The following is a 72,089-nucleotide window of genomic DNA, read 5'->3' as shown; positions in this document are numbered from 1 at the left end:
AGAAAGCAAAATTTCAGCAAATTTTTTATTTTATTAAGCTTCCTCTTATTTTGATCTGCCGTTATATATGACATATTCTAGGCAACGGATCGCTCAAAATACTCGAAGACAGAGATAAAATAAATTTTATGGAATTCTAAAAAGCGCAAATTTTTGATTAAGAATAAATATGTAGTTTGTTTGTTTACTCGTAAAGTGCTGACGGAAATTCTCAATTCAAAAGTCTGTGCTGGCAAATTTGATTGTAAATGTCGTAATTCAATGTATTTTTAGTTATTTATGAAGTCATAATAAATTAGTAATTTATTACGAATGCTTGACCTTAACGTTTAAAAGTCTAATAACATTCCTTTTTCATTCTTTCTTTTTTAAACTTTACGCTGAATCGATAGTAATATCACAGAGAACAGACGTACAAGCTCAAACAAAAAATCGTCAAAAAGTGTGTAAAATTTCAAATGCGGTCACCAAAAAAATATGTTAGAAATTGAATACAAACAGTGCCATCTATTGCGCCGTTCAAAAGTTACAAATCAACTTTAAAGTGCCCAGTTTCGAAAAGGCGTAACCGTATATGAACTCACAAAAAATCTGTCCAATGTCTCAGTAAAATGGACGGCTTTATTTTTTTGCTAAATAAATGAAATCAGAGTTACTTTTAACTGGGCGAATTTTCACTTTCTTTATTTTTGCACTACTATGACAGTTAAGGTAACTTTTTGGTAACAGTTTTGGTATAAGTTTTCGCACTTCTTGAACAGTAATTTATGTTAGAAAATGCTTCAACTATGTTCAGTCAAATTCAAGAACATTCTTGACGATCAGTCCCCTCCAGCTGTACTGATTCTAGGCATCTCAAAGCGGGTTACTTTCACATATCACTTTATCATCCAGCTGTTTTAAACTTTGTATTTTTAACAAATTTGAACGAAAAAGACAATAATTTTTGATGATTTTTTTTTTCATGCAACATGATGAACGTATTACGAAACTTCAACAGCGATTTTCTTGAAGTATGCTAAGCAGCTCATACGACCTATAGAAAACTGACTGAAACTTAGTCATTTTTTCTTAGCCTTGTTTTGACAGTTCTCTTTGGTGTGTTTGGAGCTATCTAGTGGCCCAGCCAAAAAACAAAAATTGGTTCGAAAAGGGTGTTGGGATAGTTTCGTGGGCTAGCTTGTACGTGTGTTCTCTGTGGTAATACTACAACCACGATGTTTAAGGGTTTGGATAACGTTTTAAGAATTGTAAGAATTTGCGCTGTTGAGAATTTATATTTATTCAAAAAGGACTCATTTTACTTCCACCTTTTCGATATGCTACGCCACACTTTTTGCGACTGTTAATTGAAAAATCAGGACACCTGGCATCCCTGATCAAAGCTCCAAAAAAATTCACGGTGTAATACTTCCATTTCTGTCGCCAGATAGCGCTATTCGTGTCTCCCGTTTTCTCGTTAAGTGGTGTATATCGGTTCAAGTATATCTTGCTTCAATCTAATAAGGACTGTCTCGACTTAAATTGCGTCACGGGAAAACGCTGTTTAAAAATAAACTGATCGATTTTTTTTTTCAAATTTTTAGGCAACGTAGTGTTTGCTTCAAAATATTCCAGTTTATTTCGATGAATCTTAAGTTCAGGAGCATTTAGAGGATTCATGTCATCAGGTACAAAAGTGACCACCTTGGGTACAGACATCTCCGAAGCAGTATTTGAATAGTGGAACGATCGAAAATAGGTCGAGATGGATCGGAAATCTGATTTATAGTTTAGTTGGGTATTTTAACAGACCCACAAATGCAGATCCAGATACGAAAAGTTCAGTAGAGTTTTTTTTTTCGGCAGTTTCAGGCTTTGTGTAGATTATTGATTTTTATCGAACATTTATGTATTCATCCTCGTTTTTTTTTCGGTGCCAATAATATTACACAATTTTTTTTTACTTAATCACACCAATTTAAAGACATTTTATGACATTTTTTTTCCAAAATCTGTTCAGTAGTTTTCCAGCTGGATCCAAAACTGTAAACTGGTCGTTGGAAAATTGATATTTTGATTCAGAAAAAGTATGAATAAGTTAGAAAAACATTTTTGGTTTCCATTTTGTTTAGTACTACCCCATTTTGGAATTATCGAAGAATTTAAAAAATCACCCAAAACTGTCACCACACGCATGTGCTCATAATCGCCAAGTAAACATCTCTTTTGACTAAATTTATCCTTCATGTCAATTCTTCTCGGACATCATCGACGTCAGATCCTGTCAAGGCGCCAACATCGAGTCAAACCATCAAATATCTGGTGATGGTGAAGATGCGTCGAAAACCCTCCGTAGTGAACAACATACGAAACCAGCGCCCGCTTCGGTTAAATATCGCTCGACATAAGCAACATGCAACCAAAGGGTGAGCTTGACGAAACCCCTCACCAGGACTGTTGGGATACCATCAAGACAGCCATCAACAGCGTTGCGAAATATGTCATCGGGCATTTGGAACGAACTTGCCGGAACGACTGGTTCGACCAGGAGTGTAGGAGGGTTATGGACGAAGAGAACGCCGCGCAGGCGGCAGTAGTCCAAAGAAGCATCCATCGAAGTGTGGAAAATCACCGACGGCGGAAGAGGAGGGATTCCGAATTTTTGCAGGAGGAAAAGCGCCGCCTGGAGGAGGATGTGCTCGAGAAGCTAGAACAGCTGCATCTTTCCCAAGATTCATGAAAGTTCAATCAGAAGCTCAACGCATTCCGCAAAGGCTTCGTACCGCAAGCCGAAATATGCCGGGATAAGGACGGGGTCATCCTGACGGACAATTCGTGAGGTGGTCAAAAGGTGGAAGCAGCACTTTGATGAATGAACGGTGCACATGCAGGAGATCAAGACGGTGACGGTAGGTAAAGATACATCACCGGCGTAACCATTGACGAGGTGGAGCCACTCCCAACGATGAGTGATGTTAAGGAAGCCATTCACCAGCTGGATAGCAACAAGTCGGCTGGGAAGGATGGCATCGCAGCTGAACTCATCAACATGGGCCTGGACAAGTTGGCCGATTGCCTGCACCGGTTGATGGTCCGGATCTGGGACTCAGAACAGCTACCGGACAAATTGGACAGTTATCATTGTCCCAAATACCGCCTGTGCTGTCCTGTGCTGTGCAGTGCTGTCCCGAATCCTAATCCGCCGCCTAACGCCACAAGCAAACAGATTCGTAGAAAGTCATCAGGCCGGCTTCATGGATGGACGGTCAACGACGGACCAGATTTTCACACTACGTCAAATTCTCCAAAAATGCCGTGAACAACAAGTCCCTACGCACCATCTATTCATCGACTTCAAAGCCGCATACGACAGATCGACCGTGACGAGCTATGGAAAATCATGGACAAGAACGGCTTTTCTGGGAAGCTGATCAGACTGATCAAGGCGACGATGGATGCTGTGCTGTGCTGTGTGCGGATTTCGGGTGAATTGTCGAGTTCATTCGTAAACTGAAACGCGAAGCAGGAAGGATAAGGTTGACGATTAATACGTCCAAGACAAAGTATGTGCTGGCCTGCGGATCCGAGACCGACCGAAGCCGCTTTTCCAGTAATAACAAGGTCACGAGCGACGAGCTGGAGAACGAAGTGTAACCTGTACATGACGCTCATTATATCAATTGTTCTCTACGGGCACGAGACATGGATATTGCTCGAGGAGGACCTGCGTACACTCGGAGTATTCGAGCGACGGCGAGCGACTATCTTTGGCGGCGTGCAGGAGAACGGTGTGTGGAGGCGAAGGATAAACCACGAGCTCGCGCGACACTACGGCGAACCCAGTACCCAGTAGAAGGTGGTGAAATATGACCGGATACGCTGGGGGACATGTTGCGAGAATGCCGTCCTTCAAAAAGGTGTTCGCAACGAATCCAGAAGGAACGAAAAGAGATAGTACTAACCTAAAAAGGCCGCTTTATGAGTAGGCAATCCCGACTTGAAGTGGCTTTTAGGCTTTTAGAGCGCATCCAACTCTGCACTGATTCTATCGCTACATATCTCATCAGTTCGAATTCCATTAGAAGGTTTGTTATCAGTGGCTTATCATGCGTGATGTTCCACAGACCGGATAAAGTATTGATCCTTTGGGGATACTCACTGAGACCAGCAGGAGTTACTCTCTCTCGTAGGTCGTAACGATTATGAAAATAGCTTTCTATGCTGTCTTCAGAGGTACGCCTAGATCCTCATCCAACAAAAATGCAATCACTGCCTAAATGTTGCTGTTAAAGGCGCTCATTACGTACAGGTTGACAGTCGAGCAAAAGCGTCTCCTCTCCCTTTGATGAGTTTGGCCCTGTTTGCTTTCTCGATAATGTGCTGTGATCTTGCGGCAAATCGAACTATTTGTCGAAGAGTTCGCCTTTAGACTCAGTCTACCTCCGAATTACCTAACACCTTAGAAACACCACCGGACATATTCTCCGGTTCTGATGACGAACTCAGTTTTGGCAGACAAACCAGTATTTGCCTCTGACAAAACAACGTACTGTACTGCACTTTTCTTATTTTCGAAGATCAAAGCTGATACCTAACAATTTATAAAGACATACACCGTCTTAGCCGATTTAGGCTTTACAGACTGAATAAATGACGTGGAAAACTTAATATTAACATTTAACACCCAGTACCGAGATGGGAATCGAACCCATGCCATCAGTGGACCAGCGATTACCGTCTTAGCACGCTAACCACTCGACCACCGAGACGTACTACAATATCAATTTAAAAAAATATTACATACAAATGTTTTAGTCTTGTTCTAACCAGGTATGGAGTTTAAAGAAAATTTTGTAACAATTTCAAGTTTTTCCCAATAGCCAAATACAGAAACTGACATTTTTAACGATACATCCACTCAATCTGAGATTTTTTTTAACCACATTACGTAATTGATAACGAAGAAATCTAATTGGTCGCTTTTTTCCTTTTTTCTTCTCTTTCCACAGATGATTCTATCGCTGAGTGCAACGAATAAAAATAATAGTTTACCTTAAGCTGACCAGCAACAGCAGTGATCTCGTCGTCTACACGGTGGCGGAGTGATCTGATTCGAAACAAGCTGCGGCGGTGTCAAAGCCACTCGTGCAACGAATGAAAAAATAAAATATATATGTATTTTGAAGCTGTGTTCCCGCGTTGATACCGTTTTCAAGTTCAGTGCTGTCCATTCCAAGTATTTATTTATTGAATTTATTTTTCTATCACTGTTTGTGCTCCTCTTGAGCGGGCGCATTGCTGCAAGTGTAAGTGAGTGTGGTTGGTATTGATAAGAGTGAGGGAGAAAAAACCTCAGTGTCATTAAGCCAAAAGTGCTGGTCGTTTGCTTCTTCGAGTGCGACCCGGGGTAAAAAGTGTGCCAGGGTGGTGGAAGTGATACAACAAGATCGTTAGCTAAGAAAGCAAAGAAAAAAACACCTCACCCAAAGGCATTCGTGGTGAACGGTGAAAGTGAAGTGTGATAACTGGCCACTGCAACAGTCATTGATAGTGCCCGTGCAAACTGACCCGGCTCTCGGGGGTCCAGGAAGCGACCAAAAAGCGCTGTGCACCTTTGTGAATAGAAGAACAAGAAGAAGGCGTTGAACTGCACAGCTTTTCGGTATCAGGAAGCGATTAGAGCTGCTGCTGCCCAAAACCCTAAGTCGGAGTATTTCTTCAAGTTCGCTGCCCAATTCAACTCACCGTGTGAGGTCAACTCTACCTACACACACTGAAACGAGGGAAAAGCATCTCTCAGAACAAATAAATAAGGCACCAACCGTAGGATCACACAAAACATGAAAATGGTGTTGTCACAACGGCAGCGCGAGGAGCTGTAAGTGTTTTGAGCTTTTGATTTTATTTGTTTTCCTTCTCCTACTTATTTTAAACCATTGACGCCCCTTACTATATACTTTGTTCAAAGTTTGGATTCAAGAAAAAATGAAAAGAGCTGCCTCCTTTCATGGGTATGTGAACATTTGAGAAATTGACGTTTCAGTTTGTCGAAACAAACAAACAAAAATAATCGAGAAATTCGTATATCAAACGAGGTCCTTAGAACCAAAGGTTTACAAGTGCATTAAACCTACTTGCGAGAAAACACGCTTAAAATGTTTTCATGTTTCACGATTTTTCATGCGTTTTTTTTTAGTTTTTTGATAAAATAAAAATGCATGAAATGGAAAAAATAAATCTGAAAATTTTACCAAGTAAATTTAAAAAAAAAAAGAAGAATTGTTTGAGATTATTGATTAAAAATTTTGTTTGCCTTCATATCCCTATGGTTCGAAGGACCAATAATGAGGTAAAAATATTTATAACTTCGTTCTAAAGTGCCTTCCTCGTATAGACTGTGCGAAAAAATTACACTACCGTATAAAGGTATCCAAATTAGAGTTGAAATCTACCAAATCGAAAACATCACCCACTTGTTGAATCTGTTTTTTTTATAGTTGAATGCATACAATCAAATATACAATTGTTGTTCAATCTATCATAATTACAGTTAAGTCGATTAAACTATTATAGTTGAATCTTTTATATCTGTAGTTGATTACAGGAAGTCAATCAGCAGTTTGTAGTTGAATCTATTATATTTATAGTTGAATGTCTGAATTCAATTATACAATAGCAGTTGAAACCAACGTACTTATAGTTGAATCATCATACCGTTAAAGTTGAACCTATAATATTTATAGTTGATTACATAAGGTCAATCAGCAGTATCTAGTTGAATCTGTTATATTTATAGTTGAATGCCTGAATTCAGTTATACAATTGTAGTTAATTTATCGTATTTATAGTTGAATCAATCATAACATTATAGTTGAATCTATAATATTTACTGTTGATTGCATAAGGTCAATCAGCAGTATCTAGTTGAATCTATTACATATATTTAGAGCTGAATGTGAAAAATCATCTAGACTTTTATGATTTATATAAATAACTGGAACAACTGTCGTCTTTTTTCCGTGTTATACTTATAACGGCAATTTATTTCTTCTTTAAGGTCCGCTTGACGATAATTCTATATTTCATCCAATAAGTGGAGCTCTGACGTGTGGCACCAATTTGATATTGTTTACGGTACATCAGATTATGGTATGATTTTAAAGATAGTCGATAAATCATTTCATTAGACTATATTGAAAATTTGAAGTTCTTCAAACCATCTTTTGATTATTAGTGCTGTAAATCTGTTACTAAATGTGTTACTAAAAAAATCTGTTACTAAACTTAGTTTATAAGTGAGCTGTAGTAAAAAAAAGCAAAAAAAATAAATAAAGAGGTGTAAAAACCGTACTTTTCAACTGGTCAAAAAACACGCATATATTTATCTTTTTCTTTTAGCAACGCATTGTTAATGTAATAACTTTATTAGAACTAGCATGAATAAGCCTTTCTTGGGTATGTATTTTTAGTGAAAATCATACGTTAATATATTCAAAATCCAGGCACAAGTTCAGGCAAAATCAGGGGTAAGAATAATCTAAACAAAAAAAATGAAAATATAAAAAAATCAAAAAAAGCCACTTTTAAAAATTCGTCTATAATTCTGTGTGTCGTATTTTAAGAATCTAATGATGTCAAATTGTTTTAAATTACGTCAACTATCTAATCCACTTTTAACAATTTCTTCATGTTTTCTCGATTATTTATACGACTTTTAATAACGAAATAAAAGATTGTAGCTGAATATTGTTTGAGGTTTTCAAAACTATAAATTTTGTAAAACTCCGTTGAGAAACAAGAGATATAACGGATTTAGTCAGAAGTGTCAAATTGACACGAAAGCTTCTCAAAATCTAGATTGGAAATACTTGGAAAAAATAGTTTTGGTATAAACCTTAAGGTAGATTCTTGAACAAATTGTCAGTCTTACACGACTAACCCTTCCGAGACTCAAACCGTATGTCTTTCGATTTATTCAATAAAATTTCATTTTGACATAGCAAAACAATGAAGTGTACGAGAAAAAAATCAATAAAAATTATTCAACTAATTTTTTTAAACCAGATTTAAATTTAAAAAAAACTATTATAATTTAGACAAGGTGAAATTTACGAAACTAATAATAAAATTTATTTGTAAAGTGTTATACTCATAAACCTTCATAGCGTCACCTTGGACTCATTCAATGGTAGACATTCCTTCTTTGAAAAACTGACGTGATTAAATATAATTGGTTCATAAAACTGCTGGTCGCTCCAAGAAAAACAAAAAAAAGCAATCTCGGTAATCCGTCGGTTTAATCCGGAACAAAAATGCCCATCTTTAATGGCCCCGCTGGACGCTAATCTCAAAATCATTCCCTATTTTCGGGGCCATAATAGTAAATGGAGGAAAGCCTCAGTTCTAGGTATTTAGGTGATTCATTTCTTGACATTTCGTTAATTCATTCCAGCAAGCCGGGCAGGCAGCTAACGGTTCGTTGACTCCTCGCAGCGGCTGTCGCATATCGGCATGAATGAAAGTGCCTAAAACAGAAAACAAAAATTTCCAACAATAATACAGCTGCCAGGGAAGCCTCTCAAATAACGAGCGCGTTTTGTTTTTCCGACACCTTCGCATTTTTTTTGTTTCGATCTTCACGTTGAACTGACAAATGGGAGCCGTGCACTTAGAATTCGTACCGAGAACGAAGCCCGGACAAGCTATTTACAATTTACTACTTTGAGAAAACGTAAACAAACGCGCGTCACGCGTTCTTGCCGGGCGTGGTACAATGACAGGCTAATGGTGGTGTCTGTCAACTATGTTGGGTTGACCGGTCAGAGTCTTAGACAGTTTGAAGTAAGTGTTTGAAGAAAAACAATGACTTTAGAAAGCAATTATTAGGTAGAAAAAAAGCATTCTTGTGATATTGAAGTGATTCTCTAGGAGTTCGAAGAGTACAAAAACATGTAGTAGCGTTAACGTGTCAAGCTATGGTTACCATACCCCGTGACACCAAAAAGAGTACATTGAGATCATTTATCCAAAATGTCGGGAGAAACGTTAAACACCAGAACTCCGCTTATTCGAGCTCTGATTTTCTGAGCTCCCGCGTTATCCCAGCCATCAAGATTATCAAGCTTTGCGCCCGGGTGGTATGCAAAAGGATGTACAGTTGAACCCTGCTTAACTGAGGTAGTCGGGAGAGGGACCACCTCGGATAAGTGAAACCACGGATTAAACGAAATACATTAACAAACCCTTTTGCTCTGGTATTGCATCTCATCCAGTTGCATAGCTCGGTTTTACATGGATTCTATTTTTCTATTTAATCGACGTTTCTGGCAATTTAAGTTTTTAAACTAACAAGAGACGTCAGTTATTAAATTGATGTCTCTGGTTAATTACTGCTTGATAATATATCGCGATGATAAAAACACATTTTTCAATGGATTTTGGATATAAAAATAAGGTGGCTCGGATAGCCGGAGCTGAAGTGGCATCGAGCTAAATCAATTTATCAAATGCTGTTAATGTCTTGGAGTTTATGTGACTTACATCACCATTACAAATTTACTTCCAAAATATTCTTGTATTATAATTAAATTGTATACTCAAAGGCGCATATCACTGTTTATTAAGACTAAAAATGCATGTTTGTTGAAACAAAATTTTGTCATTTGTAGTAAGCCTCGTTGATTTTGCGTTAGATGTGAAACAACTTCATAAATAGGAAGAAATACGTTGGTTTTTCTGATTAAACGTCTTTCAACAAAAAAAGAGTACATTTGATAAAATTTCACAAAAAGAAGAGTACGCCCATTTTTCGATCGAAAAAGAGTACATGTACTCTTAAAAGAGTACGTATGGTAACCCTAAGCTATACCAACGTAATCGCCTTATTAAAAACATTTTCTCAGGATTTTTCCGATTCCTTGACAGTTGTGGTTCCTACTCTAAGAATAATTCCATGTAGGCACCTACGTAGTATTTCTGATTTCAAAGCGAATTCGAAAATAATTTTTTAAGAGATAGTGCAAAAAAAATCCATTCCAATCCTAACTTGGACAATTATAAACAGCACTTTTCATAAGCGTATGAAAAAGCTCAATAACTGTCATATTCATATTAATTTACTTATTTGAAAGAATTTACTTTTAAGTCTGAAAGCCCATTTACATTGAACAAAATTGTGTATCATTTATTGTATTTTAGAACTGGGAGGTTCAGGTGCGTATGATCGACCTACTGATTTGATACATTTGCGTTATTGAGCAGAAATGTTAAAGTGAGTTGCAATGTGATTTGAAGTTTCAAATTCCTAAAACTAAATTAATGATCATCGCCTTAGGTTTTTTTAAGTGTTTCTTTTGTAGTGTTTCTATTTCTTCGGAAATCTGTTAAACTGTGTTGGATGAACGAATCAAATTCCACGTTGACTTCCAGTGCGTATTAAATATTATTGTTATTGTTTAACGAGTGGAAATTATTCAAAACATGAATTATAGTTAACCAGTTGCTGAGTTAAGATTGAGCTTGCCAGATTTCCAGGTTTTACATGAACTTGCCTGGATGTTTAAAGCAATATCAAACAAAATAATCAAATTGAGTAATTATATTTTTTGCGTCCAATAATGATTTTTAACGGTATTTTTTATGAAAATAAACATTTAGATTTTTTGGAAGTCAAAACACCTGAAGTAGTTTGTTTAAAAAAAATGGTGTTTCAAGTGTTTTTCTTCCAGATTTTAATGGAATAAAATATTGCTCGGATTTTGGGTTGCAAATTAGCAAGCAAATATCCTGATTTTTCCAGGTTTTCAGATAAAATAGGCTGCATTCTCGCGCCCCGGAGATGTGCGGAGAAAAATCTGTCAAGTTTAGTTTAGTTTAGACAGACGTTATCTAAACTAAGTGAAATTTGGTATCTGAGGGTTTTCGGGGCTGAGGTTGGTTTCTTTTTTTTTTTGTTTCGATTATAGTCGTTTTACCATGTTTGCGGCATTCGCGACTTTATCAACGTTACAGTTGGCGGAAAGTTATTGAAAAACTTATCCGGTACAACTGTATTCGATGTTTACTCTTGGGCTCGAACTCACGGACATCTGCTCAGGAAGCAACCGACTTACCAACTGAGCTATATCTCAAGCCCTGGTTGGTTTCTATAATAGTTTAAGAGCAACACAATTTAATGATTCATTATTTTATCTGGTGTTGTTATATTTGGATGAGTAATTGTATTTAAAACATCTCTACGTTTGAAAAGGGGGAGGGGTCCCTTCTAAATTCATAGCTAAATGTTACAGAACTCGAACGGTTTTACAATTTTGAAACATTTTTAATAAAAAAAGAAAGATAAATATAAGCGTTTCGTCTTCATTAGATGAATTATTGAAATGTTGTGTTGAAAGATTATTCAAATTTTAATAAATGAGAGCACTCATATAAATGTAACAAACATGTAATCAACAAAGACAAATTTGTAAGTGTTTTTCAATTAGTTTGTTACATATTTTGACTTAGGGGAAAAGCTACTCTATTGAATGACTCCTTCCACTTTCAAACATGGTTATTTTTTTTTAATTTAACGAAATAATTTATTGATTTATTGTAATAAAGATCCCTACCATTTTTTTGTAAATAATGGCTCTAGCATTCTACAAATCGAAATATCTGTTAGAAATAGTCATCAAAATTTGTATAAAACAAATTTTTAAATAGTTAGATGATTTGTTGTTTTGAAAAATCTCTCCAATTATTGTGGATCCACAACAATTCACTTGCAGAATTTCTCCCTTATATAAACTCCACATATGAGGGTATTTGAGTACGAGAAATATTTCTTAATTGATTTGAGATCCCTCCCTCCTTCTAGAGAGAGATAGGAAGAGGGAAGGTGGGCTCTCATACATTTTTATGCATAACTTGAGAACAAATTGAGCAAACCAAATTTGGAGAGGAATGGTGAATGCTTGAAAACGAAAAAGGATTCTATGGCTGTTTGTCATCGCGCCCTCCCCACCCATTCTTCCATAGTGGAAATGGATCAATTCTTTACATAAATAGAGAGCTGATCAAGCAAATGGAACCTTATTTGGCATGGGAAGGTATTTGACTACGAGAAACATCCCTATGATGATTTACTTATTTGGAAGAAATTTGGCTTGGGAACGTTATTGGATACGAGAAATGTTTCTAGAATTGTTTGAGACCCCTCATTCTTCATGGTGAGAAGATGAGAAAGGAGAAGGGAGGTTCCCATCCTTAGCAATATTTCTATGATGATTTGATGATTCCATCCATACCGAGGCGAGAAGGAAAGAAGAAAAATGGCTCGCATACAATTTCTCTTACCATCATACTCATACACTACCCCTTCTTTTAGAGGCGAGACGAGAGAAAGAGGGGCTTTTTTATACAGTTTTCCGCAAAAATGGAAACTTATAAAGCAAATAAAGCCGAATGATGAATGTGATGCAGTGTAATTACGAAAAATGTTTCTATGTGAATTCGAAACCTGCTCAACTTTTGATGGGAAAGAGGAGGGGGGAATTCCATTTTAGTAAAACATACATTTTGGCATAACTATAGTGCTTAGTGAAGCAAAAAATGGCAGAGCCTTTAAACACGGAAAAAAAATTAAATTTTAGAAAAGGTTTTTATACAAATGAAAAAAATCTTTTAAGAAAATTAGAAATATCTTCTTTGAATTGCAGTTCGAAGCTGAAGTTGCAGCTTCCATTTTAAAGAACGAATTTGAATTTTGAATTTGCGTACTGATAAAACTTTAAACAATATTAAAAGGTGTTGCAAAGCACACTGGTTCAGCAACTATGTTATGAAATCGATTGGTATTTCAGAATAGTTTTGGGACGACAACAAAGCGATGAAGATTGAACAATGACGCTCTATGCCAAATTTATTTTCAGTAAAACATGAGAACAACCAACTTTATTTTCCATAAAACTTCGTTAAACGTTGATTTGTTTCAGTAATTGTTTATTCTAGTAGTAAAAAAGTATAATTTCATCAAAAATCATCCCCAGTTACTTGAAGTTGATTACTATTTTATGGTGGTACTAGATATTTTGTGTGGTTCACATTTAACAGATGATAACGAAAGGTTATTTACTTTTTATATGCCTCCTGTTGAGTTATTTAAAATCTCTTTAAAAAAAACGTTATTTACTGTTTATGTAAAGAGTCAGCCTAGAGAAAAAATATTTATAAAGAAATCTTAAATCTTTTTTCAAATCAATGACAATAACATTAGGATAGTGGCAAATAGGTGAGCTATACCATGAAGCAGTAGAGTAAGTAACGCAAAAGGAAAGTTACTTTCATCGATGGTTGAAATCTAAAAATTCGATTTGAGCATAGTATAAGTTTTAAGAAAAAAGTCAAGAAACCACAGAGTTTTATTATTAAATTCATAAAATTTCAGTTATGCTGCTAAAAGTTGCACATCTGCGGCAAGCGATATATTTCTCGTATACATATGTGGTCCGCAATGTGATTATTATGGATTTGATTTTTAATAAAAAATATTTTCTGATGAAACATCATGTAATGTAAGAAACCTTGAAAAATCTGCAGGGAATTTAATATTTTCACCGTGTATTGTTTAACGTTATCAATATTGCAGTTTATTTAAATTCAAATTTCAAACTAGAATTGTAAATTTGGATCAGCTCGAACTGCAAAGTTTTATTCCCTTACCTTTGAGTTTGATTGTTTGATTTACTTTCATCGACGATTAAAATATTTGAATTTGCTCAAAATTTTGATAGTTTGAGCTCAATTGATTTGAGTATAGAAATATTTCTATGCTCAAATTTGGTTCAGCTAATTTTAACATTTTTTTCAAATTCAAATTTAGTTTTTCAGGAATCAAAACTTGCAATATAGAATCAAATTCAACTTTTTATTTGTGATTTTCAGCTTAATTTTGTCTGAAAACTGCCTTTAATTAAACATAATTTAAAATTTCGATGTTGAAATATTAATTACAATTTTAAATCCGCGATCTCTTGTGACTTGAATTCTTCGACGAAATAGTCATCTAGATTTTCGCAACGGGCTGAATTTGAAGCTGAATTTTGAATATTGATTAGTTCTGAACCTAAATTCAAATTTTAAATTTTGAAGCTGTTTCCAACTTTCAATACGATTTCTAATCTAAATTCGTCAGATCACAACATTAAATGTGAGCCAAATAGTGAAATCGATTTCAGAGCCCTCAATAATGAATAATTCATTTAAATTTTGAAATGTTGAGTTTAATTCTAATTAATAAGGCCGGAACAAATTTCGAATCCTTCTTTTGTCATTCGGGGTTGGAACATTTCGAGGGGGGGGACAATAAAAAAAAAAATGCGAAAAACAAATAAATTGGAATAATTTGCACGAAAGCTTGTATGCAACACAGTTGCATAGAATATCATTGCACAAAACCTAAAAAAACATGTAATTTTTTATTGAAAAATTCAATAAAATCAAGAATACAAAAGGTGGAATAACTTCCATTTTCCAAAAATATTTTTTTCGTCTTGTATTCTTTTGGATTCTTGATTTTTTTTTTCGAAATCTACATTAAATACTTCAAACTTTATTTATTCCCCCCTTCGGGTTTTTGAAAATTTCGAAGAGGGGGGGGGGGGGGTGACAAAAGAAGAAATTGATATTTGTTCCAGCCTACTTTCAAATATTTATTTTTAATCCCTGTGCACCTGAATCATGAGCTTGAAATGATGATGCTAAGTTTTCACCCTCCCCCCGCTCCCCCTTCAAAATTTACAAAAAACCCAAAAGGCAGAATAAATAAAGTATAAAGTATTTTATGTAAATTTTGAGAAAAAATTCAAATATCCGTAAGATTACAAAGCTTGAAAACAAATATTGGAATATGGGAGTTATTAAACCTTTTGAATTCTTGAATTTATAGAATTTTACGATAAAAAAATTACTTCATTTCTAGGTTTTGTGCAATTATATAGTATGCTTTTTTTTGTTGCATACGAGCTTTCGTACAATTTATTCCAATGTATTTGTTTTTTGCATTATTTTTTATTATCCCCCCCGCGATGTTCCTAATTGAAGCATATGTGGGTGTTATTGTTCACATCATGTAAGTTTTTGAACTTGAGGGTTAGGATAACACTCTCGTATTTTGGGGGCATTCTTACTCCTGTTTTTAAAATCTTGTTAAAGCATTTTTGAAAAATTTGTGTATAGTATGCCCTTAGATTCCGGTTTAAACCCTTATATAATCCGAACTCTCATTTGTAATTGTCGTGAGTCATCCAATATTATATGTGTAATTACACAAGAGAAAAGCATTTTTGCTACCTATGTTCCAAAAACTGATTTTGGAAGATTTAGGCGTCCTAAATTCGTATCGTTTGTTATATTTTTTCTAACTCTAGTTTTGGTAATATGACGTGTGGAAATTTTCAAATTCGTCAGATTTGTCTTAACTCGCTCTTTGATAACTGGTGAACTAATAGACCTACATGAAAACTGACACCTGATTTTGAATCATATAATATTATCCTTCACTCAATCAAGGATTCAGATCTTGCCCAAATATTCTAGTTACAGAGATACAACGTTTTGAAAAAAAAAAAAATAAATAAATACCTACTAAAATTTTTGCAAATTTGAATAGATGAAATTTCAACTATTCAGACATCACTAAAGAATGTCTTCGAGTATTTGATACTAAAGATTTTACCTCATTTAACAGCTTTCTTGAAGACTAAGAAATGATTGGAGTTATACTTTAAAAAATATCAAGGATTCGATTTGGGGTAAATCTTCTTTTAAAATTTCGTTACAGCTCCCGTTGTTTTGGCAGAATTGAGAAAAATTACCAAAAAGAAAACTTCTAGGAAATTACTCGTGGTCTTCGGAAAACTTGATCATCGAATTAAAACTTTTATTTTCAAAATCTTTGTAATGTTCTGCAGTGTTCCCAAAAAGTGCACAAATTTATTTAATGAATATTTACCGATTTTCAGAAGTTATTTCGAGAAAAAAAGCTCATAGAGGAGAACTTATTTCGTTTTTTAAATCAACGCTCCAAAATGAGTAAATATTAGATCCTTCTTTTTGCACCTCGAAAAGATGTGAATTTAGCTACCTTGTGTTTTCGTTGTCATACTCTTAGTCAATTAGAAAATTACAAAGACTTTTAAACCAAAATTTAAGAAAAAAAAGTTATAGTTATGATAAAAAGGTAACACAAGGTGTTTAATAAATTGTTATTGAAAAAACAATAACACTTCCAAGATAATCAGCTTAAAGAACCATTCAGTTAATAAATATTCCACCTCCGACAACGAACAAAAAACCTGTTCAACCAATCGTATCCTATTCTGTCAAGGTTGATAGGAAGAAAAGAAGCACCCCCAAAACACAGCGATCGATCTTCTTATATAAAAAAAACAGCTCTTTGTTAGTTTTCACGTCTCACTGCTGTTACTATTTGTATCTGTCAGAGGCAAGCTTCAACGCCCCTGCGTGCACAACTTCTGACCACTCAAAGTCAAGCCAAATCGTATAGAAAAATAAAACAAAAATCGTCCCCATCACCGTCATTATCGGGGTCCGTTTGTTTGAACACTACCGAACGACCCGATTATCATTCGGGCGGGTACCATATGATGATGTTCGACGACGACGAAATAGAAAAACAAAACAAAAACAACAACAGCTGTCGCGATGATCTTTTCCACACATGTGTAAACTAAACTCGATCGTGTTGCTTGCTTACTCATAAGCTCAACACACTTGGTCTTGAACGACAATCGTTCCGCCCACTCGCCCAATCGTTTGTAGTTTGCCACATGTGCAATGATAAACTTTGCAAAAAATATATAAATAACACATTTTTTTTTTTCAATCAAGCGACCCCTCGACTTACTCATTTACACCCCATCAGCGCTCCGGTACCTTGCGGATCGGGCTGGTCGTGTGACATCGTAACTTTTCTTCGAATGAATGAATCGATTTTCGTGATGCAATTTTGTTGCGCTTGTATTTGTGCTGGTCGGACGTGTGTTAACTGAATCGACGATCGTTCCGAGTTATAAACTGCATGCTGTCGCCATCTGGTTGTCAGTTCGAAAGCGGAATGTTGCACGACTCGAACGTGACGCGATCATTACGATCTCGATGCGATGCAACACGGTTTAGAATGAGTCACTGCAACGGAATTTCCTTGTCAAAATTGATCTTGTGATGCATGTATGCCATTAACAACTACGGGTAAAATTAAATTTTAACCGATAAAAATCTTGCATTTTGATCTCAACTACCTATAAGGAAGACTTTAAGAAAGACCTCTACAGATGAATAGAGAAAATCATTTTAAAGTATGCTTTTATCGTTAAGAAATGGGACAGTTACGAATGCGTGTATCTAAAAAACCATTAGTTTCATCGAAATACTTTCTATGAAGGAATAAAGGTAATTTTTGTGATAATTCAAGAAAAAAAAATTTTAAAAAAAGTCTTTTATTAAAAATGTTTTTATCTTATTCTTGGTATCTCCTATCGGCCGAAGCACACACTTTTTGAGTCATACTATTGATAAGTTTTTCCAACTTATACTTCGTCAATTTGTATTTTAGGTAGCTGCATCCTCCTCCTTCAATTTTCGCTTCTTTTTGGCCCAAAACTTCTCTTTTGAAAGAAACTGGGGGCAATTTGGTGGATTCAGCTGTATCGAAATTAACAAAACTTTTGACTAGAATATCTGCTGACAAAATTTGACGAAAACGAAGCAAAACCATAATGATATTGAACTTAAAGTATAATCAGTTTGTTAAGATCGTAGGTTGTGAAATATACATACAAGGCTAGTTTTATAAGCTTTTAAAACAGCGAAAACCCAAAGTGTTTTGTTTTTAAAAATTTATGTTTTTTTCACAGGAGCAGAGTCTTGGCAAATCAATATATTAGAAATGTTATAGGATTCAACCACTGAAATTTGTTTGAAATAGGGGTTTTCACAAGTTTTGTCGTCGATCAGAAATCATCTGTCTCATTGCCTCGGTACCGGCTATACAGCTTACGAGCTCGGAAACTAGCAAAAATTTGTTGTTTGTGGTAAGGCTTCAATGACGCATAGCTAGGCAACACTTTGATTTGAGCTTTTCGGACATTTGTAACAGTGTGAGCATACTTTTCTAAGCCAATCACGCACAGAATTTTTTTTTTTGAATAATCAACAGTTTTGCCAGCTATCGGCTTGATAATGATGGATTTTGAAGGAAACTGTGCAATTTTTTTTTTCTTTTTCTCTTGCATTGATAATATCTAAAAAATGCGTTGATTTTAAAATTTGGAAAAATAGGTCGGTTAATATTTTTAACAGGCAACAAAATGCTGTTAAAATTTTGAATATCCGATGATCACTAGTAAACGAGCTATTAGCAAAAGAAAGTGTCCCATTTCTAAAAGAACTAAGCTTTAGCATTTTAATAATTGAAGATCATACTCTATCGTTTATTTCATACTCATATACAAACTACCTTCCATGTTGGATAACATTTGGATTTATTACCAATACTTTTAAATATCATAGGAGCCAGTTTTTTTGTATATTTATACCATTTTTTCTGGAAAAAAATAAATTTTTACTCTGGTCGGTTTATCTATTAGGTAGTAGCTGACCCGGTGTGCTACACCTTCCAAAAATAAATTAAATTTGTTAAAATAACTGAAATTAAATTTTATTTCTTTGGCAGCATTTCAAACTGATCAGATAATAGCCAAGCTAAGTCGATTTTTTTTTAAATATTTTGCCTTTGAATAACATTAAATTGAGTGTAATCATGTTTGCTGTTGTAAATGTTTATAAAATTTGTGTAGTCCTAACCTCAATTTTGAGAAGCAGAACAGGAAATGTTACCAGCCATCATTTTTCAATGGAAACGTTTCAACTAATTCAATGCAATTCAAGTTTGCATGCAAGTAGATTTAGAAACAGTTTGGATAAAAAGATAGGTTTCAAAATATTTAATTAAATATAAAGAATGCAATGTAGTTCATCCACATTTTTCTAGTAGTACAAATGTTTTGAAAGTTGAACTTGAGCATGTTAAAAGTTATGGAACCGGATGGTTTTAAATAGAAACATGCGAAGATCATTGGTAATAGTAGTTTGAAAATTTAACACACATAATTAAAAATTTAACACTCATTGAAAATAACGTATGAAACATCACAACCAATCGAGAAAATTGAATGTTCTTTCGTACAACAAGATTTTGAATGCTATAGCTTGGATTATTTGTATCCTGTCATTCTGATATTGAAAATTTATAGTTATAATCCTCATTAACAATAAGTAAGACTGTGTATTAGTTTTTTCTTTACTATCCTACATTAGTATCGATCAATAATTCTTTAGTTTAAAGGTATGCCCATAATGATTGAACCCTGAGGAACTTAAATACCAGTTGTTGTAGAACAGATTTAAAATTCAAGATGAAAAAATAATATTACGAATGCAAATGTCAATAAGATTTTCAAACATTTGTTTTAAAATCTCTCTTTTTTACATTTGGTATTTGTTAACTAGAAATTAATTCAACCCTTTATTTCATGATTTTATGTTTCCTTAAAAATCATTTTTAATAGTTGTAAATGATGCGTATATCAAGAAAAAAAATTGAAATAAAATACTATTTTTCACTTATTCCATACATTAATTGTTGCAAATTTGTAACTTTATGAAACGAAGGGTTAATCCATAAAACCATCCTTTTGCTTGATAAATGATAATTGTCCGATTTAATATATTCTGGAATATGTAAAAGAAAAGTTTTGTATTTTTTTAAGACTCACTCTCGCTATTTATTCTCTAAAGCGGTTCGTTCAAAAAGCCCCGTTTGAATTTATCTTAGTTTGCTTATTGGTTAAGCTGTTTTGTTATTTATTCAACTATAGAGGCAATAAAACTTTTTTTTTTCAATGCTGTAAAAGTAGAAATACACAAGTATCTCCTATGTGTTTGGTTGATTTTCGAGTTTGTTTTTCTTTTCCTTTAATCTGATCAGGAAAATTAAAATGAATTTCTTGAATGGTTGTAAATGTAAATAAATTTATAAATTAGATCAAAGTGTCTGAGATTGGAAAACAGAATCAATATTTTATAACACTAATTTCATTCAAGAAGTTTCACTAGTTTTACAAATAATACGAGCGTAAGATAAAATTTGAAATAATTGTTCAGAACTAGTCAAAAGTGTCTCGTTTAGGTGCTGATCGGTTTCTGAAATGCACACGGCAAACGTAGCTTTGTGATTTCGCACGTGCAGTGAGATGTTATTTTCAAAAGGCATTTTTCGTCTAAATCAGTTAAGATTATGAATTTCAATTAGTTTATTTCTGCAATTTCAGTTTTGTTAAATCAAGCTTATGAATAACCGACTATTTTTTTTGATATATTGTTCTCCGTGGAATTTATCTCCGTGGAATTGTGAAATCAATATGAGGCAAAAAGTTGAATTGCACAGATGAGTTTCCAAAAACGATCTTATCCATCCACAACCTTCATAACAAGTTAAAAATTGAAAAGAACAGAAAGGAGATTCACTTCATCCATAATTTTTTTTTAAATATTTTAAATATCTGCTTATAAATATTCCTCGAAATATGATAAAAGTATCTTTACACTAAAGGGTCGTTTTTGAAAACACATTAAGTGTATCAAGAACAAGAATTAGGAAAACAAGTTAGTTTAAAGATTTTTTACTTTACTATTAAACTTCTTATCACTGCCTCAAAGATAGAAATTAGGAGTTTCCTTAAGAAAAATCTAGGAGCATAGGAGGTGTAGGAAAACTCGATCGCACGATTCACCAAAACGGATCCTGATCTAAAACCTTTCCTCTACTAACACAACCCTTTTCTTGGATATTTAAATATAGATTCGCAGACGTATAGACGGTTTCTATAGTTGGAGATATTGACTTACTTTTGTTTCTGAATTTTTCAAAATTAATCTTTGAAATATAAAGGAACAAAAGGTTGTTAATTGATCCTATAAAGTATCCTACTAACAATCCTTCCTTCATTCCTCATTGATTACTAGGACGTGGCCGGCGCCGTTATTGATCATTTTTCAAAGGGAGAGCATGAGTTTTCTGCATTGTGAATGAACTGCTAGTCCCAAGCACCATTCTTTTGGCCCTTGCACAAAGCTGATGGCCTCGATCAATCTCGGAGTAGCAACCATTGGCGAGGTAGAACTTTTTCTGCTAAGCCATGCCAGCGATCATGGAGTTTGAAATCGTTAGTTGAACAAAGTCTAATCAAATATGTAATCTAAATTTCAAAATGAATGATCATAACCAAGCAGTTCAAGTTCAATGATTTAAGGTGGATATGAGTAGTCAACTAAGCTAAGCTAAGCTTTGGCAGCATTTCAAACTGCAACTGGAGTTTCGAATTTCAAGATGATTTTCCTAAAATTGATTTCTAGGTTCGCTTTTCAAAATTTGAAACTTTTACTATGTTTTTATAAGCTTCAAAGATTTTATAATTATGTCAAAATGTATGTTTTAATGATATGGACTTCCAGTCCTTTCCTTCTTGCAATTCAAGAAGTGCTCACGAACAGTAGTACAGTACAGTAATTTAATAGTAATTAAATCATTTTTTGTATCTAAATGACGTAACATTTCGCTTTATTTGTCTGATAAGTTTTCAAATTATGCCAAATATAATAGGAATAAAGACTTGCCTCCTTATTTCCGACTCCACCCAAAAATAAGGGAGGATCTCAAATTATTCGTACGCAAAAAACCTCTCTTCCTTTTTCCCTAGAAATTCTCGATTCATGCCAACAAACTTGTATGGAAGCCCTGATTGGTTTGATAAGTTTTCAAGCTATACAACGCAATTTATATGGAACTCCCTTCGTCTTTCTTGCATTTCAAGGGGGAACGTACTGGAAGTCCATATCATTAAAACATACATTTGACATCATTTTTAACTTTTTGAAGCTTATAAAAACAGATTAAAGTTTTAGATCTTTTCTAGATTTCTTTTAAATTATATTGAAATAAGGTTTGAGATGATGTCTTCGAAATAAAACTATATTTCAATTATTTTAACAAATTTTATTTATTTTCGGAAGGTGTAGCAAAGCACACCGGGTTAGCTAGTATAGTTCTAAAATCATTGAAAATTTTTATTTATGAACTTTTCAAGTAACCAGATGTAACTTTTCAAGTAACCAGATGTAACTTTTCAAGTAACCAGAACCAGGTCTGTAAAATCTAGAACTTTTATTGTCAATATGAGCTGTCAATCTATCTGAATTCATATCAATCAAGAGTTTTTCAATACGACTTCAACAAAATGATTTATGTTTGATGCAAAACATCATTTTTTTAAGGACTTTTTGGCTTTAATGTCGTTTTTTTAAGGACCATAAAAATCAAAACTTAAACTTTTAGGAAGCATTTGGACGATTTTAAAATTGTACAGTTTTTCAAAATTGGTTGAGTAGTTTTGATTTTAGAACCAAAACAATAATCCGGCTAACAAACCGAATTTGATGCGGTTTTAAAGGTTTTGGCTGCTGTGGTGGATTCTGATACGCTTTTCGCTTCCCTTTTTTTTCGATCCGCTGGGAATTTCTTCGATCATAGCTCGCTTCAGAATGTATCCGTGTGTTGAATTTTGTTTTTAATATAAAGTTTGTCAGAGATACTTGGACTCTTTGTTTTAAATTACCAGTAAACAAAGTCAAGATCTTAAATTAACGACATCGAATGAACACTCTCATTTTAATATTCCTCAAAAATTAAAATTTCAAGGGATGTTCTAGGGAAATTTTAACAACTTAAAATTAAAACGATGTGAAAAAATTAAATGTATTTTCGTGCCACGTTAAGCACTTTAGAAGAATAAAATGTCTTTTCGAATTTTTCATGAAACTCACAGGGAAATTTTCTCGTGAATTTGTTCTGAATGAATAAGAAGTTCTAGCTCTGAAAGTTTGGTTTATTGTGTTGTTTTGTTCAGCTAAATTTGCTTTCAATTTGTGTACAGAATATCTACTCTCAGAATTTTACTTTCTGGGATTTTCACCCTTTTGGATGATTACCTGAGTAGAGATTTCATTCATATGGCTGTAAAATCATATGGGAATCTGTCTTTTGGCATTGAAAAAAAAAAAAATCCAAAAATACTCACAAACTGCTAAACAGGGTATCGGATTGACTTATTTGCAAATAATACATCGTTTTTTTTGTTTAAAATGATAAAATTTCCAGAATTGCAGAAGAGGCACATAGAAAGGAAGATTCCATTTAATGTATTTTTTCATATTTATCATGGTTGATTCATTTTACTTCAAATCTATTCTTCGATGGGCACTGACATTTGGTTTTTTGCCTCAGTCTAGAAACTAATTTTTCATTTAACTCTGCAGTTCGTCGCTGCAACGATTATAATCATAAAGAGCAGAATCGTGACGCGAGTACGCATTCTTGAGATTCGAATGATTCAATATAATGAATGAGCTATGTGCATGTTTAGCCGGGAGACATCTGCATGTCAATGTTATTGGTAATGGGCACCACAAAATACCTATGCAACATTCTAGCTAAGGTAGCTGTAAGGTATATGATTGACTCCGTCAGAATGCTAATTTGCGATTTCTTAGTTGTTCTAAGTTCTTGAGAAAATTCGTAAGCTCGTGACCGTTCTTCACAGTAAAATAATTGATCATTACAGCTGAAAAACACTCAAAATTTTGGAGAATTGTTTATTGATTCAAACTTTAATGTCCAATTTGAAACATGAACCCAACCTTGTCTATTGTCAAGATCAACAATAAAATCTAACCTTGTACGCTCACTGCTCACTCGTTATTTTTCCTCCTTTCGTTAATTCAAGTATAAATCCGTTCAGTTCAAATCATATCGTCTGATGACCCCTAATTTCTTCACGATAAACCATCTGTGCTTGGCGAATGATGGCTGAAATTCACAGGGACCCCTAATGAAGTAAGACCCTTGCCGAGTTGTGGGGCACCAAATGAAACCATTTATATCTGGAATGCGTCCATTGTTTTGATGAAGATGAGAATGGGAAAACATAATTAAATCTTCCAGAGCATCCCCCATGGGCATCAATTACCGGTTTGATGTACCCGTTCTGTTCAAATTTTCCGGTTGTTTCTTATTTCCGTTGTTGCTTGTCTGTTATATGTTCGAATAATAATGGAGGAAAATAATGGTTGAAGCTTGTACTTTTCTTCGAGTGTGCGTTTTTGTTTTCTTTTTGCCCAGATATTAGGGATGTTGTTTTGTTCTTTCTCGTTTTTTTTTGTATTTTTGAAGCTAATTTATTCATTTTCAAAACGTGTCAAAGATACCATCTTGGGTTGGATAACTTGCGTAGCAAGTAATGAGGAAAAAGCAATATACAAAAACACACGGCAGAGCACTGAATGTATTCCACTTGTTTATTTGTCGAAATTCTTATCGGATTTGTTTTAATTTCAGAAACTTTTTCTTAGCTCATGTAAAGTACAAGTAAGTGTTATATTTTATCTTTATTTACAACCAATAGATCAAGAAAATATTGAGCAAGAATAAATTTTGTCCCAAAATAAGGCACACAGTCTTAGCTTACAACAGCGAATGTTAACGTATCCACTTAAGCTCTAGGATCAAGTTTAGTAACTCTGTTATTACAACTAATCGTAGAAAAGCTTGTTCTCGTAAATGGTTTGTGATTGTGTTATGTACAGTACAAAATGACCCCATCGCCGGGACCATTCGTAAATTTCATCAGACTTTTGTACAGGTTTCTCCTTAAATTAAATACGATATCCCAGAATCATTCCGTTTTCTTCAACTCCGCCGGCCTTCGCTCGATGAATCCTTCCGCCGGCGCCAAGGTGTTGTTATTTTCCAAAACCTGCAGCGCCTTTTTGGCCTCGTCAGTGGCCTTCGCTTTGGCCGCCGACCGTCGATAGTTTTGAATGTAGAAATCCATAAACAGCACGAAAAATATGACAGCATTCAGCAGCAGCAGCGCGGTGATAAACTTGGGAAATGCACAATCCGAAACGAGCGCATTGATGGCATGGGCAATGCAGATGATGAATTGAGCCTGTCGGAATGAATGAAAAGGGGTAGCAAATCAGCAGTTTAAATATGTTGTTTCGGCCGGATTAGCGCAGCCACTTACGATCTGAATTTCGGTCATGTACTTCTTCCACCAGAGGTACTTCTGATAGCGAGGTCCCATCGACGAGAGCAAGTAATAAAAGTACATCAAGGTGTGCACAAAATTGTTGATGATGTTCGGCAAGGTGGCGTTTCCTCCTGGAATGAAAAGCAAAACAAGTAATATCAACTTAATTTCTTTTTTTAGCTCTTTAATGGAAAGTTTATGACAACTTCTTCATTTTCTCAAACATTTACAATTTAACAGAATTTTAGTAGCCGATGTCCGCGAGTTCGAGCCTAAGAGTAAACATCGAACACAGTTGTACCGGATAAATTTTTCAATTACGATCCGCCAACTGTAACGTTAATAAAGTCGCGAATGCCATAAAGATGGTAAAAAGACTATTATCGAAACAAAAAAAAAAGAATTTTAGTAGAATCTCACTATTGCATTATTTTTCTAAAATCAAGAATGAATTTACCGTGATTGGAAATTAATAATATAACCCAAGTAACACAGATAGTTTTATTAGACTCCTCAAGCATCATATAAAACTAAAACTTTATCTAGTAGCGTGCTGTAAAACTTAAAATGTTACTTGGGTAATCCTGCACATGGCCGTAGGAACGGGGGGGGTTTTGGAGGTTACCCCCCCCTGAAGGTCCAAAAATACCAAGTGAAATTTTTTTGCTAAACATAAAATTTGAAATTTCATATCAAATTTTGATGAACAACTAGTTGCACTATTGCTAATCATTCAAGAGTAGCATGCAACAATCTCGACTCCAAAACCTCGAAATCTCATTCCAAGACTACAATTTCACAACAGTTTTTCAAAAAAATTCTCACTTGTTGATAGTAATTGAGTCCCAAATATTGAATCCCAATGAAGTTAGACTAAGATTACCAGATTGTTCGGATTTGGACCAGATTTTCTCACTCCATTTGCAAAATCAAACGGAAATTTCAGTTGCGTTATTAGAATTATGTATTTTGCGTCCGAAAAGTGTTTTTAAACCGATTTTGCCAAAGTAAACATAAACGACTTTTTGGCAACCTTAAATCTGATTCTGATTCGGTTGATATGTTTCGATTAAATAAAAACAATTTGCCACGGGTTTTTTGGCCGGATTTTGGAGAAATTTTAAAACAATATGCCCTAAATTCACAAGGTTTTAGGACAAAATTGCCCGGATATGCCCAACCCAGATACTTTCGGAAAAATATTTAATAAGTATCCATTTTTTTAATATTTCTGGTTAAGGATTCTGATAGAAATTTCGCTTTTTGGTTTCAAATTTAAAAAAAATTCTTATTTGGAATTTAGATCAAGGTTCTGAATTTGAGTTCAAAATACGGAATTAAGACTTGGAACCAAAATCCAAGCTTTGTATTCGGGTTTAGGTCAAATTTAAGTTTTATATTCAATTTTAAAATATCTATAATTAAATTAAATTAAGAATTCAAATTGAACGAGATCGCAGTTTCATAACTTTGATTCTTGATTCATAATAAAATTTTTGAATTCAATCAGAGTCAGTTTAGAAACACAAACCTGGTGAAAATCGCATATAAAAAATAAGATCTGGATTCATTTTAAAGAATTTTTTTTTTGAATAATCTAGATTAAAATTTTGAAAACGTTATTCACAGGATTAAAATTATGAAATATAAAACAATATATGATATTTTTTAACATGTTTTTTATCTTCAAGTAAAACCTAAGCTGGAATTTTCATTTAAAATTTTTTTAACATATATTGGAGATCCTTCAAAATCAAACGTTATACCTAACATCTTAAACTTTATTTGGTTTACAAGAGTAGAGAAAAAACCTTATTTGAACAGTAAACCTTATTTTTTACTATTATTTATGAATATTTGATACATTTTCACCCGTGCTTAAAATGCTTAAAATGCTTATGCTTCCGGTTCAAAAGAAATAGCTTCCTAATGTCAGTGAGTAAAAATTTTTTTTTCTAAATAAAGCGTTCGAAATCCTTTTTTTATGTTTCGATTATAGTCGTTTCCACATCATTGTTCAACTCTCGACTTTTCTCTACGATGCAGTTGGCACACCAATAATTGAAAAACTATCTGGAACAACTGTGTTCGATGTTTACTCTTGGGCTCAAACACATGGACATCACCACAGATGGCAACTGATTTACCAACTGAGCTATATTACAAATCCCCATATTTTTTAAAGCTTCATTAAAAAAATGCCATCTCTCAGGACTTATTTATAAAATAAGAACTTTGAATGCAAAACAACTTTTACTTGAATACTTTGTACTTAGTACATATACATTTTTTCACTTGTGTGTACATTGTTCAAGTAAAAATGTATTGGTAAAAAAATTGTCATCAAAAACCCCCCCTATGAGCCGGTTCTTCCTACGGCCCTGATCCTGCATATGCATTTTACATACTAGTTATACGCATTTTGCCAAAAATATCTTTAAAAAACTTCCGGGTCACGGGTTGTCAAAAGGAGTTGTTTTTTTTTAACTGTTCACTGCTTTCAATTTATTGACGTTAATATATATCGAATTTGAAAAGAAAACATCGCACAAGAGACATTTGAGGCACTGAAAATTTGTTTTAATTATCGAATTTCGGACCATGGGACAGTAACAGAAGTTGTCCACAATAAAAGTTCATCGCGTTTTTCTCGGTTGCATGTTTTTTCCACATGAGCTACTTTTGCGTGAAACGGCAGTATACTAATTTTTAAATTCACAAAACCTTCATAGCTTTAACCAAAAAAACCTATAGCACATAGATTGTACTTACCTGCCAAGAACTTTGTCAAAATCCATGCCTCGATGGGTGTCAGCGAATGATGGTAAAGATGCAGCCACGAGATTTGTGATTTCTTTTTTCTCAGCACGAAAAAGATTGTGTCGGCAAACTCGCTCAGCTTCGAAAGATAGTAGATGTAGCACAGGTTGAACATCTATGGAATAGTAATTTTACGAGCGACATATTAATAAAAGTGGAAACAACATATCAATCACATATAAAAATGCTTACTCTCCTGGATAAAACTCCATCTCCGTAATCGACCGGTTCACATGTGAGGCTGTACCCACGGGCCCATCCCGCTAGCAGATGCTGAAAATATATCCCAGTTGGTTACAGAAAAACCCAACACCCATTTTATATTAAAAAAAAAAAACATTTTCCAAAGTATACCTCAACAAACATATAGGCACTCAGGAACACCTGAAAAAGATTGTAGTAGAACAAGGTGCTGGTTAGCTGCAACGGCTTCCGGTCCCGCATATAGGTCGGTCCGACAATCAACACCCAGGCCAGATAGGTTCCGATCATCGTCAGCGTTGGCAGAGGATTGTCCATGAACGGGAGGTTCTTTGCTCGGGGGTCTATTTTGGAAAAGTGGGAAAAATGTAATAATTTTAATCAATCAAAATCGATAAATGTTGTTGTTGTTTCGATTATAGTCGTTTGTCCATCTTTATGGCATTCGCGACTTTATCAACGTTGCAGTTGGCGGATCGTTATTGAAAAACTTATCTGGTACAACTGTGTTCGATGTTTACTCTTGGGCTCGAACTCGCGGACATCGGCTCAGGGGACAACAGACTTGCCAACTGAGCTATATCACAAGCCCAAAATCGATAAATCGATTAATCGATATCTGGTTAAAATCCTTGATTTTCTTGCATATTAAAGCAAAACAACAAAATACCTGGTTTCAAAGAATCGTATGATGCAATAAATCTCGAATGCGTGTTCATGAAATTCAAGTAGCTTTGGATAAACACTCAACGCTGTTTGATTGTCTGAATGTTTTAAGTTAATCCGAAGTAATTATCCCGTCAAACGAGACAGCAAACATAGCATCGATGGAATAAGTTCCCACCAAACCACCCGAATCCCGGACACATAATTGCTATCATTTTTGGAAATTCAATCAACTGACATCCACTTCACTTCGGTCAGTCGCTTGTTATATTTCTAATAGTTGATGTCACCTATGGCAAATTTCAGTGAACGATTAATCATGTGTTGAACTATAAGATATTGTATTCGAACATCGTCAACAAGACTCGTTTAATGGTATTTCCTAAAATATCAATGCTTAATCGTCAGCAAGAAACTCCCTGGAATACAAATTAATTGAAAAAGATCTACAGTCAGTGACAAAAGCTTAGTAACCAAGATAAATTTCCATCATAATTTTTCTTATTTGCCTTATAATTTGGACTTTTATGGTATACAGTACCGTTCATAATTGTGTAGAAATTGAAAGCACGCACACTGTCACTTCGACTTTGAACTTCCATAACTTTTTACTATGGTGATATTTTTTGATCAAATTTCCTGCGTTAGATAGATCAATTATCACGCTATTCTACCACCAAATTTGAGTTTTCTGGAGTTTGTATGGCCTGAGACACATTAATTCATTCTACGAAAATCGGACTTTTAGGACTGTGGGTGGCAAGCGAACCGGGAAAACCTCAAAACCGTGAAAAAACCGGGAATTTAAAATGGGACCAGGAAACCCGGGAAAAGAACTGGAATTTGAAATCAAAACCGGGAAAATTATTTATGGATTATTTTTTTCTATATCTATATAAAAAAAACCTATTGATACAAAAATTCCATCATTTCATCATGACGAAAATTTTTCTCTGAAGCTGTACTATTCATAGTCCTTTATATGGATAAGTTTTTCAATAACGAACCGCCAACTGCAACGTTGATAAAGTCGCGAATGCCATAAAGATGGTAAAACGACTATAATCGAAACAAAAAAAAAATAGTCCTTTATTTAAGGATTGTGAAGAGCGCGAAAATGTCGGGATAAAAGAGTAAAATGCCTGGAAAAGTCGGGAATTTTATTTAAAAATATAGATTTTTGAACTCAGTGCATACATATTTCGAGCAAAGAATCCGCGTAGAAAAATTTCTCGATCATATACTTTTTCTTAGCTAACGCATATTGTGCACTGCAGTGAATGCTGTTACTTTTTAGTTCTGAGTGATGTGGATTCATACGTTGAAATCAGACAGTTTTCGATTGAATACACATTTCGAAAACTATTTAAGCTTAGCATTTATCTTATAACTGAAATTATTATACATTCAGTAAGAATTTGTTCGAATCTGCATCAGGAGCTCGTTTTTTCAGAAAAACACGTTATACTGAAACGAAACTTGAAAAAAAAAATAGCAGAAATCTATCACACACATTTAAACTGGCAGAGTTATTTTGAAGAGTCTGACAAAAATAGCGAATAATTAAAAAAAAATCAATTTTGATAAAACGTTAAAAGAGAGATATCAATACAGATATTCATCATAACTCGGTCAATTAGTTTTCTGAATAGCTATTTTTTGACGTAACTTAACTTATTTTCAGCTATTTTCAATTGAGCTTACAGTACTTTTATCGAAATTCAAATATAATCATAACCAAACTTCAAGTTTCCATTTGATTGATAAAATATTGAAAAAAAAAAATCTAAATTGTTTTTTTGTGTTATGTGTACTCAAAATTGCCAAAAACTATCAAAACGTAAGTTCAAAAATTAAACGTCAAATTTCTGACAAACGACATAACCACGAAGTACTTATTTCATTTGGTTTCGAAAATAGTTTCTTCTTAATTAACTTTCAATTTCAACTTTTGAGAATCGGGAATTTTCCTATGCAGAAAAAATCCGGAAACAAAAAAATAAAATAAGATACCATAATTTTATTTGGTCAATTAGTAAACGCACAGAATGCAGACGGTGTAAAAAACAACCAAATTTGTGTGTGATTCCTGTATACATTTTTCAATTTAACCAGTAGGATTTTAAATTAAAACATCTAATAAAAACATGCACTTTTGCAATAGGACTGAAAATTCAGACTAAGAATATAGATGAATTTATCAGAAATTAAATAGATTTAGGCATCTAGAACTCAGCGCTTCTAAAATAAAATTTCAAGGTATACATTAAAAAATGATTCAATATGAGAATCGAAATAAAATTTCAGATTGCTTAGCATGACTAAGGTTAATCGATATCTATTTAAAGAACTTTTAAAGAAAAATATCAGAATATCAATTAGTAATCAACCTATAAAATCAAAATTGATATTTGTTTCGAAAATAAAATAAGCGTTAGAAATTGGAATTGAAAATTTAATAATGAATCCAAACTTGAAATTAAGTTATTCAATACGAAATTTATCGAGCATGATTGTGTTCCAAATTTCAGAATTCAGAAGCAAGATTTCTACAGTAAAATTCAGTATTTCAACTTGAAGTTTTAAAAGTGTTATATACATGGCATCATATAAAAACTTTAATTTATCTCATCTGAATAATAAAAATAAAGTATTTTCCTTTACAATAGACGAAGATGGTGTGAAAAACTAAAGAGAAGGTAACAATTTTTGGTTAAGTTAAAGGCTACTAAAATTATTTTCTTACCGTATTATCATCACCATATTCTGGATAACCTTTGAGTTTCAAGATCAACTTAAAAAAAATTAAGTCCTCTTATACTTTTAAGTCCAACTTGCATAAAAATATCATTTTGAAACAGGGAAATCTATAAAATCTCAATCGGGAAAACCGGGAAAAACCGGGAATTTGAAAATGGAAACTTGCTGGCCACCCTGTACTAGAGGATGTTCAAAACATCGTAGGGTTGAGAAGTTCATGTATTAGGTTCTACATATCTTTTATGAACTCCATATCTTTGTTGCATTTTGAGGATTAAACCCAATTCAATTTCTGAAGTCCGTCTACAGCTTTTTTACATGATGTTTGCAAAGTTTCTGATCTTATTTAAATGATGATTTCTCACTTTGAACGTGTGTAGAACCTTCCTTATTTTTTTTATAACTCTTTAACATGGGCATTAGTGGCCGTTTCAATGTATTTTTTCAGATTTTGGGGATATTTAGAGTTTATGAGAAGTCTATAGATTCTGAAGCAAGGAGTTTCTCAACTCAACGATGTTCCAAAAAGATTGTTTGAACATCCGTTAATATGATCAGCATCTTTTCATGAAGTAATTTGGTCTGTCACGTGATGACTGCTTCCAATACGTTATTGAACCCGACAGAATCGCCCATGTTGTATGAGAGTAATTACTATAAAATAACCCTTAAAGTACATACCTACAAATCGTCAAATTTCAACCCCATGGAGCATCTTTAGAGGTGCTTCAAGAATACTTAGAACAACAATTATAGGGAACAATTGGGAACTAGAAAATAGCAGTTCAGGAGATCTGAAAACTATCTCCTTCTACAGTGTTCTGAACAATATTTTAATATGAGCGTCGCGAAACCTTTTAAGTTATGTTTCTGCTCTCGTGAATACCGGAAGTGGTCAAACTTTGATCCTTAATTCGATAGTTATCCCTTTTTCAATATTTAGAATATGTGTTCATTTATTTTAGTTTTCAATTAGATGAATTATCTATTTTTTCGAATACGATTACTTACTTTCGTTCTTTAAAATTATGTGATGAGAAATAAAATAGACATAACACATGTGTTAACTTATTTTTCCAGTAAGGCGAATAAGCAAAATTATGGTGGAAATTGATCTACTAAGATAACTAAGATATAGTGTCTGACAAAAGTTAGTAACTAAAACTTTTATAACTGACTGTATCTTAAATACCATATATTTATGCCTGATTTTGGATGAGATATGACGGAAAGTTCACCACAATCTGGATGTCAAAACTCTCAGAATATCTCATAGAGCATTAGCATGTTTAGATGCATTATAATAATTAATCATAACTTCTTCGGAGGCATTTGTTTAGACTACTTTAAATTATGAAACACTTTTTATTGTACAAAATCTACCTTTAGGAATGTTGGATATTGAAAAATTGCTTTTAAATTCTTAAATTTAGATGTTTCGTGAATAATTTTTAAATGCATGGATGGAAACTGATGAAATTTTCAGTTAAGCTACCTAGTAATGTAATGTGTACGTGCAAAAAAAAATTTGGTGAATCTCTGTCAAGTGGTTTTTGAGACAGCGTCCAATACTAAAGTTCATTGACTAAATTTTTTGGGCAGGATCGAAATCAGCTGAAAATCAACTATTCAACCTAAGCTCACATGATGAATCTCTAAGTCCTAGAGGACCCGATAATCAGCTAAAATTTGAATAAAAATGAAGATTTTTGATTTCATACAGTGAGAGGAATGTGAGAGGTTTTTTCAAGATCAATCCGAAAATATGAATGAAGAGATAAAAAAGTAATTTTTTTCTGACTGATTTGTCTAGCTGACTTTCAAATAGGCTTGACTTCATTTCTACAAGGTAGAAAAGCTGCCTACCGGTAAAATCAACAAAATGCAGTGGTAAAATCGTGCGCAAAATATTTGGACTGCTTGTAGAGAGATATTTTGAAAAGTTTCGTAATGGACAGCAAAACAAACTCTTGGTCTTGGAACAAGCGGCCACCTGACAGGTTTCCTACCAGAAACTTTTCGTTCACAAGTCTCGCCTGTATTTCCCGGAGATAAACAACAATAAAAAATGAAAAATTTAATGTCTAGTACCTGAGCAGGCTAACGATCTGCGGAAACTGCGAATTACTTATGCCTTCATAACTATTGACAGGATGAATGGCTAAAAATACAAAGAAGGTTGCCTCCAAATGCAGCCTTTCTCTCTGCAAATCTCTTCAATAGGTCCCATACGATTTAAACTGTGTTTAAGTTGGATCTGGAATCGTGGTATTACCCAAAAACGGTGGTGGAGTGATAAAAAGTGAAATATGTTGTTTTTGTGCCATAGCAAAACAATCGGCTAAATTTGTTATATCTTTAAAATTTAAAATTTTGAGTTATTTTGTAGGTCAAGCTTCAGGAAACAGCAAACATAATCAAAATTTGCCTTGATTTAAAAAAAGGTGGTTCATAGTATGCATTATAGATGGCACACGTGTTGCCCGAAAATTAAAGTAGAAAAATTTCTTCATCGAACGCTATCTCAAAAACAACTTGACTAAACATCACAAAAATTTGCATATGTAAACATTACGTTTACAAGTAACTTCGCTGAAAATTTCATTAATTTTCATTCATGCATTCAAAAGTTATTCCCAAAACAAAGTGTTGCATTTTTTTCCTTACAACTGTTTGAGTTTAGAGGACCGACTTTTTACTACCTTGAGCCTTTAAGTGGCAATTACTTGTTCATAGCAAGACTTATTTGGTTTTCGCTTGATTAGATACTAACAAAACTTCTGAGAATTAAGCCATAAAATAATATCCGGAAGAAATTCCCTACTAAACACTGTTTTTAATGTTTTCAGAATATAATATTACTGACTGATGTAAAGTGCGTCGTTTGTCTCATTATTTATTTTTTCACTGTAATCATCAAGAATTAAGCTCGTAGCATACGCCACACTAGCCCTTATTAAGTGATCCAAATGATCGGGTGTCTACACAGTAAGACCACCCAAACGACCAATAATTTCAATTCAAGAAACGCATAATAATAAAAATTACCTTTATCGCCATCATCATTGAAATGGTTGCTTCCGATTTACCCATCTCGAAGCCATCGCCGTTTCAGATGAACCTCAGATAGCGCATAAAAATAACAATTCCCTCCTCATAACTTAAGTATTATGGATGCTGGAGAACAAAAATAACCATCCAACAATCCAACCTCTTGAATGGGCCTCATAATTTTAAGAAGTGTGCGCTTTCAGTGCACGTGCGTATGTTTGAAACTGAAAAAAAGAGAAAAAAGTACCAACTCAAATCTTCCGGCCGACTTGACCGCAGTACATTGGCACCTATTTTCTTGAAGAGGCCCAAGATCGCAAGGGCAGGCCTGCCGAGAATATTGGCAATTTGAAGCCCACATTTGTAGTCGGTGGGAAATTGAAGCGTTTCTGCTGTGCAGATCATCATAATCGAGGAAACGAACATTATCTCATCTGTGAAGGTCGATTATTCGGTCAGTTGCCGCCGACCCAATCTCTAGGCCTAGAGAGACCCGCCAGTTCAGGCCAGCGATCCTTTCACCTCGCCGCCAGAGTTGGTCTTGAAATCGGGGGAAGACCCCGTCTATGGTGACCTAGAGAAAGAAGGGAGGGCCCGCATCGAAGGCAGAGATCATAATTTTCATTTTTTAATATACTTCTCTACAGAGACTTCGTGGTTCTGCCTGCCCGTCTTGTTCTAGCTTGGGTTAACTGGCGCGGCAGATGAGGTAGAACTTTTGGTTTTCGAAGCTCGGTGCAATAAATTATTGTTTTCCAGTTGTTTAACAAATCTAGAAAGGATCTTCCGACTCGTCTTAATCGAGTCTAAGCCTATGGCAAGGTCCCCCGGCAGCAATTGCTGGCAGAAACAATTGCTGAAATCATCATCCCGCGAATCGATAATTTGAATCATTCGTTCGGCTGTCTGTTGAAGGTAAATAACTAAGCAGCAACCGGGCAAGGTTAGGGGCGGCTAACTTTGTCGTTGGGAAAGGATGATTCAAGATTATCGGTGAATGTTATTACTTTAATTAGGTGTACTCTATAAAAATTATGAGAGAAAAATCTTCATAACAATATCCATAATTTATTCGTAAAACTAATAATATTTTTTTCTTTCTTTTCAGGTAAGTTTCAATTGAGTTTCACATTGAATCGGTAAAGTATATTCAACAAAATTAAAAGCAATTTGTTTACTAGCGTCTTAAATAGTTAAAATTTCAAAACGATATTTTTTTAGAGATCTGTTGAAAACAGTTAGTTTTAACTATAAATCAATACAGGTATTGCAAAACAATCATGTTCTGGAAGCTTCACGACAACCAATCGACTATATTACAAAAATGTCAAAATAAAGCATATAACTTGAGTTGAACAGCATTTCGATATTATCACTGCTTTGCAGATTGAAAACAAATCTCACCAACAGAACCGAACTACTCTTATCTCTTAAGATTTTTAACGTTAGGAATTTGAAATATTAAACTAAAATTTCAGTTTCATTGGTTTTGATTTGGAAAATGAATGTGTTTACACAAAAAAAAATGAAAGTTGTACACACTTTGTCAAAGCCGCGGAAGACGTCCGTGAGATGCGAAACCTTGGAAGTGAGACGTAAGATGATAGACGAAAAACGTGAAAGTTGAAACATAAGACGTGAAATGTGTGATAGAAGACCTGAGGCGCTAGACATTGGCATCACACATGAGAAAAGAGAGATGAGACATGAGACGTTTATCGACACATGACACGTAAGATAAGCGACGTGAAAAATAAAAATGTGAGATTTAAAAAGAGAAACTTGAAAAGTGAGGCGTAAGATAAAGGACATGAGACGTAAGAAATGAACAATGTGTATTCAATAAAAAGGAATACTTATTAATTTTTGAAAGCATGGTTACAAATTGATGAAATTAACGACAAAAGTATGGGGCTATGCAATATTTACATGTGCATAATGTTCAATGTGCCGATCTGTCAGGTTGTTTTTGGGATAGCCTCTCATGAAGTGCATTGACTTTTATATTCGGGCGGCACGTAGCTATCTCCATTTCACACTATGTGTGGATCATTTTTCCTAATTAAGATTATTATGGATGACGTGTTATATTCCTTTGAGCTTAATATTCAAAATAATTCTAAATTTTCTTTTTGATCAAAGTAATGACAAGTTTAGCAGACTGGTCCTTCTGCAGAAAGCCACATCGATCATTCTGCGACAGTTTTCTAGCAATTTCACAGTTGCAGATTTAACCAAAACAAAATATCAGCGTTGTAGGAACGACGAAAGCGCTATGCAATTTTTCTTCGTTTATTTGGCTGTTGATAGTGACAATCGTTATTTCTGCCTCCTGTATACAGCTTCCACAGATTTCGTCCCAATTAATACTGGATTTTAAAATTTACAGCTTTCATCCTTGTTCTTCCCTGGAAAATCTAGTAGAAATTTTTTAACAAAAAAAAACTGACAAGGGCTCTGACAGGGGCTCTGACAGGTGCCAGCATTTTCGACATTTCACTCCGCTAGTAGTACAACTATTTTGCGCACAATTTGACCACCGTATTCTGTTTATTTTACCGGTGGACAGTTCTTGAAACTTTAAGACGTGAAGTTTGGCTTGTTCTTTGATTATTAGACAATCCAAACAGAAAAATGTATCTTCTTTACCACATGAAAAATCTGAAAATGCGAAAATGTTCCAAATTACGTCAGTTTTTCAATGCTCTTTTAAAAATTTATCTGGTGTAACTTTAACTTTGTTGAAAATTCAATTATTGAATAATGTGGGAGAGATAAGGGCTTAACGAACACCCGAGACATAGTAGGCACTCCGTTTTTCCACGAAAGTATGAATTTTCTCAAATAAATTTTCAAGAGGAACTGTTTTAATTTTTCGGCAAAAAAAGAAATATTTAAAAAAAAATCAACTAGTTTCTCAAGGGACGAAAATATTATAATTTTTGACCATCGGAAAAAATTAAATCATCTTGATCTATAAGATACCCACTGCAACATTATGTAAACATTGTTCCTCAATTTTCACTATCATTTAATTTTTGGTTTTTCACTATAATCAATTTTTAAAACGCGTTTTTACTTTAACTTGTTGACTCGGGGCATATAAAGCACCATTGATCGGGGCACGATGAACATTTTCTGCCGAAGAATCTAGAAGCGAATGCAACTCGATGAAGTCAACTAAATTATAGAGCCACAGCTTTAGTTTACATCTGACGATTAAGCCTACAGTGAGCGAAATAAGAATAGTACCACTATGAGTTTTGATTGTAAAAGTATGAATGATTGAAAATCATCAAATTTTTTCTCTACAGTTTGTTTTAAACTGTTCAATGGATTATTCAAGCATAAGTTTACTTTTTTTGGATAAGGCAATTGACGTTGAGGGCCAAAAATATGAAAAAAGGGTGCGAAATAAGAGTAGTAGGTACCATTTATGTTTTTCCACAGAAATAATCTTAAAGTTTGCTTTTCAAAAGTTATTCACTTTTACAAAGTAAATTTAATAAAATAAGTAACGCATCGACGAACTTTTTGAATGGATAACTGAATTTTAAGGCGTTTTCTAGTATTCCAAAGGTTCAAAAAGAGGTTTTTTAAGAAATTTTCCTCCAGTGCTATGGAATTTGACATTTGAGTTATAATACTTTATCAAACTACTTAATTTCTGTGAAATGATTTTACAATCGTTATCAGATAAAACAGGTTGGAATTCAAAAACTTAGATTTTTTTTCAGAATACCTTACTTTTTCCAGTTTCAAGTCGTAGAAGCACTATCTTGCAATTTACACCAATTTAAGTCTCAGTATTGGCTTTCCGAGTCTATCCATAATTTCGAGGTTGTTTTCCATCGCAGTTTTGTTGGAAATCACGCTTAAAAAGAGCTATTCTGGGTTTTCAAAAACTCACAAGCACCAGAATATACTACTGCCGAAGTTTCTGCTCATCTCAACTTCCGATTCAATTGCAAATTATACCAATAACACCAATAATCACCATCTTATCCACCATTCTCCATAGGAATGTACAACGTTATTCAAATTATCGGTGTGAAAAACTCACGTTTTGGGTACCTCGATGCAATTCTAATTATTTGAATTAGTGATCTTAGAATTTCCAAGGCATTCGCGTGGTACCATGTACTTATTTCTTAATCAAAATCATCCAGCAAACCTTAATTAATCCCGAAAATTCAAAAATGGGTCCCGATTCCGATTAACAGCAAGATAGTGCTGCCATCTTCGACTTAAAACTGGAAATATAGTTTTTGAATGATTAAACACATTTTTGAATGAGAACCCTGGGTTTATGGATTCAAATTCAGCCTAGAATCTATGTTTTATCATTTCACGTTGTGCTTATGAAGAAATTAAGCAGTTTGATAAAGTATTACAACTCAAATGTCAAATTGCATAGCACTGGAGGAAAATTTCTTAAAAACCTTTTTAAAAACCTTCGGAATACTAGAAAACGCCTAAAAATGCTGTTATCTATTAAAAAAGTTCGTAGAAGTATTTTTTTATTTTTAAACTGCGACCCAGAGATGGTTCTTGACTCAAACATTCAGTCAGCAAACTTTTTTTTTTGTAGAGAAATGAATCCAACTTAGATGACATTTCAGGGACTAGATAAGAGAAAATCGATGTTGAAAAACATGCGAAAAAATTCGCCTTGTCTCCCGGTAGGACTTGAACCCACATCTTGCGCCTCTCCGGGGTCCATGTATTAACATTCTACTACAGGAGACCAACCTGACGTATGAATATTATACTGGTTGAGTGTCGATGTCTATCGGAATGAAGGGAATAGTTCTCCCATGTGATCATAATCATTTTTCTTGGTCTATTTCTATTCCCATCATTTCATCTTACGGTAGTTGGAATCAAGTTTGGACATTTTTGAGCACGGCAAGATTTGCATTGCCTTCTCATATCCTGCACGGGTTGTCAGTTATGATGAGAAATGATGCGTTTGCCGTATTTGGATATCCAGCCAATTTCGGTGTTTGGCACCGCCTTATTTCTATTTTTAAACTGCGACTCAGAGATGGGTCTTGACTCAAACATTCAGTCAGCGAAACTTTTTTTTTGTAGAGAAATGAATCCAACTTAGATGAAATTTCAGGGACTAGATAAAAAAAAATCGATGTTGAAAAACATGCGAAAAATTTTTTTCGCATGTTTTTCAACATCGATTTTCTCTTATCTAGTCCCTGAAATTTCATCTAAGTTGGATTCATTTCTCTACAAAAAAAAGTATTTTTTTATTTCTTAGAATTTACTTTGTAGAAGCGCATAACTTTTGTAAAGTTAATTTTAAGAAGGTTTCTGTAGAAAAAATTAAGTGATAATATTCTTATTTCGCACCCTTTTTTTCATATTTTTGGTCCTCTACGCCAATTGCATCATTAAAAAAAAAGTAAATGTATGCTTGATTAATCCGTTGAACATTTTAAAACAAACTGTAGAAACAAATTTTTATGATTTTCAATCATTCATATTTTCACAAGCAAAACTCATATTGGTAATCTTCTTAATTCGCTCACTGTATTCATTAGGTGTTGGAGAAGTAATCAGAAGGCTCGGATTCGATTCCTGGCCGAAGCGATTTTCGAACGGTAAATGAAAAAATAAATCAACTTGACAAGGGATCGAGTTTCCGACACCTAACAAATCGTCAAATGAAACAAGTCAAGCTGTAGCTCTATAATTCAGTTGACTTCATCGAGTTGAATTCGCTGCTAAATTATAAGGCAGAAAATGCTCATCGCGCCCCGATTAATGGTGCTTATACTGCCCCGATGGGGTTTCTCATTATGACCATACAGTTACTGATTTTCAGTTTTTTGGCAAAAAAAAATTTAAAATGCATTTTTCAACGTTTTTATCTACTTTTTCGAGGTTTTAGCCAGTTAGGAAATAGACTTATTTAGTGTCTGAACACGATACAATGAAGTAACTCACAAATTAAAGCTGTTTTCTATGGTTGAATTAGCGTACTTCTTAAGGTGGCCATTATGCCCTTAATTCCCCAACGGGTTTGGACCACTTATTTGCATTGTTTGCAGTCAGTATTTTTAAAAAATTCAAAAAAAAAATATCCTTGTATATTTAAACAAAATATTCTTGTAACTTCTAACTTCAGCTTTCTTGGACACTAAATGATTTTTTTTTAGTATTCCGTAGCTGATCTATATTATTTTTTTTCCGAATAATGGTTTTACGGTTTCTTTTATCTTAGACTTTGAACAACAGAAAATTGAAGTGTCGTAGCTGAATAAAATATTAGTTATCTACATTACAAGGTTTCCAAAACAATAAATTTTGTAAAATTCGGCAGAGAAACAAGAGAGATATAGCGGTTTTTATCAAGAGTGTCAAATTTACATTCCAGGAACTGTGAGAGGTTTAAATTTCAGGGACGGAAGAAGTTAACAATTACTGCTGCAGTAAAATGAACTCGGCATAATGAGCACAAATATCTTACAAGGAATATCTTGACTTGTGCTGTTGGTCAGGAACACAAATTCTCGTTAAATTTCCTCAGATTCTTCAGTTTGAATTTGACATGACCATAAACGATATTCTTACTCGAAACTTCGGAATGACTGGGGCATTACAGTTATCCTAAGGGTCATAATTGAAGGTTTTCCTTTAGTATTGATTCCCCACCATTTTTTTATTTTTTTTCCTTTTCAATAACATAATGAACATTATAACGAATCCACTGATTATTTCCAAGATGCAAAAAATAATCAATGTGTAATCACGAACCTTGTGTTGTGATTCGATTGTCCTGGCTGATTCGATTTCGGGTCGTTTTTGAATTTCTCAAACCCTGGGGTCTTTAAAGCTTCCTTTTGATTCGAAACTCATCCATGATTTTTTGCAGAATTTTTAAGTAACGTTTACATGAGTAAATTTCAACTTTTAAGTTATTATGGGAAAATTGAATATTTTGCACTGAAAAATGAACATCGTTTTGGTTCTTCTGTGGAATTGAGCCTGCTAATGGTTTTTGTGCCAATTTATAAATTCTCTAAAGGAAATTTTCCGCTGAACAACTTTGTCAAAGAACGAAACTTCGTATCTTTTAGGCAACAAAATTACTGTTACTGTTGTCGATTCAGATCCTGATCCGGATAAGGATATTAATCCGAAACCTTATTCTGATCCTGATGCGAAATCTGATCTGGAATTTGGACGGTGATTCACTTACGGATCCTCATCCTGGTCCAAAACTTGACCGTGATTCTGATTCACAACCTGATACAAAAACTGATCCTGATCTATTTACAAAATCGGTATCAATTTCATGACCAGAATCAGTAGCAATTATTAAATAGATATCCGTCTTAGAGAAGGTACAGATTCTGATTTCAAGACCCATAGAAATAGTGCTAAATATTTCACTTATTTTCAAAGAAGTTTTCATTAACTCGGAAATTTCAAACTTCACGATAGTTTCGGCTTAAAAAATTGTCTCTACCTTTAAAATTCAATTTTCTGAAGTTTTTTTTCTAAACCAAAACAAAAAAGTTTTTCTATTGAGCTTGAACCAACTAAGGAGCAGTCACCGAAGACGATTTTCACGTTCAAGATCAAGAACACCCTCCAGTTGATTGGTTGGTTGGTGTAGAAAATCAGCCATCATTAGGCTTCCACCCGTGACTGCATTCCATCACTAATGGTGATTCGATGCACGAATCGCGAAAATGAACTACGTCAAACCTAGTACAAGTTGGTTCGTCACAACATCATCACCTAAAGTAAAACTGGAAAAGTACATAGTGTAGCTAAAGGCACACGCTATATGTATGTAGGAAGCAACCGGTCGAAGAGTAAAATGTGATCTAGTTCAAGTTTTCCAGTGGTCCGACGTCGAATGTTGCTGGATGTTCAATCGTGTTCCTCGGTCCGTCTCAAGGATTTACTCGAGTTTCTTGGCAGATTTGTGACGGTAGGGTGTGTCTTGAATGTGGTACTAATGAAGTTTGTTGTCACTACTCTCTTAAGAGGTGGAATTTATTTGGCATAATAAAAAATATTTTTGGTACGAACTTCTTGAAGTTTGCCATACATATGGCAAATAAATACATAACTTATAGTAGCATAGCATTTGAAAACAATAGAAAACACTGAAAAATATTTCTACTAAGAACCGATTAAGGAGAGTAATCTAAAAAAAATGCAACAATTTGTTTTGTAAAAAACTTTTGAATGCATGGATGGAAATTGGAGAAATTTTTAGCGAAGCTGCTCAGTTATGTAATGTTCATATGTGCAATTTTTGTTACGTTCTGTCAAGCGGTTTTTAAGAGAACGTCCATGAAGAAATTTTTCAGCTTTAATTGTTGTGTACCCCGTGTGCCATCTATAATGTATACTATGAACCACCCTTTTTCCAAATCTAGGCTGTTTTGATTACGTTTTCTGTTTCCTGAGCCTTGACTTTCAAAATTACTCAAAATTTACAATTTGGTAGAAGTTATGAAAAGTAGGGCCGATTGTCCTCCTTCGGTACAACAACAAAAAATTTGACTTTTTTCACTCCACTACAGTTTTTAAGTGAGGGCACGATTTCAGATCCAACCTAAACAAAGTAAATACTTTGTGGGACATATTGAAGTGCTATGTAGCGAAAACGGTCGCATTTAATGGTAGACTTCTATGTATATTTAGCTTTTCGTCTTGTCAATTTTTATAAAACACTAACTGATTTGCAGCTTCCACAGATCGTCAGTCTACTCAAGTACTAGACATCAAATTTTTCCATTTTTCTTGTTTTTCTTCGGAAAATACAGGTGGGACTTGTCAATGGAAAGTTTCTGGCTGCTAACTTTCCAGGTGCCCGTCAAAGAGTTCGTTTTGTTGCTCATTACGAATTTTTTCACAATATCTCTTCACTAGCGGTCCAAATATTTTGCGCATGGTTTGATCACCGTACTTGGTTTATTCTACCGGTGGGCAGCTTTTTTACCTTGTTAAAAGTAAATCAGGCCTGTTTATAAATCAGCTAAACAAACAGTCAGAAAAATTTATCTTTTTCAACGCTTTTTCTATTCAAATTTTCGGAAAGCGCTTGATAATACCTCTCACATTCCTTAACCTAATGAAATCAGTCTCAGAAATTTTAGCTCACTGTTAGATCCTCTAGGACTCCCTAAACGATTTATCATATGAACTTCGGTCGAATAGTTGATTTCCAGTAGTTTTTGAGTCTCCCACTGGGACTTTCCTGGATGTTTCCTAATTTTGTCTAAAAAATGTAGTCCATGAACTGTGTATTGGACGCTGTCTCAAAAACCACTTGACGGATTATCACCAATTTTTGCACGTACACATTATACAGCTAAGCAGCTTAATTGAAAATTTAATCAATATCCATTCACGCGTTCAAAAGTTATTCACAAAACGAAGTGTTGCTTTTTTTCTCGAGTTAATGGTTAATGGTAACATAATTTATTTATATTATTCTTTCACTTCAAAAGTAATTTGAATTCGACTCACTATGGTGGAGTTTTTTTGTTTCTTCAATTCGATGTACCCTAATCCATCGGTAGCTGCCAAAGTCGTTGTCGGTCAACATAATCATTAGTGCCCTAGACTAGAGGTCTCTGGTGGCTACCGATGGCGATACGAAGAAACCTTAACTGATCTTGTAAAGTGGCAGATCAGCCTGGTCCAAGTCAACAGGTCGACGATAATTGCCCATAAATCATCAGCTTACCGCGTCGTCGCTCATCAAATCGACCGAATGAGGGGCAAACAGACGGAGTAGAGTGGAGTGAAAGGCGGGCAGAGTTTGTTAAATATGAAAACAAATTGCAGCCATGCTATTGACATTAGCGCAGCCATTGCGGCGGTGATTTGGGCCGGTTTTTTAAAGGTTGTGCACCTTTTACATGAACGACTTTCATACGGATATGCTGTTGTTGTTCATTCTTCAGCTAGCAACCAGCCGGTAGGTTCTCTCACATGGTGCCGAAGAAGCCGAAAATTTGTGAAGTCCAATGCCAAGGTTGTGCCAAGCCTTTCTTCTTCGGAGACGTCAAGATCAATGATCTCGACTGTCGAACTGCCAATTTTTATTTGCCGGGTCATTGTAGCAGCATTTAATTGAACAATTATCGCCGTATGCGCCGAGAAGTTTCTGCTGGAGGACCCTTTTTTATTGTTGCGGTCTCGAGAACTTGCTGCTGCGGCCTTTTCTCATGTTTCACCTTATGCTTGCTGAGTCAATCAAACTTTCGATACATTAAGATGTAACCACGGTAGTGATTGGCTGTTTTTTTTTTATCTTAAAATAAACTATGCTCAAGCAAATGGGGGAACCTTAACGATGGATGAGAGAAGGTACCGTATGGCCCTTTTGGGTTAACTCGAGATTTTTAATGCAATTTTAAGGCTGAAATTCGGATTGTGTCATTGACGGCTAACTTTAACTTGAACTAAGTTCGAAACTTTAATTGTTCTTTTCGAATTTTAACTTTGTATGCAAATGAATGCATAGTATCAGAAAAGGGCCTTTAAGTCGTACACACCCAAGTATCCAAAATTTCCATAAAACAGGCTATTAATTTTTCAAAAAAAACCCTTGCGAGCTAGATACGCGACCACTAAGGCACACTAAATTCTTAAATAGCAGTTTTTCAAAACCATAATGTGCTGATTCCTTTCGTTTTTCCTTCGGTTTCAAGAAATGATTTAGAAGAAGCAGGTGAGTCAAAACAAAGAAGCAAAATCTGAATAATCCAAGGTGCATAGAAGTTCCAAATTAATGTCCTATGAAACATAAAAGCAGTATAACGGTTCATGGGAAAGCACATCAACTTTTAATTTTTTAAAGGCTCATAGAATGTTTTCAATTCTCCTGGAAACCCTTTACTCAGAAAAATGTGAACTTCGAATGCAGTCGTATTGTTTGTGCCTTCCAGTTATGACAAGTAGATTACATTCTTATGAATGAACTGAAATTTGCGTTCAAATTTGCTATTCTTGTTGAAAGTAATCTGGATATGGCAACTATAACTTGTCGATTTTTCGGCGGTAGTAATGGTTGTCTTCCTGAAATATTCAATATGTACTTCTAGAAATATGATTATGTATCTCATTTTGGAGAAAATATGTCTTGATTTTACAGACAGTATGCTGAGTGCTTTATTTTCTGTGGCATTACATAACAACTCTTCTCATGCAATAATTTGACCGCCACACAGTGCCTCAAAACCCAGAAAAGTTGCCAGAAGTTGATTTTAGAAGTGGTCAAGATTATCTATCCATATATTTCACCGTGTTCTGGCATTTTCAGGCTACACGAAACCATGTAGGTGATAGTCATAAGATTACTCGTTCAGGAGTTCCCAAAGAAATACTAGGAAGAGTTTGAATATTGTTTAAAAATTACACAATAATTTGCTTACATTGAATGTCGAATAAATAATAAAATCACGGATGTATTTTGCTTTGCAGTAATTTTTATATTTTTGTTAGGCATACTTTACACCTACCTGAATGAAAATTTGTTTGATTAGATAAAGTTGGAATTTTTTATATGGAAGGACTAAAACATATGGCAAATTTCATGAAAACCAATAGAATATTTAAAAATAATTTTAAACTGTGATAGTAATAGTTGGTGGATACGAAATATAGAAAAACAATAAATTAATAAAATATTTAAAGAATATATTTCGATTTTTTCTCATTTAAAATTGACATTAAGTGTTTGGTGATAAGAGAAACCATTTATAGGAAGAAAAAAAACGACGGTTTGAGAAAAATAAAATCCTTAATACCTTTATTTTAAAATTTTGATCAATATTTGCGAAATTGTTTATTTATTTACATAGTGCGTTATACAACTCTAATCTAACATAAAATTTGTATATTGACTAGTAAAAATCAGTTTTTTTTTAAATTAATAAAGTGTTCAGTATCAGATCTGAAATTTATGTCAATCTGATTTGATTTAATTTTATTTGTGTTATATCTTAGTTGATTTAAGCTTCAATGAACCTTTCTAGGATATGAGACATTTTTCAGCAAGCTGTTAGAAAATTTTAATATTGGGAACAACTAACTGAGGTATTAAAATTTTTAAAAAAAATTCGGTTAAATTAAGAAAAAACTTCCTATCGAAAAAGAATGTGTTTTTTGTACAAATCAGTAAAAATAATACAAATTGTGATCAAAATTGTGATTTCTGAATTAAAACAGCCAAAGAAAAAGGAGATTTCGTGCCTTCGGAAATACCATTATAATCGGTCAACATTTTTGGCCAGGGGAACGAGCCCAAGAGCTCGGGTCAATATGCCCCGAACGACAAATAATCGGATTTTTTCATAAGGCCATTTCCGGTGGTCACCGGAGCTGGATAACTTCCGATTGTGTATTTTGCGGCTTTTCATTTTCCGATTTATGTGCAGATGCTGAGAAAAAGCTCAATCTAGGGTTTATTTTTAGATCATTGATGTTGTTTTAAAAAAAGTCATCATTTTTTCAGGTTTGAAACCGGGCATACCATTACGGACCCTAGAACATTAAATTCTTTTAAAAAGCGAATTAATTTAGTTTTTGAAAAAGTCTCGACAAAATTGACCTTCTTTTTAAATCGAATCACATTTAAATTTAATTGATGTGTTCTTTACTCTTTTTTATTTGCAAGGAAGTTACCACTTCGCGGCATTCTTCCCTAGTGTTTGTTATGCTTTCGATTGGATTGATTGGATGTATTTTTCGAAGTAACGATTTTTTTATACCGGAAATTCTGGAATAACGGCCAAAACTTCCACATTAGGCCGCCACATATTAATACATGCCTGGATAGGTTTAATCTGAACCATTCTAAAAATCATTAACCTAACTCAATACAATAAAGCAGTCAGAAGTTATCAGCATTTTAAAAAGAGTTTTTTTGGGACTTGTAAGTTGTTTTTTATTATTGTTTATTGAGTTTTTCCCCTAAAACAACAGCAATAAATTTCAAATTTGTGGTAGCACAATAAAATCCATAAAATCAGATATACTAATTGTATCAGCAACTCGGCACTATGATTTAATGATTTTTTAACAGTTAGAGTCTTATTTATGTAGTTCTCGAGATCTGTTGATCTGAGTTTTCTTAATTTGAATGAAAATTATACATTTGCACTGAAGCCTTATTTTGTTGTTTTTCTTCTTCTGAAAATGAGCCTTAAAAATAAAAAAATAGATCTTTCACAGATTTCTTTATCAGAATCTGGACTTTAACTGTTTATTTTTATTCTAAAATTTGAATATCTCTACAAATTTTAAATTGGAATTTGACATTTTGGTAATTTCGAGCTCAAATTTATTTTCTGAGGAATATTGTTAAATGCAATTTTAAATTAATAGTTTTCGAGTTTCTCTTATAAGGCTTACTCAGAAGCGAGAGTTAGCAAGTTATCTCGGATTTGCTTCTCTGGTAAGCTTTATTTTACTTTTTTAGGAATAATTATTGGATCAATCGAATAATTATGATTTTGATTCAGTCGAAGCAGTTTAAAATATTTCGTTAAAAATCCGAATTTTGCACGTCCTGATAAGATATAAAGAATCGTTTGGATACTTTTAATCACCTAGGCGTCCCACAGTAGTGGTCCAATTCCCAAGAAAAACTGGCAAAAAGTATGTTTTCAATATTTTTGGCTCTGAAACTTACTTAAATAGTTCAATAATCATAATTTCACTGAAAATATTGTATTTATTTCATATTGACTAAATTGTAATTTTATTGTCAGAACTTAAAAATTTAATGTCTTAGTAAGTGGTTCCCAGTATTTGAATTTTCTAACAGCTAGCTGCAAAATGTTTCACATCCTTGAAAGGTTCATTGAAGCCAAAGTCAATTAAAATTCAACACAAATGAAATTTAATTAAATCAGCTTGTCATTAATTCCAGATCTGGTGCTGAACAATTTTTTTCAATTTTTCAATTGCTGTTTTTTTCACTAGTCAATAAAGAAATTTTATATAAGATAAAATTTTTATAAGAAATTCACAAATATTTATCAAAGCTTTGAAATAAAGGTACACATCAAGGAGTTTTTTCTTAAATTATCATTTATTCTATAAACGGTTGTTTTTAACACCCAACACTTCTCTTCAATACTAAATGAAAAAAAAAACCACTGTAAAGAATGTTTTTTTTCATATTTCTCTTTTTTTTGTTGTCTTATTCCGCATTCTTTAAATTTTATTTTTATAGTTTCTAAATATATTTAAAGTTTTCATTTGTTTTCATGAATTTTGACCAGCAAATAGGTTCTATGATTTGGTCAATACTCAGAAGAATGTTTGAGAACCGTGGTTTAATCGTGTTTTGAGAGTTAGTACTGATAACTCCTGATAATTAATAACTGAGACTACACAGAAATGTATATTGCTTTAAATATTATAAGGATGTTTTGAACAGATTATCGAGGAAACTGAATTTTAAGATCCCATAAGAAATCGATCTAGTTCGTGATCCGAAAGATTTATTGCTTAGAGCTCAAATAAAAAAAGTTCTTCTACTGTTCGAAATCGTTCTCCGAAAATGGCAAAAAGGCAGCCCATTTGCAATATGTTGTAGCTTAGAAATGTGGGAATTTATCTAACATAAAACTAGAGTGGAGTTATGTGGAATTTTTTAAATCTCTAGTTGAAGTTTAGTAATTTTAAATTTTTTTCGTATTTTGTAAATAAATTTCATATCAAAAATATCAATTTCATCTATAAAAATAAATTTTTATGCAATTAGGTGTTAAATATGCCTAACAAAAATATAAAAATTAGACAAATTCGTTATTTTATTATTTATTCATCATTCAATGAGAATAAATTCTTGTTTCTCTCTTAATTTAAAAAGGATTTAAAATACTTTTATTTACTCTATTTCATTTTTTCATGAGAAATATAAATTTCAAAACTAAAGTCATTACCCAAGCAACCAAAAGTTCGGATAACATTCCTCTATCAGGTTTGATCAGCTTAATCGAGTATGCTAATACAACTTCTTTTCAGCTCAATTTTTAAGTAGTTAAACGAACTTTAAAGTTGACAAAAAGTTCGCATAAATCGTCAAACAACTTCTAACCAGCTTCAAAATCCACTTTATAAGCAGCATAAAAAATCGAAAAAATTACTCTTCCGCTCCTTCAATTGCCTTCTCAAGTCTGCTATTTTGGTTCGTATTAATCAACTATATTTGTTACTAACTCACATTACATTTAAAAAACATGTTCTTACCAAGCCTCGAACCCGAGCTCACCGCTTGAAAGTTGAGATCCATACTTGTTGCCCTATATGAACATCATGAGTAGGCAACGATTTTACTCGATGTGATGATTTTCTTTAAAACGACTTTCAGGTTCTTTATTTCTACTTAATTCCCACTTTCAAGCTGTTAAAAAGTTCTTCCGGAACCTAATGTGTACTTCATACAGTTGTTTCCCAAGTAACGATGTGTTTATTTATGCAAACACGTGTTGAAGTTCGAAAAAAGTAGATTTTAGCCTTTAAATCTACTTCAAAGTTTCTATAATACGAAGTTGCTTTTGAACGCCCGTTGGAACTAATTCAAAACTTTTAAGTTTACAAAATAGTACAACAGAGACTTTTTACGAACTATTGAGCTGTACAAAAAGACTTGCAACCCTTTGATAGCTACTTGAAAAAAATGAGAAGTACGTAACAAGTAGATTGTTTTTCTTCATACAAACTTTTAAGTTCCCAAAAAGTAGAAACAGAAACCAAAACAATACTTTAAAGCTTTTTTTGAGTATTGGCTGAACTTGATAAAGAATGAAGTTCCATGGACCTCGAAAAAGCATTTTGAACAGCAAAAAAGTTCCACAGAACTTTTGTACAGCTATATATGAACTTATTAGTTCGTTCCTTAAGTGATATTCGAATTTTTGGTTGCTTGGGTAGCTGCCGAACTGTGATTCAATATTTTTATTTTGTTTTTTCCAAACCATCTATTCTGCATTTAAATCTGAAATCCTAAATTAAAGACCTGAATGCTGAGTTCCTTAACTCAGATTCTCATGAATTCTGGACGCTAAACTGAGCTATTTTCTCAGTATCAAAATCTGAGTTCAAAATTCGTATCTAAAATCTGAGTTGTAATCTCTGTGTTTGAATGCTTTGTCTTTATTTTGACTCCTAACTAGGCTGCAACAAATTTCAAATCCTTTTTTCCTTACATAGAGTTGAAACGTCACGAGATAATAAAAATTATTTCAATAAATTAGTAGAATAAAACTATTTAAGATCTAAAACTTAAAAAAAAATCTCGAAAACAAAAGTTGATAGAATTACCATCTCCTACAGATGAAGACCATAGTCTTCATCTATGTCTTGATTTTTTTTTTAAATTTATTAATTTTTTTTTAAAGATAACCTTAAACTTTTTTTTCCCTTCGAGTTTTTCGAAAAAATTAAAAAAATATTTTCAAGCTTAACACATTGAAGACTTGAAATCTTAACCTTCCAAAGCTGTTTGCGTTTCGGGAAAATTTGACTTGTAATTTTTTTTCCCGTGGCCGCAAAAATTGACCGATTTTTATGATATTGGAATCACTGTGTAGGTAATTTATTCTCGTTTCTAAATATTTCAAAATGAAGTGAATTTGTTCTACCAGGTTATCTGTAGTTGATTCCGAATAAAAAAAAGTCCCAAAAAACAATTTTATTTTTGAATAGCTTATAATTTCTAACAACTTTGCAGTATTTAAGTGCTTCTTTAATTTCTGGAACTGTTAAGTATACATCTTTCTAAAGATGTATAAATATGTGGGGGTCCAATGAACATGTTGACCGCTATTTCGGATTTTCCGGTAGAAAAAAATCTTACTTAAAAAAGTACATCCAATTTTGTCTTTGCATCGCTTTGTCTCATTTCTGAATGCACCGATTTTCTTAACTCAAATTTTAGTTTTTTTTATTAATTTGATTAACATTTTCATAGAATATATTTGGGTTTCTAAAAAATCTCAGTTTCTCAGTATATTGGAATGATGATTAAGATGCTTTGAATCTGCGCTTCGGGACATATTGACCCGAACGTCTTTGAAGGGTTAACCCGGAAACATCAAACTTGGGCATTTTTTAGCTCAGAAACCACTGGACCAAGTTCTACGATATATTCTAAGATATCAATTCTGATTGTGAGTTTTGAAGCTAAGTCCTTAACCAAAGCTTTGACTTTGTGTCTTGGTTTTGAATTACTTTTTATCTGAATTTTTAAAATGGATTTTGCACTCTGTTTTTTTTTTAAAGAAATTTGTTTTTTTTAATGATAGCTTTGAGTCTGGCCAAGAAATAGTAATGTAAATGCATTAAGATTCCAATCGAAGTCTTATATTAATTGTTTAAGCAAACTTCATAAGTACAGTAATAATTTCAATTTTTTTTCGGAATCAGATATCATTCTTCAGAGATTTAAATTAATTTGAATTCATCAATCTTAATCAATATTGGGAAAAAATCAGTTGAATACTTTTTAAGAAAAGGTCTGTCATAGACATCCGTTACATAGATTTTTTTTATCCCTCCAGGTTGAGTTTTAATTTTTTAACTTCGAATGATCGTTTTTCAATCATTTCCAGAAATTTTAATTACTTCGATAACTGTTGATCCTCCAACTTAAAGAAAGGTGTCCTAGCTTTTACCTCCAATCAAATCTTCCACCAGCTCCCAGTACTGATGAACCAGACGGGTCCAGTTCTGTTCCGTCTGATACTCGTCCAGCGCCATCTTCATTATGTAATTCGAAGCCCAGGAAATATCCGTAAAATTATCGCGCACATCCATGGTGATCATTTTTGGGCTGTCACTGCCTTTGGCTTAACAACTTTCAACAACGTATTTGGTATGGGTTGGTTCCTATATTTCCTCGATGCACTGCTGCCAAGCCTCCAAATCGCCTTTCAAGTGTTCGATTCTATCGATTCACCGAAACGATTGAGCAAGCTTCCATCGGCGGTGCATCTAGGGCAGTTGCATTGCCACTTATGTCCTTCCTCGATTCTACATTGGCTCTTTCGCACACAAGTGACAAACCGAACGCGTTCTGATTCTAGGGCACTAAGTCGTTTGCGAAATGCGAACTTGCACTTGAACACGGGTAGCGAAAAAAAAATTAATCACACATGTTACACACTTCCTTTACTTCTGTTTAGATGCACTGAGAATGGTCACTCGGACTGAATGAAAGCAAGGATTCAAGAGGCTTCTTACACAACACAAGAAAGAGATTTCGAGTTTTGCAACTCCGAACCGGACGAGCGTAGTTGAAACACTGAACTTGGTCTAGCCAAGATTTTTCTCAAAACGTTGAGTTTGATGCCCAATCTAGAATCTACCTGTAAACGACACCAAAAAAACCTGCTGCACATGACTTCAAAACTCCAACCCCTCCCCAACCCTAACGACTCTAGGACGCTTCCATCTTTGTCCTGATCAAAATAAAAATATACCCTCACACGAATGCACTCAGCAAAGCCTATGAGGTCGTTCCGTCTCTGTTTAGCACCTTCTTTGAATGTTTGCCCAAGCAACTCATTTTCCTGAAAAATGACTAAGAAAAGTATACTTACCATACATACATTTTTTTCAACCACTTCGCGCGATCGCGTGAAGGAGCCGCACGGCAATCGCTCCAACTCTCCAAGATCCGGTCTGTGTGAACTACCGCGACCACGTTCTAGGAGCCGCGAAGAGAAGAACAAACGAGAGAACAGCAAACCGGCATGCAGCAGCCAGCTAGAGATCAACATATCTCGTGAGAAAGGAAAAGTGATTTTTCGTCGTACCCCATTCAAAGCAAAGTCAGCTTGAGAAATGCTCCCACCTTCTTCCGATCGTCGCGGATCGGGGTGACTAGGTACGGTAGCACAGTCATAACAACAACAGCAGCCGCCGCCGCCAGCTAGAAGATGGAGATGTCCTTGAAAAATGCTCTACCACGCGACCAACGCCGATCGGCTTGACGGCGATCGCTAAAAGCAACGACGGCGGCTGAGGCGTTCGTTTTAAGGATTTAGTTAGAAGCTTGCGAGTACTCACACGCGTCAGTGCCGCGCCGTGCCAGTGCAGTGGGCAGACAGAATCGTTCATTCATTGGTGTTGATCGGCGAGAGGGTGCTTAAAAGAAATTGGAATATCGGCTATTGGATAGAATTGAGATTCCCGTGCTTTTTTTTTTTATTTTTGTCTTAATCGGAAATTAGTTGTAGACCTTCTTATTCTGCATAAAAAATCAGGATAATGATGGTTTGATTAAAAATTTATCTAGAATAAAAATGAATGTTTGTCTGTCTGTCTGTTCCTATAGACTCGAATACTACTAAACCGCTCCGACATAAAGGAGGGGGGCTTCCATACAAAAATAATAAAAATATGACACAACTAGTACAATTTTCGCAAACTACTGAATTACTACTACTACTGAATTCGGTGTGTAGCGGTAGGCATTTTTGGAACCGGGAATGGTTTCTATAATACTTTCAAACCTCTCCGAATCCAAAAAGAAGTCTCTCATACGAAATTTACATATGACTAAATTTTAACAATTTTTGTTAAAAATTGATAAACGTAAGCGTTTTGACATATAATGAGATGATATATTGAAATGACAAATAAGTTTTAACAAAATTTGATGATCTGTTGTAAAAGGTGATACGGTCAAAATTTGGTCAAGGGAAAACGCGTGTAAATCGGTGAAATCGTTTATTTAAAAAATCAAATTAAATTTCTTTTTCAAGTTTAATTAGTATAAAATTCAGGAAAAATATTCAGTTAGGCTTCCGCTTTTCCAAATTCGAATTGCCACTTAACTCTGCCATCAGATTTTGTACAGCCACCTTATCCACCTTCTTCGCCGCAGAAAGCCAGTTTGCCTTGAACTGCTGCTCGTCCTTAGCAGTTTTTTGGTCTTCTTTAGGGTCCGCTTGACAATAGCCCAGTATTTCTCAATTGGGCGGGGCTCTGGCGTGTTGGGAGGGTTCTTGTTCTTGGGAACCACCTGCACGTTGTTGGCGGCGTATCACTTCATGACCTTTTTACCGTAATGGCAAGATGCCAAACCCGGCCGAAACAGTATGGAACAACCGTGTTTCTTCAGGAAAGGCAGCAGACGTTTATTTAAACACTCTTTCACGTAAATTTCTTGGTTGACAGTCCCGGAAGCTATGAAAATGCTGCTTTTCAAGCCACAGGTACAGATGGCTTGCCAAACCAGATATTTCATCGCGAACTTTGACAGTTTCATGTGCTTGAAAATATCTGCTACCTTTCCCCTTCCTTTTGCCGTATAAAACTCCTGTCCCGGAAGCTGCTTGTAGTCGGCTTTGACGTAGGTTTCGTCGTCCATTACCACGCAGTCAAACTTCGTCAGCATCGTCGTGTACAGCCTCCGGGATCGCGCTTTGGCCGTCGTATTTTGTTCGTAAACTACTGAGCCGATCAACGTCAAATTGGGTGTGTAGCCGTTTTGAAGACCTAGAATAGTTTCTAAAACACTTTCAAACCTCTCCATATTAAGAGAGGAAGGGCTACCATACAAAATTAATTAAAATATGCCGCAATTCGAACGATTTTTGGAAACTATTGAACCGATCAATCTGAAATTTGGTATATAGCCATTTTCAAGACCGAGAATAGTTTTGATAATGCTTTCAAACCCCTCCAAATGATGAAGGGGAGGGCTTGCAAACAAAACTAATAAAATTCGAACAATTTTCTTAAAATATACTGAACCGATCAACGTGAAATTTGGTGTGTGAGCGTTTTAAAAACATAATTGATCATGATTTATTGATTTGACAAATATAATTTAACAAAATTAGACGACGGTCGGTGAGCTGTTGTATTTTTATTCCAAAAATTCATGATATTTATGACTTATGTTATTTCTTTCTCTAATACTTTCCATCACCTTTGAAAATGTCGAAATTAGAATTTTGAGGTAAAATGACTTAAAATGAATAAAACGTCGAATCTGGTGTTGAAATTTCAAAAATTATCGAAGGAATGACTAAAGGAAATTCGGAAAATCAAAATTTCAATTTTAATGGCAAATTACTTAGAAATGCGTCAAACGTAAAGATCTATTGTTATCTCGAAAAAAAACTTTTTGGCCGAAAATCGACTTTCTGAGATGTACACGTTTTTTCGGAAAACCGCTGTAATTTTGCACAGGTCAGTGTGTATTTGGTCGGTTTTCAAAATTCGATCATAACATTTTTCTCATTTCAAAAGTTTTTAGGTGGATTGTGATGATTCAAAGTGGTACAAAAGATCGTGCATATTTGTTAAAAAACGAACAATTAATAATTCATGGAAAAAATATAAAAATATGTTTTAGTTTGATAGAATTGAAATTGAAAATCTTAAGTTGTTTAATCCATCTTTAAAAAGAAACCTTGAATAAAAGACTAATAAACTTTCTAAACTAAAAAACTTTCTATGGAGGAAATTAAGGTGTTAGTATGATAGTAAAAAAAAAATCCGTTGATTTCAAGAAATACTCTTACTCTATTATAAAAAAGCTTTTTTATATTTGCACACTTTTTTAGTCATGTATTGATCTGTTATTTTTACCACAGAAGCAAAACCGTTTGCAAAATCATGATATTTTACACAAATTCTCCTGGAAAGACCAATTGAAATCTGGTTGGAACTTTTTCATGAGTGGGCATTTCGAAGAATTTGACCTGTTAAATTCGGTTTTAACAGAAATTTCTTTGTCCATCAGAACACATCTGACACATTTCGTAAAAACCGGTTGCACAGATTGCGATCCATGGAAGTGCTCATTTTTAGTTATTTGCTGGGTGTCTACTAGTCTAGTTTTTTCCTGTCGGAAACCGATTTACTGCATAGTTAAAGGGTCTGCATTCAATTATCCACAAAAACCATAGACGTTTTACCATAGTTAAGATCAATGGATTCACTACTTTGCTTGGTTTGAACTTCGTGAGCATCCTAGAGTGGCTTCTTATACTTCTTAACCATTTAAACCAAAAAAAAAAATTCAGGAAAAATCAACAGTTCATGAGTTTTCAAATCGACAGTGAGGAATTTCCACGGCGATTGTGTGAAAAATAGGCAAGAAAGTGCTTTTTATACAACGCTGCTCATTTTCAACACAACGCTGCTAAATTTTTGCATATTCAAGCACCGAAACAAAGTGCCCGGATACTAATATCGTTTTTTTTTTCACCTGGAGGCAAACCAGAGGCAACCTAGGTTCGCTCTAACTGCTGTCATCGTGCTCATTTATTGCTCTAGAGCAGGGGTGAGCAACCTTTTGAATCAACGGGCCAATTTAAATTTGAAACCTTGTCGGCGGGCCGCACTTAAATTTTTTTTTGTGATAGTTATCAGAACTTCACATCATTTTTCATAACTACAATTTTTTGGCGAAAACAAATCTGAAAAATAAAAGATAAAATGAATTCACGGGTTTAAAAACAGTAATTCAACACGGCTTTTTAAATACCCGATATTGAATAGGTACCACGCTAAATCTTTGTTTTTTTTTTTAATTCTATCAAGTTTTTAATAGTACTTCTTGGCGAATTTTCGTTCTTACAACATTCTTGTTTAAACCGATGATACTATTCGTCATCACTTCAATTTAAAAATCTTTTGGAGCTTTCCATAGTGATAACTAACAGTGTGAATAATACATTTTTAAAGAAACCACAGTCTTCTTAGCGTTGGACGTTGAATCGCTATGTGACTTTCTGTGATTTGTTCACCATTAAAACTTGTCCTCAAAGCCTAGATTTTTATTCTACAAGCTTCAAAAAAACCCGTTTCTTTACATTGAAGTTCTGCATTGGATCATTGCATTCAGATGTTCAGAAAGTTTGTCGAAATAGCAGAAAAATGTTCAATTTTATGTATTTTTAAGCAACTATCTTCAAAACTACATTTTTTTCATTTTTAATCTTATTATCTATATTGCTATATTTTGACTCTGGTAATGTGTATTGCGAATCATAACTGAAATAACTCAATTTATCGATGTTTGTGATGTGTGTGTTGTGATTTTCTATCAAATTTCTGTAAAAAGCATCACAGATAATCGTCAAAGATATTTTGGGTGGAATCACAGAATTTCAGATATCAATTGATTCTATAAACAACTAACAATTTCATGTTGATCATGTTGATAAATAATCTAAAATCGTTCACCCAGCCTTTATTATTTAACTTTCGTAACTTTCGTCAATATTCAGAAGTAAAAAATATATCACAAGTTTTAATGAACAAACCTTATTGTAAACAAGTTGAAAAATTTAAAAAAAAAATAAATAAATAGTGATGAGGAGGTTTTGCGCCCACTGGAGAAGGAGCACTGAAAAAGTTCCACTCCCGCAGGCTTTTCCCTGCTCAAAAATTAAAAAATTGGTTTTATTTTTTTTCCAGTATTTGAATGCTAACAGAACAAGCCTTTTAGCCGTGAGCAAATTTGTTATCATTCCACTTTATATTTTTGCTTGAAATGAAAATAGGTAATGACTTCACTAAACCGGCTTCGAAATTGCTTTGACCATGTGTACGTTCCGATTTTTTGCTGTTCTTCCGACTCACTTTAATGGATTATGCTCTCAAAGTGGTAGGAATTTAATAATAAAGAAAAAAGTATGCTGAATAAAGAAAAACTTCCAATATTACGTTATGCCAGTTAAAAATCTGAATTTTTCCTAACTATTCATTGTAGAAAAAAGGCATTAAAAATTGAAAAAAAGCTTCGCGGGCCACATGCGGCCCGCGGGCCGCGGTTTGCTCACCCCTGCTCTAGAGGCAACCTAGGTTCGCTCGAAAAACGGACGGAGTCGCCCTGAGAAGAAAGTCAGTTTTGCGAGAAGTTCATCAATACTCTCAACGTTGTTGTCAAAACATTAAACAGCTGTTTTTGGCTGAAAGCAAAACAGTTGAAATAATGAACGGGGAAATGATTATTGCCGCGATTTTGAACCTCTCAGCCAAGCAAAATCGTACTATTTGCTGTCCAGTGCAATGCGGACACGAAAAAAGGCAATCCGGATGTAAAGAACCGAGTGAAGAAATCCAGAAGGAAGAAAAAAATGACAGCTGCATGTAAACATTGGACGGAATAAAAAAATACGCCATAAATGATCATTGTCAACAAAACTTCAGCGACAAGAACGTCTAGGATCTGATCCCTGTTATTTACCAAAAATGCTATAGATACAAAAAATATGTTCCTCTCTGTTAATAAAATGTAAGGATCAATAATATCATGAAGCCACGATTTACAATAATTCTTCCTTCAAAGATAGTTATGAAAAAAAAACTGATCATATTATAATCGAACTCCTAAGCTTTAAATTTTCATTCTTGGATTCGATAAATACCCGGCAATAGTTCTTTGAAATATTTCAAACTACTTTTGCTTTGCCAGACCCGATTCAATACTTCGTTTTCTGATTTTTTTTTTTCCGGGAATGTACAAAACTGTTTATTGGCAATTGATTCTTTTTTTCAACAACGAAAAAACTAATGGATAAATTGACTGAGCTCTTTTCTACTGTTGAATTTGTCACAGGAAAACAGTGTTTTAACATACAACAAATGTTTATAAATTTCTAAATATGCATCAATATGTTTTAAATTAGAGATGTACCGAATAGTGGGATTCGGCAAACGGCCTAATACCGAATATTGGCCTTTTCAAGTATTCGGCTAAACGAATATTCAGACGAATATTCTTTTGAGTTTTTAATAGAAATACAAAAAGGATTACTTCAATTTCCTTCTATCTTCCGTCGAATGCACTTCAAGTTTCAGTCGAATATTTTCAACGAAATGATATAACCAGATGAATTAGAAGATCTTTTTAAAGTAGGCGTCTCTCTGATTTTCAAAATGTCACCAATAACTGAATGGACATCAGATGACTTGTCGTTTCTAAGGCGTCTATCACCAAAAAGATTGGATCCCAAGAATTTTGGGATTGCTTATATCATCTCAAATTAGATGAAGGTCGAATTTCAGCAAGATATCTTCAAAATAGTTTTCAAAAAGAATGATGATCTTTAACCTAAAGCATACCATACTTCCTACCACCAATAATTTGTAAAAAAGGGCAAATTTTAACTAAATTTATTCTTAAACATACAAACAGAAACTACTTGAAATTTAAAGTTTTCATTGATTAACAGCACCAATGTTAAAATCTTATCCAAGGATTCAACAAAAATGTTTCTTCATTTTGAATTTTTTTTTAAATCGTTTTTGAACACAAATTTAATAAAAATCAAAAGAAATTTGAGTTTTTTTTATTTTCTGTGGATACTAAAAAACCTAAATTATAGAAAAAATGGCTCAGACTTAGCAAAGAATATGATTAATTTTCCTTGATATATGGCTTAGACTTATTTTTCTTAAAAATGGTTTAAATATTAGAGTTAAACAGAATACGGTTATGTTCGTCCTTAAACTTAGTGTTAAAGATTTATTTCGAAAATATGGGGAAAAAACAGATTCAGATTTGCAGATCTTTAAATCGCTTGATTTTTTCTTTCAATTCTTTCATAATCAATCCAACTACCCCACCAAAAACGCTGCCCTTGCATTTTTCCAGCAATCAAACGAAATGGTAGTGAACTTCTAAACTAGCCCCCGGCTCAATTCAGGTTCAACTGCCAAAACGTGCGGTTCTACTAAAGTCTGGTTCTGGTAGGATTCGAATGAAGTGTACCATTCATTACCAATGATTCAAAGTAGCAGTTTTGTGCTTAAATCATGACTATATACCACCTGTAAACCAGAGGATCTCTGCGGTGTCGGTGGTCGATCGCTTAGATTCCAACAGGTAACCAGTTTAACGCTCCCCGGGCGACCCGCGTTGGGTTCTCGAATCAAGATGCAGTCATCACCGGTAGCTCACTGGTTGCACTTGAATATGAACGGTAGGCTGTTGTGTCCATAGTGACGGTGCTGATTTAGGTTATGTATGCAGCAAGTTTTCCACGAGGGGGTGGCTGCCGGGTGCCATTTGATTTGTGGAGGTTACCTACTCGATGAAATGTTGTTCTGGGTTAATCAGAGACGGGCTCTTGGCCCGTTGTCTCGGTTACTTCGGGGTGGAAAATCCAAACAGATCCAACCAAAGAACCCCTTGTGGTTTGGTTTGTTTGTTACCATTTCTGGGAGTGGAGTTTGAGTGGGCTGGCTAGGATGATCTGCAGTAGTTAGAACCTACTTTTACCTGATTCACAAAAGTTATCGAACAATTATAATTATTAATATTCATACCTTATGTCAATAATGACACAAAGCTTACATGCTTCTTGAAGTTGATAAATGAACTGAGTGTTGAAATCATGATAAAGTTAGGAAAAATAGAAAAAAAAATAAAAAACAAAAATAAAAGAAAGTTTTATGAACGCAATTAAATAAGAAATTTAGTAGCCACTTATTGTGCTGCATATCACCCTCACGTAAAGAGCAGATATTCAAAAATGTATGTCACCCGATTTGCATTCGACCTTCAAGAACGTTAGATCAATTGCACCAAGTTAAAGTAGAAAAAACTTGTTTTTCTCACTTCTATATCACGATCTGATTGATATTCATATACATAAGCATTGCGGTATCTAAATGGCATTCGCAAGGATTCATCTAATAGTACTTAAGCATCCCCGGCATTCCTCCGCCATACAACAGGCAAGCTATTTGAGCGCCTGTTTTGCTGCGATGCGTTTTGTTTAGGACGATGCTTATTAATCGGTATGGACTGTTATTTCAATAAAGGCATGTTGTGAAGATTCTTTTTTCTTCTATCAATTATCTCAAGCATGTAAGCCTATATGTCCTTTAAGTGGCGAATCTGTTAGAAGACCGACATTACATTCAACAAAAACGACAATGATGTTGATCGTTCAGGAGACATCATCCCTCTAAGTCAGTTGTTGTAGGGGTAAAACAAGTTTCCTTCTACCGTTTATTAGGTCTTGGCCTTGAAGTGCATAGATAGAATCGGCGTGTATGCAGTTGTACAGGACTAACGGATTGACATTTCTTAGAGACATTCGACGACACGGTCAAGTGTGGAACACTACAAACATGCATCGACCTGTCCAACCAGAACCATTGAACGGTTCGCTTTAGACCCGCGAACTTGGTTTAGAATGAATTATGTACCCACTAACTAAGTAAGTAGGCACATAGTCACCGAATCCCGCTTGCACTCTTAACATACAGAGAGGTGGCACCGCAACGACCGGTTCCGTGGATTCCATAATTGTTCAAGGTCTCGGGTGTACATGGTTCAACGATCTGCTACTTGCATATTATTTCTTTTTGCTGTATCGAATGCGCACCACTATCAAAATCACAGCTGCTTGATATGAGATACAGCCACTTAACAGATAGTTTAACCCGGTTGCCCACCGACTATGATCTAACTAATCAATGGTTGACTGTGCCTCAAGTGCAATGGATTAAATAATCGATAATACGAACCAAACGGTTACATTTAGCATAACGTAGGTTATATAATAGAAATGGAATCACAATTTTTATAATAAAACTATCCAAACTGGGAAAAGTTTTTTGCAAATCCCAGCATTGTTCCTAATATAAATCCTCAAAAAACCAACCTTGTTGAAAAACGAAATGTTCTAAAATGTTAATGAAATAAAAACTGTTGCAGAAAACTTTATTCCGTGTATGTATATTTGATAGTTATGAAAAAACATTTAAGTCCACATCAATTAATAAATTTTGACAACATTTTGAAAATTTAAGAATTGGATACATTGTTCATACCTATCATAAAAAACCGATGGAACAGTAAATGCAGTGTATATTTTTTACTCAAAGTTTTAATATTACCACCAATAACACTAGTTTACAGCATTTTTGAACTCAGTAAACTGAAGGTCATTTCCAATGTGAAATCGGGCGCTGAATCCGAAAATGAAATTCAAAAAAATCTCAGTAGAACCGTTTTTGAGTTATGCTCCAAATATGAAATTTCGAAAAAATTAAAAAAGTTCTTGTACTTAGATTAAAATATCTCGGACAGCATAACAGTAACTTGAAATCCCTCTTTTGCATAATGAAGGTGAATAAGTTTTCTATCGATCATCCGAACACTGTTTTTGGGTTTGACCAACAGTATTGCTGATATTAGTGACTTTATGAGAAAAAAAATTATAAAAAACGCATTTTTTAGAGAAAATTTTGTTTCAACGAAAGTTTTAAACTCGATGGTAGCATTTAAAAAATCTGATTTTCTTTTGCGCTTAAATGTCAATTTAAAACAAAGATTTCAAGTGGTTATTTTTCAAAATCGGTTGAAAATTGAAGAAGTTATGGCTACTTTTCCATAACTGAAATTTTTAATTTTTAATAATTTAACGAACCGCAGCACACTTATCATAGTATAGGCAGGGTGGCCACCCATTCGGGAAAAGCGGGAAATGCGGGAAAAAGACGGGATTTGAAATCCAACGGGAAAAAAACCGGAAATTCTTTCGAAAAGTCGGGAATTTTTGGCTTAGTGAAAGTCTGTTCAATGAAGTTTGGTCGAAATAGGTCGAAACAAGTAGAATGGATTGACAGTTGATCACCAGTCTCTTTCCAATAGACTACGATGAATTCTACCAGGTTGAAACGGATCTTCCTGCCGAGTTGGATCGGTTTCGACTAGTTTCAACTTGCTTCATTGAACAACGGGAATGACCGTAAGGAAATCGTCGATGCATTATGCTCGCAATTCTCACTTGAGGTATGCCGAGTCCTTAAAAGTAAAAATTGAGAACAATCTGAAAGAAATCATTGCATAACGGAAGCGAGAGGCAAAGGAACTGGAGGCGAAAAAAATTGAAGATATCTGACGCTCAGAGAGAGGCAAGTTGATGGACGAAAAAATTAAAATATTTAAAAATATCTGAGAAACAAATACTGCGAAAAAACGATTATCACACAAACTTTTATTAATATAAGGTCCACTGAGGTAAGTGTGGACGGTTTTTCGTATATGTAGTTCAATTTTAAAAAACCATTAAAAAATTAGCAGTGGTTCAATTTTGATAAAATTACGTTCAATTCGATGCAGAACATGTTGTTTACAACCGCTGAGGAGATGAGCTTGATAGACGCAAAGCAAGAAAAGTTATCTCGTAAATTGTTGCTGGTGACTTCACTTACCCCGCTTTATGGGGTAAGTGGGGACGGTAGATTTTCCATTTGATTTCTCAGGAAATTTCTAACGAATTTTTGTTTTCTTGGTTTAATACGTTACTTTATTGCTCGAACCGTCAAAATTAAAAAAAAAAATCATGGTGCTATTAGTAAGGTATCTTTCAAAGATTATTCTGAGCAATTTATGTTGCAACACACGAAAATATATATTTTTTCAGAACAAACATGTCCTTTACAGAACTTTTCATGATCCGCATGCTAAATATAGCTAAATGGTATTGGATGAAGGAGAGAAAATGGAAAAAATGTGTTATTATCAAGTCTGTGTAAAGTCCTCCCCACTTACCCCAGTTAGGGTCTGGAGACAAAATTTTAGTTTTTTTAAAATAAACTCCTTTTTCTTCATTTTAAACCGCTGTTTCTTTTCCTAACTGGTTGTTTCAAATGTAAGGATTTTTTCAATTTAGAGTTTTTCGTCAAGAGCCAGATAGTGTTCGAGAAATTTGCCATTGAAAAGATGCATATCAACTCGACATCGTATTTCAAAATAGAAAATAAACAAAAAGTCGCTGCAAACATTCGCTATTTTCAGAATCTTATTTCTTTTACAGTTTGGATAGATTACAAATAAATTTAACATTCTTCATTAAAAGTTTGAAAAAATAGTGCACAGTATTTTTTTAACATCCATCGTCCCCACTTACCCCACGTCCAAACTTCCCCGGTGTACCTTACCCTTTTTCTATGAACAATCATATTTGTTCAACATTTTCGACTCAAGTGACGTAGTTTTAAAAATTAAAAAAAACCCTGTGTATTAATCTAATGATTTGTAGTTTAATTGGTAAAAATAACCGAAAAAAATCATAGAAAGATAATATACCACTGAAAAAATAAATATTCAAAAAATATGAGGAATTTTGCTTGGTTTTCTGTTTTACAAAATCGGGAATTTCGTGAGACCATGCGGGAAAAAGACGGGAAAAATGCGGGAAATCAAAAATTAATTTTGAGTGGCCACCCTGTATAGGAAGAATGAAACATGAAAAATCTCACTCGCTCCAAGTCAAAATTATTTATTAGCTTACCTGAAGGTCACATGCCAAGTTTCAGGAAGATCTGACCATACGGAGGGGTTGCTTAAGTCACAAACGTGAATAAAATTTTGAGGTATTTTGCTCGCAAGGAACGAAAAATTCTGGTTTTTCATCAATAACTTTTTTCATCACTAGCTGATTGTTTTTTATGGTTGATTTTCTTAAAGCCTAAGTTGAGACAAATATTTCACCCAAAGACTGTAACTCGATTGGATTTGAAACAGAAAAGTTATTGCGGTTCGTTAAATTATTAAAAACTCCAAAAATTTCAGTTATGGAAAAGTAGCCATAACTTCTTCAATTTTCAACCGATTTTGATAAATAACCACTTGAAATCTTTGTTTTAAATTGACATTTAAGCGCAAAAGAAAATCAGATTTTTTAAATGCTACCATCGAGTTTAATACTTTCGTTGAAACAAAATTTTATCTAAAAAATGCGTTTTTTATAATTTTTTTTCTCATAAAGTCACTAATATCAGCAATACTGTTGGTCAAACGCAAAAACAGTGTTCGGATGATCGATAGAAAACTTATTCACCTTCATTGTGCAAAAGAGGGATTTCAAATTACTGTTATGCTGTCCGAGATATTTTAATCTAAGTTCAAGAACTTTTTAATTTTTTTAAAATTTCATATTTGGAGCATAACTTAAAAACGGTTCTACTGAGAATTTTTTGAATTTCATTTTCGGATTCAGCGCCCGATTTTACATTAAAAATGTTGGTCAGTTAATCAAGTTCACGATTTTTTTTAAAATTTTGTAAACTAGTGTAATTTTCATGAAATTCATACAAATTCTTTATTTTTTCAATTTCTAATGTAATTGTATGAAACCCCAGATGAAATTTGATAGACTTTTTGTTGAACTTACGGTTTTCGGATCCTCAAGATCGTATCCCAGCAGCAGAAGATTCTGCTGCACTGTTGACGAACCAAACACATTCTTGGTCAATTCGTCTATTGAGAATAATAGCGATTGATCATTGATGATTGCTGATGACAGTTGGTAATGACAGTTGGTAGTGAGAGGGGTACTCTCAAGTTTATAAGGCTTGCGGTTAGCGAGTACTCCCGCAGCCAGCGCAGAAATGCCAGCCAGGGTAAAAGAGCCAGAGGACCAGAGGGCCAGCAAGCTGTCAGAAGTCCACCAGCGCAGACACGAGCCAGCGAGATGTCCCCGGCCAGCACGGAGGTTCCACCAGTGGTCGAGTCCGTTGAGGTTCGTGGACCGAGAGGGTTACTCTCGATGCCGTCACGAGCTATGCTGCGGTTAGCATGCATGAGCTCATGCCCGACGGCTGGGAGGAGTCCCTGGATCTGCAACCGGGTAGCGCGTTGGTCAGGAGGTCCACCCCGGATTTATTGGGTGGTGCTAATAGCCGAGAGGGTTACTCTCGTGCTTTGATTGTGCGCTATGGTCAGCAGTTATGAGCTGATCCACGCGCAGAGGACCACCAGCGCAGAAGCTACGAGATGCCCCAAGTCAGCCATAAGGTGTCACTGGAGTTCGAGGCTGGGAAGTCGGGTTCCGAGAGGGTTACTCTCGATGCCGACACAAGCCGCGCTGCGGTAAGCAGCGTGAGTTCATTTCTGACGGCCAGGAGGAAGACTCTCGGGATCTGTAACCAGGATTGGTCAGGTCCGAATGCTCCAGATGGAGGATTGCCCGTATCGAAGATTGGAAGAAGCTGTTTGTCGAGAGGGTTACTCTCGTGATGTGGAGCTACGCTGCGATAAACACGCGTGAGCTCATCCAAGCTCCAGATGGAGGATTAGCCCGTATCGAAGATTGGAAGAAGCTGTTTGCCGAGAGGGTTACTCTCGTGATGTGGAGTTACGCTGCGATCAACACGCGTGAGCTCATCCAAGCTCCAGATGGAGGATTAGCCCGTATCGAAGATTGGAAGAAGCTGTTTGCCGAGAGGGTTACTCTCGTGATGTGGAGTTACGCTGCGATCAACACGCGTGGTACGGTTTTTCTGTGGCTTTGAAGATGTTTTGGGAGACGGTTAGTTGCCAGCAACTTCAGCAACGCATCAAAGCCAGATCGAGCTCATGCTGCTGAACGTTGCTCTTCGGCTTTTTGGAGCGCTCAAAGCGTTGAAGCAGCGGAACGAAAGTATATGAAGCTGCAATTCGAGAAAATCGTTCTCATGCTTTTTATCAGCGCTGTGGTTAGCATGCGCCAGCTTGTCTTCGATGTTTGAAAGCTATTCCGGGTGCTGCGGAGGAGTTGGTTCAGGCGACGGTTAGTTGCCAACCATTTCAACCAGTTCTCAAGTTTTGCTGCATTTATGACAAGTTCTGCCAAAATCGATCGAAGTCTGGCTAATTCTTGGAACCACCGAGAGAGGGCTTTGTTAGCTACAACAGTTTGCTTTTCTGGGGTTACCGGAATGCAACATGGGCGACACTCTGTTCGATCGCGTACTGAGGTTATCAGCCACCGGAATCAACGAATCATCGATTGCGGTGTCAGTCTGCACATGGAGCGAGACGAGAGCGACTACGAGAGTAGCGATGACGAAGATGATGATGTGGTACTAGGATTCTTATAAGCTCCTTCAAACATGCTTCATAATTTGAAAGCATCGAAAATTGTTAAAATTCTACTATGGAAAAATTGAAAATTCTAACTTTTTTGTTCCAAGAGATAGAGCTTTATTTTGTTCTACAAAATTGTAGAATACGCAAAAATATGAAACTTTGTGTAAAAAAACAACAAAACTCTATCTCTGTTCAGAGCATAGTTACAGAGGTTTTATTTTGAAAGTTATTTAAAAGTTTCTTCAAAATAGTTTTTTAAATTTAACTATTGTTAGTTCAGGATTTACATAAATAAAATGTTTTAAATATTTGTCGAGACATTCAAATTACAGGTTTTGCACAAGATTTCAACATTCTACGACGTTTTCTAGCTTACTTATTGCAACGTTAAGTTTATTTTTTTGTTAACTTAACGAGCGTTTATTGCAGAAACGTGCTAGTGGATTTTCAAAACTAATAAATCACATTGATGCTTGAACCAAGTGCAACAAATTGTCCAATTTGTCTACACGCGCTCATATTTGAACACAACTAGCATATGTTTTAGGTGTTTTGCGTGTTTCCATACAAAAACCATTTTCGACTGCCTTCATGCAAAATTCTGCGTTCCACCGAAATCAATTTTTGTATGGAACCCGATATCCGATTTGTGCATTTTTTTGGAAAAACCTGTAAAATTTTACAAAGACATTGAAAATAAAGGTTTTGATTAAATGATCAACTTTCACGAGTAGCTGCGAGTAATTTTGGTGATGATTGGTGTGGAGCTTGAAACTCAGCCGAGTTCGGAAACAAAATTCAATATTAGATTGTTTTATTGTGATAATGGTTATATTTAAATTTAAAACGATCACACACATATAAATTTCATGATACTATTCTTTTTCGAATTTCATAACTAATTGTTGAATAATGACTGATAATGAAATCCAAATCTGATTTATGATACTGAAATTAAAATTTTATTTCTTTTTTTCGATTTCATTTACTCGCTTGTATTCTGAAATCAAAGATTTGTTACTACATTTTTATTTTGGATTTATGATTTACCTTCGACCATGAAAATATTTCGAGCTACAGAAAACCTTATAGGCAACTTACGATAAAAATAACAACTACATGTTATACAAGTTCGTTTTCAATTTGTTACTTTATGAATTTAACCTTTACCTATTTTAACCTCTTTTTTGCGCAGAATAATTCAAAATATGTTAATCAAACAATCCATAATATTGGCAACTGTTTGACAAGCAGTTGTCAATAGCTACATCTGAGAAAACCTTAACATGAAAAAACTCAAAATGTGCCTATTTTTTGAAAAATCTAAAATCGATCTAAATTGACTATTGAAAGTTAGGTCTTTCACTATTCAGGATTTTCTTTAAAAAAATCTTTGTAAGGTAAAAAAGAAGAAATGTAAAACACGTCTAAAGGTCGGTTTTAGAAAAAGGACAACAAATCATTAAAAAGTTTAAAGTTGCAACTGCATCTGAATTTAAGTTATTTAGTCCATGTGAGTTTGCAATTTTTGGAGAAAAAGAAATGAAAAAATGTTTCCGTGACGATAAAGTCATTCGTAGAACTTAAGTGGTATGTAATCAAAAGGCTAAACCTCTCAGACTTTTTCAGTGAAAAAAAATTGTGCTTAAGAGGTTTAACATTAAATAATAGTTATAATAATAGGTTTAACATTAAATAATAGTTATAATGTCAAACGAAAGATAACAAAGTAAGACTGCGAGAACAAGTTTAACGTTTCTGAAGCGCCTATTGGAAAATTGATCACCCCAATTAGAAATTTGATTGCAATTTTTTGGGAAACATTCCCACGGAGTGAAAATTTTTAAAAATTCAAAGGTCTTTCGACGAGGAAAATTTCTGAATTTTTAAAGAAATTCATGCATTTTCGTATTTTTTTAACCACATTTACCCGCTTTCCTACCCATAACAATCTTTTATGCCAAATTTAGGCTTTCTAGGTCTTAAGGCGGCTGGCAAACAAAGTATATAGTATCAAGTATTAATTTCTAACGATTCCTAGCTCATTTTTAGATTAATAACATACAAATGCTGAATCATTCGCCAGATATTATTACCAATAGATCGAATGTCGTTACGACGAAGGTTGATCGGCCGATGATCGTTAAACCGATTTTTTAGGCCAAATAATCCACTGATCCAAATGAGCCATAAGGTCAAATGGTCACACATAATACCGAATACGTATACGGCCGTAAAGACGAGAGACCGAATGGATCTTAGGTTGAATTCACTATAGACTATCCATATGGAAGTTAGGCCTTACGAGATAAATTTTAGACCGATTTGACATTAGGCCAAATAAACATTTCGCCGAATGGTCAAAACCTAAGATTTGGACCAACAATCTGTCTTCATCCGTCTGTCAACCATATTTCTACTAATGGACAGATTACCTTATGCGGACAAGGATGGTATTTAATACTACGTGTGGTTGACGGAATTTGTTATTTTGCTTAATAAAATGCCCGGTTAAAGGTATTGTTTTCAATCGAATGGATTTCGTTTAAAAATGTTTGTAAATAGAATGGAAATGAATCATATGGATTCTAGAGGGTTGAAATTCCCAAATTCAAACTTAGCTGATTCGAAGAAAACAGCTGCATAATTTCAAGGCTAATTGGAATTGCAACATCGAGGTTTATTGTTAACGAGATAACCGAGAAGGTGTTCGTTCCGCAGTCCAACCCGCTTCAAGCTAATTCAATAATCTGCAACAGTCAGTTAGAGCAAGTTCAAGTGGCCAATAATCTTCGTTTACCCTATCAGCGATAGAGATCAATGAGATGGAAAAAGACACCGCGACAGAATGGGCATTGATTGCTCCCTAGGAGGCAGCCTATGTATTCACGATCTGATGGAAACACGCGAACGCGGAGTACCTCCACGAATAGTGTGTTGACGGTAGTAATAAGAACAGTTGTTTGAAGCTTAAAACAAGTGGCACTTATCTCTTCAATCTGCCCCACGCCCCATCTCTTAATATTAATAACAGTCAGTCAGTCAGTCAGTTATACTTAGCTGGGGTATAGCTATAGTCAACGGAAATGGATTAAAACAATCTCTGGCACGCTCCGGGCTTCTTGGGTTAGGTTAGGTTTGTTAGTTAGTAGCAGAAAATTCGAAATGCATAATAAACCCTTTGCCATAACATGTTTCTAGAGTGATTCTGCACAAATCTGCACACAGCTGGTTGGTAGCCGTCTAGTAGAACAAGAGCATTGAAGGATACTACTGTTGCTGTTACTGCTGTTTTTAAATTAATGATTTTTACAACATCTTGCTGCTCGATTTAGCGTGAAAATAAGAAGACGGCAACCTTGCCGGAACAAATCGGTTCCGAACTAAATCAGGAAATGGGGGCTGGTGTTGATTTGAAAACTATTAGCAGATTTGTGCCAGCATACATTTGAATCGCGGATCGTAAGGTTGATTCTGCTGAAAAAAAAAATCAATTATAATGGGGGTTAAACTAAGATTTCCAGAATTTTTTTCAGCACCTTTCCGGACCGGACAAATTCGAGAAATTTTATATAAAAACCTGGCAAAATCCGGCAAATTTTGTCAAAACCCAGAAATTACTCAAAAAAATCAAAAAAAAAAATTTTTTTTATCAAAACTTATCGAAACATTTTAAATCGTATTTTAGGCTTCCATAAAACCTTTCATGATTATTTTTATAAAATTTGCTCAAAAATATTCGTTATGGAGGCATATATGAAAAAGTTTTTAAGGACAATTTGTTTTTTTTTCGATTTGCCAAAAAAAGTGGAAAATTCGGGCAAAATCCGGGCAAAATCCGGGCAACCGGGCCGGGCCGGACTGTTCCCAAATTTTGTATTAAATATCCGAGCAATCTGGCAATCTTGGTTAAATTATTGGAATATGTGTGAATTGGCATCATTTTTAGTACATGTCAAATTCATTATTTGGATCATGTAGATTCATATAAGGCTATGATCATGTAAAATCCGGATAGTTACAAACGTGTGTATTTTAAAAACTATTCATTTGATCGAAAAACTTTTTATGGAGGAAATAAAGGTGTTAATATGACATTTCATGTAAAAATATAGAAACAATATTAATCAATGATTTCAAGAAATACTCTTACTTTTTCATAAAATCTCTTTTATATCTTTGCACACTTTTTTAACTCATGTATTGATCTATTATTTTTACCCCATAAGCAAAACCTTTGCAAAATCATGATATTTTACACAAACTCACCTGGAAAAAGCAATTGGAATCTAGTTGGAACCTTTGCATGAGTAGGCATCTCGAAGAATTTGATCTCTTAAATCCTCCTTATACTTCTTAACCATTTGTTCCAAAAAAAATCAGAAAAAAATAACAGTTCATGAGTTTTAAAGTCGACAATGAAGAATTTTCGAGGCGCAAAAGGCCCAAATTTGTGCAAAATTATTTTTACCATGTCTTTTTGCATCGTAAATATCTCAAACACACGTTAACTTAAAAATCTGGCAAAAATAGACAAGATTTTTCATAACCAACACAAC

At 34.4% G+C, this 72,089-nt stretch overlaps 1 protein-coding gene across 1 annotated transcript; it reads right to left on the bottom strand.

The window, feature by feature from the left end:
- Positions 1-24,412: 24,412 nt before the first annotated feature.
- On the bottom strand, positions 24,413-53,004 carry LOC129745282 (elongation of very long chain fatty acids protein AAEL008004-like). Its single transcript, XM_055738258.1, has 6 exons — positions 52,367-53,004; positions 28,365-28,555; positions 28,203-28,283; positions 27,963-28,125; positions 25,185-25,321; positions 24,413-25,106 (listed from the first exon to the last, which is right to left on the bottom strand). The coding sequence occupies exons 1-6, from the start codon at positions 52,515-52,517 to the stop codon at positions 24,831-24,833; spliced, it is 999 nt and encodes a 332-aa protein (XP_055594233.1). The 5' UTR covers positions 52,518-53,004; the 3' UTR covers positions 24,413-24,830.
- Between the last annotated feature and the right edge of the window lie 19,085 nt (positions 53,005-72,089).

Source organism: Uranotaenia lowii, chromosome 2 (assembly GCF_029784155.1).
Source record: "Uranotaenia lowii strain MFRU-FL chromosome 2, ASM2978415v1, whole genome shotgun sequence".
Classification (NCBI taxonomy): Eukaryota; Metazoa; Arthropoda; class Insecta; order Diptera; family Culicidae; genus Uranotaenia; species Uranotaenia lowii.
Note: the sequence above shows the minus strand (reverse complement) of the source record. Positions and strands in the feature narration are given on the sequence as shown.

Bases quoted from the DNA above. Each gene is read 5' to 3' on its own strand.
- LOC129745282 (XM_055738258.1), bottom strand. From the start codon at position 52,517: ATGATCACCATGGATGTGCGCGATAATTTTACGGATATTTCCTGGGCT. The intron at 28,556-52,366 runs GTAAAAGCTAGG...TTTCCAAAATAG, and splicing joins GGTGGAAGATTTGATTGGAG to ACCCCCGAGCAAAGAACCTC. The intron at 28,126-28,202 runs GTAAGCATTTTT...ACTATTCCATAG, and splicing joins ATGGAGTTTTATCCAGGAGA to ATGTTCAACCTGTGCTACAT.